The 57,822-nt window shown below is 35.0% G+C and overlaps 3 protein-coding genes across 3 annotated transcripts; 2 read left to right on the top strand and 1 right to left on the bottom strand.

Annotated features, from left to right (window-relative positions):
* Positions 1-3,230: 3,230 nt before the first annotated feature.
* On the bottom strand, positions 3,231-5,024 carry LOC130047140 (perlucin-like protein). The gene is made up of 6 exons (XM_056141558.1): positions 4,904-5,024; positions 4,596-4,720; positions 3,875-4,029; positions 3,699-3,789; positions 3,384-3,613; positions 3,231-3,257 (listed from the first exon to the last, which is right to left on the bottom strand). Exons 2-6 carry the CDS (start codon positions 4,711-4,713, stop codon positions 3,231-3,233), a joined length of 621 nt encoding a protein of 206 aa, XP_055997533.1. The 5' UTR covers positions 4,714-4,720; positions 4,904-5,024.
* LOC130047143 (perlucin-like protein) lies at positions 4,960-7,003 on the top strand. The gene is made up of 5 exons (XM_056141561.1): positions 4,960-5,005; positions 5,693-5,847; positions 5,977-6,067; positions 6,645-6,874; positions 6,977-7,003. The coding sequence occupies exons 1-5, from the start codon at positions 4,960-4,962 to the stop codon at positions 7,001-7,003; spliced, it is 549 nt and encodes a 182-aa protein (XP_055997536.1).
* Positions 7,004-29,094: 22,091 nt separating this feature from the next.
* Positions 29,095-44,499, top strand: LOC130047139 (WD repeat-containing protein 37-like). The gene is made up of 12 exons (XM_056141557.1): positions 29,095-29,184; positions 30,793-31,027; positions 31,496-31,566; positions 33,474-33,581; positions 35,864-36,058; positions 36,674-36,861; positions 36,987-37,044; positions 37,185-37,373; positions 37,531-37,669; positions 41,609-41,743; positions 42,168-42,282; positions 43,195-44,499. The coding sequence occupies exons 2-12, from the start codon at positions 30,894-30,896 to the stop codon at positions 43,315-43,317; spliced, it is 1,455 nt and encodes a 484-aa protein (XP_055997532.1). The 5' UTR covers positions 29,095-29,184; positions 30,793-30,893; the 3' UTR covers positions 43,318-44,499.
* The last annotated feature ends 13,323 nt before the right edge of the window (positions 44,500-57,822 follow it).

The following is a 57,822-nucleotide window of genomic DNA, read 5'->3' as shown; positions in this document are numbered from 1 at the left end:
TCAATAAAATATCTAAGTATGAAGCAGAAGTGCATGACTCTGTGGTGTATTTGTTTTCGAGCTCACAGGGATATATCGAATCAACATATGAATGAAAGTTATTATTGTTAATAGACAAAACGGCGATGATATATCTGAATGTCGAATTGAAGGCCACATCAAGATATTTTTTTTAAAAAATTTGGGATAAATTCTGCATCATATGAATATAGAAACAGGTCAGCTAACAAAGGAGCACAATTCGTGCCCATGGGAATTCCAACAGATTGTTGGAAGACCTGATCACCAAAGACCACGAAGACATTGCAATGAGAAACTTTAACATATTTTTACTTCAACTTCAAAGTATTTGTGCGTTGAATTAGAGTTGTGTTTAATAAAGTAATTTTTTGGAGGACTGATCACTACATATGAATATTTCCGTTTTCCAATTTTGTCAAAGAAGCAACTGTCCATGATGTCAAAAAGGCTGGTCTTTAATTCATCGTAAGGAATGGTCGTGTAAAGTGTTGAAAAGTCAGGTTTTGATGCTATTGATTTGGCAAAAGTGCGATTTCAAGCTTATTAAAAGTTCTTTAGAATTTTTTAGAAACCACATTTGATTAACATCACTTCTGGCATATGTAGTCGCACAGTAAATTTGAAGTTTCTCCTTCACAGCTATTAATATTTTCGTGAGGAGCAAGATATATACGTATATGTGTATCGCAATACATCTGCTATTCAAATTCAACATAATGACAAACACTAGTCACGAATTCTACATCATATTCCTGTTAATTCTCAATTATTTTTGGTTACTGATTTTTGTTAAGGGAGGGGAGTATACAAATCTATTTGAATTACTGCCAATATTTGAGTACATTTATTGTTCCTATTTGATCAAGTTCAGGCTGGATTTCAAAGTCCTTTTCTCATTTTAAAAGTTTTACGCTCCTGTGACTTTAGATTCCAAATCCTCAAAAATCAATACTGAACAGCTCAGTGAACATGCCAATTCCCTCACAAGCAGTTATTGATAAATATAATTACAGATACAAATGTATCTTCTAGTTAATAAACCTTTTCCATCTACAAATCACAATGCATATGTATGACTTATCAGTAATTAGATGAAAAGGTTAAGATAATGAGCAGTGATCAATCTCATAACTCCTATAAGGAATTCAAAATTTAGAGTTGGGCAACACAGACCCATGGATATACCAGAGTTGGGATCAGTAATCTAGGAAAAGTAAGTATTCCCTGTCGACCGGTGACACTCGCTGAAAGCCCGATATCTTGATCAAGTAAACGGAGTAATCCGTAGTCAAAATAAGTAATTTGAGCCAATGGCATGTTGTATTGCCAAACTAGATCATTAGAACGACCATAGAATTTGCGAAATACTGACTTTAAACGAGACTGTTGAAACTCCTGTTACACAAATTTATTTGTCTGTAGCCTGCATCAATTTATAAATTGATCATACGCAGAACAAGCTCTTGCGTATCGAAGTAGCTGAGAGACATAAACATCGTATACAGGTGATAATGGAATATTGTTACAAACATATTGGAAGTTGACGATGGGAAACCTGAAATCATTCCCTTTCCTTAAAGTTAACTGGTAAGTTTGCCGTTAACCTCTATGTTCAATAAAATATTTGAGTATGAAGCAGATGTTGAAGATCTCTGTGGTGTATTTTATTTCGAGTTCACAGTGATATATCAAAAAGACCTATGGACGAAAATTATTATTGTTAATAGATAAAACGTCGTTGATATATCTAAAAGTCGAGTTGAAGACGAGAAGTATATATTTTTCTTCTCATGAAGAAGACTTTGAATAAATTTTGCCTTTTAAGAATATGAAAAGGTGGCCAGCTAACAAAGGAGCACAATTCGTGCCCGTTGGAATTCCAACAAACTGGTGGAAGACCTGATCACCAAAGAATCGTGGAAATCCGGGATAGAATTGGTCTTCAGTACCACTTGCTTGTCGTAAGAGTCGAGTAAATAGGGTGGTCCTTCGGATAAGACCGTAAACCCGATGCTCTGTGTCACAGCAGGTGTGGCACAATAAAGATCCCTCCCTGCTCGATGGCTGTAAGCGCCGAACAGAGGCCTAAATTTTGCAACCCTTCACTGGTAATGGCGACGTCTCCATATGAGTGAAAAATTCTCGAGAGGGACGGTAAATGATATACAACCAACCAATAACCATGAAAACAACAAAATCCAACAAGAACATTCATGATTTCATAATATATCAGCAATTATACCGTGTAAAATATCTTTTCGTAAATTGGTTGAATACTGAAAGTACACGGTGTAAAACGATTATATTAAGTGATAATCGTGCGTTATAGGATTATATCAAATATTCTCTAAATTGAAAAGCCATCGACCTGGAACAATATCTTGCAATAGATATCATTTTTTTTAAAAACTTTATATGAGAAAGTAAGGAAGGACTGGTATGTTTTATTCTAGCTGTAGGTAGCAAAATCTTTTTGCAAAATTGCCCTAAAATTAATGAAAACTCGGAGAGCATTTCATTACTGTACACGTATACTTATCGTGTTAATTTCAAGATATATTTGCAACGAGAATGTTAACCAAATAGGACAAAAACCTTTTTATTAAGGGGATGATACAACGTATAAGTTTATTTATAAATCAAACATTATGAAAAACCAGTTAAAAATCAGTGTGGTTTAAAAACCTTCACTCTATAGCAAAATGTATCACAAATGCAATTATTTTCTTGTATACTAGAACTGGTATGGAACTCTGAGAGGTTTTCAATATAATATTGCTGATTTTCAATTATTTCCAAACAATAAATATGTTTTGCTACTGTTATTCAAAACGACTGCAGCGTTAAACATGGAGCATTCGCTATCTATATCAAAGCAGACTTAGCTCTTCAGTCGAATGGCGTTTTCAGGTGTAAAGGTCAACAGATAATTACTCCAGCCTCATGTTTACGCCACATTAAAAATCCAATCGTCCAGCAGGAAAAAATACCAAACAGTAACTTATCTTATAACTCCCATAACGAATACAAAATCAATATTTGGGCAAAACCTGACCCCTGAATATACCAGAGGTGGGACCAGATGTCTAGAAGGAGTAAACATCCACTGTCAATGAATCCCCTTTCCACAAATTAGATTGTGTGACCATTAATGCTAAGAACAGACTCACAATGGATGAGAGCAAGCAACACTTTATTTGAGATGACTTCTAATAAACACAAAGACATGGCTTTCCCTGAAAAAAAGAAGAGAGAAATATCTAATGAAAAGATATGCCAAGCATCCAATGGTTATGCTTAAATAAGTCATAAAAGAAGTACTGTTATTGCCTTTCAGTTTAGAATAAAGATCAGACACTTACCAATGGTCTCTCACAGACGTAATGGTTGCCCTGACCACAGCTGTCCACGTGCCAGTGGTATTTATAGGACCTCCAGAAAATTCCACAGTTGTAGTCACCAGTAGTGTGGTAAACTGGTTCCTGACCGTACCAGTCAAATTTGTGACATGGCTTCACGATGAATCCCCAGCACCATCTGTGTTTGTTTGGTCTCAGAACGTCATTCAATGCCATCCATGCTCCTCTTCGGACTGGAAAAATAATAGAACTCAAATCAGGAACAGGAATGATCTGGGGGACTTTGATTTTTTGATAATTTAGTCAAAATTGACTTACATCCATAGGTGCTTAACATGTGCCTGACGTAGGTGTTCTCGTGGGACTGGTCAACAGAAGCGAGATATCCTCCCATAGCAGTGCATTTCATCTACAGGAAATAAATACATAAATTGATTTTATCAGATACCTATTATAATTGTTGATACTGGATAAGTTGAAGGCAGCAAACTTACAGACGCTCTGTACCAGTTGAGTTTTTCTCTGCTGAACCAGTAGCAATGGTTGTTGTACTGATGCCAGCCATAGGGACATCCGCCGGAAGTTACTTTGGCAGCAGCGTACTTGAAGGCACTGTACCTAGGCCTGTTGCCGTAGCTAGCCTCAGACACTGCAGGAAATGATATAGGTATGTATGATATATAATAATAACTGACACCTAGTTCCAGATAAGTACAGAAAAACATGGTTTAAAAACGAATCCCTCGGGCCAGCGAAAAACAGTTTGCTATAACCAAACAGTTCGTTAAAACCTAACTTCGCTATATCCAATATTTTCTTTATTTTCCTATCGTGAGGGAATAAAGTTGAATTCGTTATACACGTGTTCTTGGGCTTGTTTTTCTGTACTAGTGTGTTGTGGTCATTGAATTATTTTCATAATGATGAAAATCAGGTAAACAAGTTCATTTTCATAGCAAAGATATGCGAAACGATGCAAATATCTTTCAATTATGAATGAAAAAGTGATCATATTTATAGCGCTGTAAATTATTTAGCTTATGTTTTAACATATCAACGAATGCAATGTATTTGCCTGAGGTGATCTCGGTTAATCGAAATATTTCTAAATATTCATTATACTTTTTAAGTGAACATTGTTCTAAGTGAAGGCTAAAATATTAAGTAAAATTCCTTCGTGGTTTTGATTACAAAAACGGCAACTGAACGACTCACCTGCAACGGCTGCAGCCAGGACAAGAGCGGCTAAAATGATTGTGTTCATTCTGAAGGAATCAGTGGATGGTGTTTGGTTTGGAACGCGGGGACTTTTATATGGTGTGGGATATGACATCAAACTTCTACAAAACCCACCCAAATCATGTGAAATAAATCTGCTGTGAATATGCTACAATACAGGAACGCCTGTATCGAGCCAATTCAGCAAAAACATGTTTACACATGGTTACAATAACGCTCATGGTCGTTACAATATCTAAAATGTTTAGACAATCATGTTAAACTAATGCAGCGTGCTAACGTACAGTGTATATATATTAGGGAGTCGATGGTGATACTCAGTCCACTAGAAACTGAAGCCATGCAAGCCGTCTTTGTGGTCGCTCTTCTGGTATTCGTCTGTGCAGGTAAACTGTAGAAGTTCAACACCCTGCCAAAATTAATATAAACAACTTGTCATCTGTAAATAAAACATTTTTGTCCATTTCTTTAATTAAAACTTTCCTATTCTACTGTCTGTTCAATTCAAAGTGTTTTTCCTTTAAATTAAATTCCATATTTTTATTGTTAGTTCAGTTTAACGTTCTTGTTTCTTTATTTTAGACATTCCCCCTTTTAATGTAATTTCAGTTTAACGTGTTTGTCTTTATATTTCAAACATAAGTTTTCTTTTGTCAAGTGAGATTGATATTCACATAAATACAGTGTACCTAGTGAATCTCGTCTACAGAGATCTTCGTTATATCTATGATTGAACCTTGCAACTCGGCGCAATATTCTAGACAGCCCTTGATATAACTGATGTATGCTTCGTTCTTTACTAGTATAGTTAGTTGTTGGTATATCATTTCTAGTGAATTGTAACATTTATATATCATTTCTAGTGAATTGTAACATTTATATATCATTTCTTGTGAATTGTAACATTTATATACCATTTCTTGTGAACTGTACATGTAACATTTCTTATACCATTAGTATCGAATTATGACATATTATATCATTTCTAGTGAAGTGTAACATTTCTTATATCATTTGTAGTGAAGTGTAACATTTCTTATATCATCAGTAGTGAACTCTAACACTTATTTCAGCCGTCGAGGCCAGCTACAACAATGCCCCACAATACAGCAAGTTTGGGTACATGGCTGCCAAGGTGGCGGCCGGGAGCTGTCCTTATGGCTGGTCTTTGTATCACGGGAGCTGTTATTATTTCAGCCGAGACAGACTAACATGGTGGCAAGCAGAGGTACATATGTCCTATTTAGTGTCACGTGATTAGTAGTTACTGTTGAAATAACGGTACGCGAGTTCAACATATCATTAATACGTGTTGTTGAGTTCACATGATGGAATGCATTAATGTGATATATTTCAGATGAAATGTGCTTCCATGGGCGGTTTCTTGTGTAATGTTGACGAGGCGCACGAAAACACTTACGTCAGACATCACCTGGCCATGTATGGGGGTAAGAAATCAGATGTAAATAGATGAAGGCCAGTCTGCTTCAGTTTAAGACAATGAAGGAAACATTACAAAGGCAGAAAAGTTAGGCCAGTAGATTGTCATTTTCTCTTTTTGAATTACAAATTATTTGAAAATGTTATTTTGATAAATAAACATGTCCACTCTATAGACAAGAACTACAGGTGTACATATCGAATTAATGATGTTGAATTCCTCATTATCAAATAACATAATTTCGCAAAATGTCTGTCTACCTGAGTAAGAATCTTGGGTCTTTCGGATATAACCTTAAAATCGGATGTCCCGTATCGCGACATGCGTTGGCACGATTAAGAACCCTGACTTCTACGGCCCTGAGCGCTAAGAATAGGTCTAAATCTGTGGTACTTGACCTACAGTTGGTGACGTCTCAATATCAGTGAAAAATTATCGACGGGACGTACAACAAGAAAACCAACAAAAATAAAGCAATAAAACAAATCAAAAATTCTGTCGATATGAAACAGCAGGGCGCATAATCATGTATGGTATATTGTCGTTTCACAAATAGTGATGATTTTAATCTTATCTCTTTAAAGTCTCTCCTGGAGCTTGGATGGGTCTGAATGACTGTCTGTACCCTAACGCCCACAGATGGATCTGGGGATTCAGCAAGAAGCGGTGTCACAAGTTTGACTGGTATGGTAGCGAGCCCGTGTACCACAAAGCCGGCGACTGGAACTGTGGAGCCTTCTGGAAGCATTACCACTACCACTGGCACGTGGACAGCTGTGCCCAGAGAAACTACTACGTCTGTGAGATGAAACTGGTTTGTATTTCAATTCATTAATTACATTGATGAACAATTAGTTTTAATAGATTCAATCTAAATGTGATTTCAGTACTAATTAGAATTTTATTGTTGTTTCAGGGAAAACCTTGTAAATGCCAATATTAGATGACAAATATAATTTGAACAAACTTCTTTTCTTTGTTGTTGACTTGGCAGTTAAACTGTACATTTATTTCTGTGAGATACGGATGAACTTCGGGTCTATAAGGCCCAATAGGCTGTAGCGCTTGGTTTTCCGCTTTGGTCAGATTGTACAGTGTGTAGCGAAATCGTGCACAGCACTGATTTTAGCTTCTAAAGATGACTTAATAAAACACACTAATTGTAATAATAAAGCATCAGTGGGCGGAGTAATGAAATTAACATCTACGTTGTCCATTAATGAATAATGTCCTTCAGAATCATTTATCAGAAATCATTCACGAGATATGTATTAGAAATACCAAAATAGATAAACAAAACAAAATCAAAACCAACAAACCGAGCAACTTAATATCCAAATAAACAAAGTTTTTGGATGTCGCTGTTCATGAATTATAGGTCTGGGGAATGTTGTCCAAAACGAAACAATATGGACATTCATCAAATACATTAAAACTCATAGAAGAGAGTTGTACAACACAGTTACACTCAATCAATGCTACATGCTACAACCGCCGCAGTGGTCTAGAGGGTAGAGCGTTCGTCCCGCATGAGGAAGGCCGGGGTTCGAATGCCGCGACACACGTAAGTCGTTAAAACAGGTAGTGATTGTTCCATCGCCAAACGCTCGGCATCTGGTGTGGATGTCACGGGTCCTCGGAGATGACCTTAAAAACGGACGCCCCGTGTCACAGTAGGTGTGGCACGCTAACTTAGAGAAAGAACCCTCAATGCTCAATGGCCGTAAACACCGAGCATAGGCCTAAATTTGAAGCCCTTCACCGGTCTTGGTGACGTCTCCATATGAGTGAAAAATTCTCGAAAGAGACGTTACACAATCTACATGATAGGTGAAGATAACAAACAGTAATCAATCTCATAACTCCTATATACATGTATCATTAATCACTCTATCCTTAAGGGTTACATGTACTAAAAACCATTATTTGATGCATGTTGGCATGATATAAAACTTGAAAAAATGAGGAATTTAGTATACAAATTACTTCGTATGGACCAATATAAACTTACAAACGAGATTGATAAATAATTTTCAATAGGTAAATGTCATTGCATAAAGCAAAAATGAGAAAATAGCTGAAGGATGACATTTTTATAATGCTGATGATACATGCACATCGAAAGAGGTCCCAGGGAGAGAGATGTTTCAGTGCGTATGTTTGGTTACTAAAGTTCAACCACTTTGCAAGCATAGCTTGCTGTGTGGTAAACCAGACATGCGCAGTGATCCCCCTTCCGGTTTCGACCAAAGGCAGTTCGATCATACTTTGGTTCAGCTCTTTACTATAGTTGATGATCGAACTCAATCTCTACCCAGAGTTATCGTCCTCTATCTTGTCCTAACTTGTTGATTTGTACATCTTTATTTCGTCCTGACTTGTTAACTTGTACATGAAAAGTGACGATAACGCACAGTGATCAATCTCATAACTCCTCTAAGCAATACAAAATAGAGAGTTGGGCAAAAACGGACCCATGGACACACCAGAAGTGGGATCTGGTACCTAGGAGGAGCAATCATCCCCTGTCGACCGGTCACACCCGCCATGAGCCCTATATCTTGATCAGGTAAACGGAGTTATCCGTAGTCAAAATCATTGAGCCGAGAATGGTCTAACAATCTATACCTCGTCCTGACTTGTTAATTTGTACATCTCTATCTCGTTCTGACTTGTTAACTTGTACATCTCAATCTCGTCCGGACTTGTTAACTTGTACGCCTCTATCTCGTTCTGATTTGTTGTCTTGTACATCTCTATTATCTCGTTTTGACTTGTTAACTTGTACGTTTCTACCTCTTCCTGACTTTTTTCGTATGCATCTCTATCACTTTCTCGTATTGTGTTCATTTAAGATCATTTGCTTGGTACGTTGCATACTGCCTTTTTCTATCATGTCATAAATATATATGTTTTCGCACTAGCTGATGCTTAAAACTAATGAAATGTATTATGTAATTGTTCAATTGTTAGAGCGAACGAGGCCACATTGGAGGGTCTAGAAATGTACCCCATTAGTTGAAGGTGTGGTCCGACCCCTGTAATTTTTACCGGGAGGTTCAAACTATACTAGAGACTGACACTTAGTATTTCCTGACTAGAGGTTTATGAAATTGGACACACATATTTAATTTCTGCTACGCCCAGGGAAGTCTTACTTCAGTCCTGTATCCGTGTCAGACATTGGGACATCATTGGTGACCAAAAACAGAGTATATGTTGAGCTATGTTTACTGTTTTAGAAACAAAGAAAACTTTATTGAACTGAATACATACTGTATAATATCAGTACGTTAAAGTAATATCAGGCGAGACTCAATGTGGTTAGATATCAGGACAGACGCCATCACCAAATCTCGGGTCAGCCCTTAATAATTTACATTCAACCTCGGCCAGCTCAAGCTATTTCATGTACTATACATCAAGGGGGCGACTTCACGCTTGGAAATTTACATTCAACCTCGGCCAGCTCCAGCTATTTCATGTACTATACATCAAGGGGGCGACTTCAGACAGCTCTAGTTATTTCATGTACTATACACCTAGGGGGCGACTTCAGACATCTCTAGTTATTTCATGTACTATACACCTAGGGGGCGACTTCAAACAGCTCTAGCTATTTCATGTATTATACACTTAGGGGGCATCTTCGGTTCGTACCCGAGTTACTCCAATGTTCTTTCTTACATGTATTATTAATCAAACAAATCACACCCATCGTTTGCAAACTGATACATGCGGAGTATGTTTACAAGATCAACATGTTGACCACACTAACCCTTGTAGAAGGCAGGGTTAGAGTTCAAATGTCACAATACATGCACTTCATCATCGTCGGATACCCACGGGCGATCTCGTTTTTCACTCATAACCCTTGGGCAAAGTCGCCGAAATATCGTCGTAAAATATGCTAATTTGTTGATTATAAACAACCAATCAGAAAGTTGGAACTCTTCAATTTTGAAAATATGTTTATTAGTTCGCTATTTATGCTCAATGTCTTGACGCCCGTTAAAACGTGCAAATTTTGTTTTAAAACGATTAAAGACAAGTCGTACAGGTCACCTACATCAACACCAGTCAAAATGTATGTGGGAGTACCTTTCTCAAACTGTGAAATGCACCGGTGAGTGGATTTATTTGCAATCGGTGTGTTCCCTACAGAAAAGTTTTTGTCATTGCCGAACATACACACGTAACATAAACTTTGATTCGTGATTTTGTCATCGCGACTTTGTGCAGCAGCCAATCAAATGACCCGCGCATATTGATTACATACGATGATTTTTTCGGCGAGTTTGCCCACGGGTGGTGAGTAAAAAGACGAGATCACCCCTGAGTATCCGACGATGATACTTCATATAAGAGTTGAAACTCGTATCTGTTCGGTTGCAACTCGAGTAGCCCGAGTTCGTACTCGTGTACGGACCGAAGCTGACTTGTGTAACACGGCTGTTCGCAGTGGCGTGGCTGTCATTGATTCCGAAACACCCGGGCGTACCCATCATTTTTATACGCCCGTCTCTCAGTATGGCACAGCGATGTTTGTACATCCGTCCGCTCGGTGTTTCCTATCTCTAGTTTCATTTCTCTGTCAGATAGCAAGCTAAAACTTGCTATGTAGCTTCTTTGTGGATCATTCTAGATCATTTCGACATGTCTTGCAGGAGTTTTGCCCCTTTATTTGAACATTATTACTACAGGGAGGGTAGATTATTTGTCCAGCGAACTCCTCCCACAATTTCCAAGTGAGGACCATCTTCTTTTACAAAGTGTTTGCACGAGTATTGAAGATGTGCATGTGACAAGGATCTTTACCCCACCCCCCCACCCCCCCAATTTTTGAGAAAAATACATGTTGTTGAACTTTGTCCGTTTTGAGAAAATATATCAAATAAAAGCCATGGTTTGTCTGTTTAACTCCTCTCATAGTATAGAAGCTATAGTCTTTGTAGATAACTTAAAGATATGCATAGTGCAAAGATTTCAAGTCTCAACAATTTTAAATTTCTTTGATGTTTTAAATATTTAGAGGTTGTTGGTCAAATTTGGGGAGATATTTTAGTCACAGAACTCTTGGTTTGTCTATCTACCTCCTGTCACAGATTTTAATCTGGGAACCTTTTATTCATACAATACAAAGAAAGTATGTCACAGCCTAATGATGGCTGGTACTACCTGCAGTAAAGTACTACAAATTATCGCTTAAGAAAAACTCCCTATAAACTATAAAAACATTTTATGTACCATTTGCGGTACTCCAGTTAGTAAATATCATGGTCATAGATAGTCCGATAGTTTCAACACCGCTTTGTATTCGGTATTAAAAGCATATCTGTGCCATATTAAACGGCATTTTGTTTGATGTTAAAAACCAGACCAAAGATTTGTCAATATTATAAACTATGGAAAATAATACGATTTGATAATTTGACAAATCATTTCCGGGTATTAAAGCAGACTGGTCTACTGGATGTAAGAAGAAACTGATTTTCTTGTGCATATTTCTGAAGAGTTACGTTTATGGTGGTTATGCGCAAGCGCGCGAAAAAAATATCATTTGAAACATCATGGGAGTTTTGTTACTGAATGGCGATTTCTTGTTAAACATCTTTAACTCCCATTTTATTGCTCAAAATGGTTCCCTCTACCCTGTTTCCGCCTGTCTATATCGCTAAATTTGCCCCGTCAACAGCCTGTAGGCCAGTTTTCATTTAGCTGCAGAACTGTATCAAAAATTCCTAATATAGTTTCCTACTATACCTGTATCCAAACATACCTTCAAATATAAATACCCATGTCTAGGAACAGAACAAGAGACCCAGAGGTTTTATCGCTCACCTGAGTATTAGATAAAAATAGATATCACTAACCCCAAGGGCTATAAAATCAATAATCATTTTCTAATTTGCATATCTTAGCTAATTAAATTTTAATATACATCAGCAGTATAGAAAACCACAAATGTCTCTGAAATAAACCATGCTGATGAAACATGTACATTATACGATGGGAAATATATAACAGAGATTAGCAACTTCCCCCAAGTCTCGTGAATATCTCGCGGTCCCTGCTTTTCGGTAAAGTTGCATACCCTGATGAGCGTAATACATCTTGATTACGAAAGATATAAAGTTCAGACATTCCAAATCCTACAACGAAAACATTCAAAATAAACTGTACAATATTTTAGATGTTTCACTTCAAAGTAAAATGAAAATGAAGTCACATGACTCAAACTCGGCAAAATTGGCGAGATTTCAACAAATAGCTGATTTGACTGCCTGTAACCGTATATTTGATGATCATCAAATCATTTCAAAACTTCATATGTTCGATTCCAATTCATGATAGGAGTGAAATAAACTTAAGGAAGTTAGCTCCTGAGCTTTTGAGTACAACTGCGCAGGATGCTACAACTATCATTAGTAAGTATTCACTGGTTCAATACTGATCCCATTGGTGCAAATATATTACATATCTATTGATGAACCCTATCGAGTAGAAATTTTTTGTGTCAATTCAAATTTTGATAGGGTTTGACAGGGACTATATTTTGTTGCGGAAGGATTCACCAATCAAAAAGTTCTAATTCTGCATGTTATTTCAGTTTCTGTTTCATCCAATGTATCGTCTATTTTTATACCCCTATACGTGTATTTCAGTTTTATAATTTATGATACAGGTAGTTGAGACTTGGAACTAGTTCAAATGTTGTAATTTATCAACTTAATTGGTATATTTTTCCAAACAGAACACCGATTCTTAATAAAGTTTTAATTAATTTACTCGAAATTTTGTATAAAAATTCAGTATTTTCGCCAATAATTCAAAAAATTTATCTCCAACCCCCACTTTTTTAGTTGCATTTTAAATTGGAAGACCAGACTTTGAAAATTATGTAAAATTTTAGAAATTGATATCATTCCTAATATGTCCTTTTAAACTCTCAATTTTGATATCATGAAGTTTTTCGTATCTCAAGTGCAAAAAGGTCATTATTTATTTCCTTTACTAATATTAATTTCTTTTTTCATCTGTAGTGTTAGAGGACATGATTATGTATCTATTTTATGAATTGATTGATTTGTGTTACTTATGTTGTGTTAACACTAACAGAAAAATCAAGTTTAATTGAATAAATTTTAAGTGCAAAAAGGTCATGTTTAGAACGCTATAGCTCAATAAGAAGCGTTGCGACCCCAGTTTTTCTTTTTAAATTTTCTCCTTCAATGTAGAAATCAAAACTATACTTCCCAATAAATTGACATTACTCCAAATGTCAGGTGCGAACCTCTTTAAATTAGCATAAATTCATGAAACTAATAAATAGGAATTAACAATTTATAGGTATGACCGTTGTTATATAGTAGATCTTCCCCCCGGAAATGTGACTATATAGTAGATCTTCCCCCTTTTTATAGCCAGATAACCCCCCAGGAAAACCTACTATACAGTAGACCCCCCTCCCTTTTTTCATTCCGATTACGTTTACGGCGGACCATTCCCATACATATTCTTTCCATTCTGAAATTAATCCTTTTCTTTATATCCTAAATGGAATTAATTTCCGACTTCCCCTGATTGGGATTTTTGGAAATATTCATTATTCAACAAACATTTCATTCAGTCGAATGTTATGTAAAAAATCATATATTTAGAATCTAAATTCAGAATATTTCGTGCTTGTAAAACAGCACCTATTTAGGCAACTCAGAATTAGTTAGTTAAACAAATAGGTATTTATCGTACGAGAAACCAAAATTGTCTCTCTCCATTTGATTAACACAAAAACCTTTTTATACAGATAGGGCCTAGTGAAGTAAAATTTAAATTCTACAACTCTGTTGATTTTATACCCCCGATTCCAAATTGCCGCTACTAAGGAATCAACTCGCCCTCTCGCTAGACATGATTCTTAACACCTCATTGGGAGAAAGTGGGATTTTTCAATTGAATTAGAGGTTTTTGAGAGGAATCCTCCAACTGTCCTCGGGTCATTGGTGGATTAATAGATATGAACATGTTATCGATATAATCGTAACTATTCAAGGCGGTGCAACTCCCAGCTCTACTGTCAGTACTTTGATTTAAACATATTCGTTTACAAAATTTCTCCACAGATGAATTTATTTTGAATCTGACAGATGGACAACGTCATCGTACTTTATTCCCACACGAAGAATATTCTGGAAAAGTTTTGATTTTTAACAAGCACTCCTAAAACTTTTTAGCTCACCTGAGCTGAAAGCTTAACTATTATTCATTTTGCCATCTCAATTTATTACATGTGCATATTCATACATGTATATTACATATATCTGCTATCCTAAAAGATTCTAGATTGAAAACGAATACTCGGGGTAATATTTCGTCCATTTTGTATTAAAACCTGTTGCGCAGTAACAACCCCCCCCCCCTGGAATTTTGAAATTTCAATTTTTTACTATATATTTCCACCCCAAAAATGTTTTTCAAAAGATTTTCATTTTTTGTTTAAACCCCTATGGTACATGTATAATGATAAAATAAAATTTCAAAATAAACACATATTTTGCAAGCAATTATATGACAAAGGGTTTCATATAACAAATGATTTATTAGATAAGCAAGGCAACTATCAGCTACCAGAGTATCACAAATGATTACTCAATTCAGATTCCATTTACTACATACGAGGGATTGAAACAAGCTATTGTGCACTCCATGCCAAATAGCAAACTGCTTATACATTATACAACTTTTCAAAAATCAACCTGAATTCATTAAAATTCTATGCAAATACCAAAAAAAGGCTCTAGAAATAGTTATGACTATTTAATATCAAAATCACAGCATCGACCTATTTGCGAAAACAAATGGGTTAATGATTTAAATTTGCAATTAGATTTAAATTGGAAACATGCATATACAAACATCAAATCCGTAACAAAAGATTCAGGACTGATATGGTTCAACTATATAATCATTCATAGAATATTATGTACTAACAAACTCCTACATATGTCAACAAGAGTACCGTAAACCGTACATAATACGCCCGTGAGAAGGTTATATATGGGTTAATCTATAAATCTATGAATCATAGGTTTGAATATTATACAGAATATGAACTTTTAATGTAACAGAAAATGTACTTTTGCAAGAGTTTATGTAAATTCTATTACAACAGTTCAAAATATAATGAGGTATAAAAAATTTATTGCATAATAGTAATGTTTAATAATCTGTAATATACACATAATTTAAGATAAAAGGTAGTATCAGTCATCATGAAATGGAAGAAAATCTAACTTTTAATTTTCTCATACATTGTAGAAAACCGAAAATCCTTTTCACATCCACATCTTCAATACCCATACAAACCCTCCACAAAATAAGAAGGTCCTCACTTGATAACTGTGGAAGGAGTTAGGTGGACAAATTATGTACCCTCCATAGAATATCAATTTCCAAATACACTAAGTTCAACAACCTATAATTTTCTCAAAAATTGTAGAAAATTAAACTCCTTGCCACATGCACATCTTCAATACCCATCTAAACACTCTACAAAATAAGAAGGCCCTTACTTGAAAACTGTGGAGGAGTTAGGCGGACAAATTATATACTCTCCATATAATATTAATTTACAAATAAAGGAAAAAACTCCTGCAAAAGAAGTCGAAATGGATCAAAATTGCGATATAATCTAGAGTGACCCACAAAGAAGCTACACAGCAAGTTTCAGCGTGGTATGTGGAAGAGAAATGAAAATAGAAACAGAAAACCTCGAACGGACGGACGGATGGACGGACGGACGGACGTACAGACATCGCTGTACCATAATACGTCCCGTCTTCAGACGGGCGTATAAAAATTAAAACGTCTCCTCTGTGCACTAGAACCAGAAACAATTAAGCATATCTTTTTTATTGTCTTTCTGTCTCTACACTGTGGACAAAATTATCAGATTGGATTTTTCAAAAATCTGGTAAAAGAATGGGATTTAATGTACAAACTGTTATTTTTGGTTTTCCAGAAAAAGAACACATGGTTTTAAACTTTATAATCCTCTTAGTAAAGAGATACATATTCCAATATTCAAGAAAGAATGTCAATATTGTTTTTGATGATGTTTTGAAATGTTTATATGATTACTACATTTTGGAGGAAACATTACAGATCAAATATTTTACAAAAAGAAATGATCTAAATGGAAATGTCTTTTCAATGAATGATAACAGCATTTCTTCTTCTTTTTTTAACAATAAGTACTAGAATATACATGTAATTGTCTATATCGCTTACTTTAATCTGTATGAGAGTGTGAGTAAAAGGTGTATATGTAATTGTGTTGAATATGATGATAACAATAAAAAAAAAAAATGTTGGACCCCCTGGGAAAATTGGGTCTAAACCTTAACAATGTGGACCCCCCTGGAAATATTGCCTGGATCCACCCCTGGTTTAGATTGGTTTCGTTTCGTTTCATTCCCACTTAGGCCTAGGCTCGTTTCGATTTCGTTTCGTAATTTTGAAGGTGCCCTAATTATCAACAAAAAATGTCAAAAGAACGGCCTCAAACCATTTGTTTCATCTAAACATTCGAAGAAAACATGTTTTAGACAATAATAATAATGCATAGTACATTCATTATTTCAAAACATTGGAAATGAATCCTCGTGAGAATATAAAAGGTACGTAAAACGACATCTTCGCTAGCCAAATGTTTAGGATTCGCTCCGCTTCTCCATAAATTTTAATTTATTATCAATATTCAATCGTAACTACTTGGCCATTTCCGCGAACGAAAGGCCGAGCGTGTTCCGATTGTATTGATATTTGAATGATTTGCATATTGCGTTACTCTCAGAGCGCAGCCATTTCTAAACAACGAGCGCAGCCATTTCTACAATCGGAACACGCTTGGCCTTTAAAAAAAAACGTTCGCGGAAATGGCCGAGTAGTTACGATTGCCATTTTAAAGCAACTTTCAATCGGAACACGCTCGGCCTTTTATTTTTCGTTCGCGGAAATGGCCGAGTAGTTACGATTGAGCAACTTTTAAACAGTAGCTGAAACACTCATTTTCATTGGATAAGCATGATGTAATCCAAACAGGGTTGTTTTCTCCATCCGCTAGAGGGCGCCACTGAAAGGTACGAACATCGCACTAAATCTGCCAAGGGTTTGTAGAGAAGCGGAGCGGATCGTAAACCCTTGGCTAGTAAAGATGGTAAAACGATGGTACATACAATCTTTCTTTTTACATAATGCCTTTTGTTTCGTAGTTCAGATTTTGCGTTACCACGGTTATCAGGAAACCTTTCCTCTCTTTATTTTTGTTCTTACTTATAAGTTTTTCTTAATACATGAACAAATTCTTTGCTAAGAAACACTGCTACTTCACAAACGATGTGTTGAAATAGCGCCGTTGAAACGCACTGTTACTTACAACTTGCGTACATCCATACCGACCGCTCCGTGGAGGCCCGTAAAATTTGTCCATTCATGATCAAAAATTCAAATAATTTTATGCGCTTTTCATCAAATGTGTTCAAACATGGATATAACATTAGAAATACCAACAAATCAAATTGATATTGTACATGTACTCACTAAACTGTACTCGAAAATACAAATATCCTACTCTTGCTCATGTTTTCAATGAGAATGAAAATTACAATTGTGAACTAGCTACTTCTCTCTCTCTCTCTCTCTCTCTCTCTCTCTCTCTCTCTCTCTCTGGGTGGGTGTGGGTGTTTGCTTATACATGTGTACTATGGGATGGATTTAATTTTTAAAAAAATATAATTTCGTATGTTTTATACTTTCTCAGTAATACCGTAAAGCGTATCTCTAAAATTTGTCTCTGAAAATACATGTGGATGTATCCTGGTATCTACATCCAAACTCTCAGCAACATACACTTTTCGATACTCAGATCTATATGCAATATCAATATATTCGTTGTACAAAGCCCGACATTCTTTCCATAGTCTGTTTTCTAAAATCAAAACCAAAAAACGTGAGGGCCGGGGTAGCACTGCTATAGGGGAAGATCTACTATATAGTAAACACGATGAGATAAAAATAAAAATATTGACAAATGATGATAGCAGTCAGAAAATTATCACAATTCACATATTTCTGACAACTTTCCTTATCACCGTACAAGGTTCCTTCTATAAAAAATGGGTTTCCAGTGAATTTGAATACCTAAAAGCAACTGTGGAAAGCATTACTTTGAGTACATCCCAAACTAAAAAAGACATGGATGAAACTGTGGTTAAGAAAAATGTCACTACTCACCAAACCCATCGGTTCTCCACCTGTGACAAACAGTGATAGTGGTTAAGAAACGTTCTGATTCACAACAAACTCCTTGTCCTCCCAACAGTGACCACTCAAGCTCAGAATGGAATGAAATCCTGTCTACACCTATGAACTATAAAAAATAAAGCCGCTCCACGACTTCTGTTACCAAAATCATTAACAGAAAGTTATGAAACACCAATTGAGCAAGCACCGTACATACAAAATCTCGAGTCCAACTTATGCTCAGTGCTAAAAAAAAAAAACGTTGAAGAAAAACTAGATAATTTAACTCTAACTGTGAGCTCACTACAGAGTCATAAAACTAGATAATTTAACTCTAACTGTGAGCTCACTACAGAGTCATAAAAACTAGATAATTTAATTCTAACTGTGAGCTCACTACAGAGTCAAATTATGACCCTTACTGATCACAAATCTGATGGAAACCATGGGTGAGTGTATTAGATCAAAACATGATGAAAATAGGCTTCTGGTCAACGAACTGATGAGAGACAATCAGGAAAACAAGTTACTGGCCCAGGAAATGATGCAAGTTCATCAGGAAATCAAAGATCTTGCTTCTGAAAACAAATCGCTGTTGTTGGATTTGACAAAACATGAGAATGATATTCCAAAGATACAAGGACAGCCAGATCAAGTTTCTGAAAGCACAGTCCTATTGACAAAACAAAGGAATGACCTACTCAAGGTACAACCACTTACGACAGATGTAGATATACCCCACAAAAGACAACCAGAAAGAAAACTGACTGGAATGAAACAGAAACAAATTAGTACCCAAAAAGATGACAACACCGAAGTGAAACACCTGAATATACTTACCAGAAACCGGTACGAAGCTTTGAGTGACTCACTAGAAACCACAGAAAATAACGTAGCTCAAGAATCATCTCAAGACCTACCAACAGAAATGATAATGGACTCACACGGAAACGGACTTGATCCAAAATGGATTTATAAAAACAATCCATAAAAATTACAGTTCTTGGTAATGGAAAAAAGAACATTAGTGGAGCTATGGAGCATATGAAAAAATGCATACAAACACCAAAACACCTCATAATTGGTGTTGGGGGTAATGACCTATCAAATGAAAACCCAGAAACTGTCATCAAAAGATTTAGCAAGCTTGTGGAATCTGCACCCCAAAACTGTTACCTGCACATTTTGCCACTCTTCAAAAGGATAGGAGAAATGGAATACAACAGAAAAGTAGATGAAGTAAACAAACACTTGAACGACGTGTGTGAAAATAGAACACAAATTTGCATTTTCTTTGTAGGGGAAAATAAGATCCTGGATCATGGAGGAAACTATACCAGAGATGGAATTCATTTCTCAAATACTGGTAGGAAAAACCTCGTATCAACCATCAAAGGACACTTAATCCCTTTCTTGGTATGAAACCTTATGACCAATACAGAAAACCAGTATACAGACAAGAGAGACAACCCAGATCGAACCCACGTCATAACCACAACCCCGGCTTACCCCATATCAGAGATTTAGTAAAGCAACTTTCATATCTGGTATAAATTGTCAGTATTGAGGTAAGCTACTGACAAACAAGTTGATGGTACAGGGATTTCAACAGTCTCGATTGAAGTCAGCATTTCGCAAATTCTATGGTCGTTATAACGATCTACTTCCTCAGTACAACCTCGCATTGGGTCAAATGCTGTCTGACGTGTTTCATACCGATTTTTAAGCCGTTCTTGGCACACTGATTTTGACTGCGGATAACTCCGTTTACCTGATCAGGATATAGGGCTCACGGCGGGTGTGACCGGTCAACAGGGGATGCTTACTCCTCCTAGGCACCTGATCCCACCTCTGGTGTGTCCAGGGGTCCGTGTTTGCCCAACTATCTATTTTGTATTGCTTATAGGAGTTATGAGATTGATCACTGTTCGTGATCTTCACCTTGCATTGATAAAAACTACATGTATTATATCTAGTCAGAAGGTCTTTATTGTCATACCCTCACTTGATATATTGTAGTATCTTCTTGGAAGAATGCCACTACCTGGATACATGTAAATTATATGACCTCATATATTCAATGTGCAAAACTTATATTGTATCTATATCACATGTACAGCTACTAAGTGTGAAATTCTTCTGTTTTCTTCTAAGAATACTGCTACATCTATATATATTGTGCACATAACATATATACATGTGATTGCGCCCATGACAAAAGGGCCCTTATGGCAATTTTTACCCATTTTCACTTTTTAGCAGATTCTGATAGATAATAGGTAGATGATTCAAAATATGTAATTTTATAGCCCTCTTTCACTTCTAAGACGTATTTTTCTGCGTTTGAAGCACTTATATATTCTATAGCATCAGCGTAACGTCATGACGTTCTTGGCGTCATTCCATAGAACAACATTTAATCTGAAATAAACAAGGTGTTTTAAGTCTTAATTTCATTTCCTTAATTGTTTGTGTGTGTATTGTGTGAAAAAAAGAAGCTCAAATGTTTAGGCACTTTTAATGGGTTTAAATGGAAATAAATTTCACCACTTTCATGTGATACTCACGACTTTAAGGAAAATTAGCTTTTCACTGTTTTAGTTTTTAAAAAAAAACCAAAAACATGAAATATACCGTATTTTGCCGAATAAAGTACGCATTGCTATTTGATACGCACCCCCTTTTTGAGTCTGAAAATTGAGGAAGAATCGCAGCTCGTGTGTATAATACGCGGCAAAAATTCTTACCAATCTTGATTTTATTATTTGCGATTAATTTCACTAGAATTCTATGTGGAAATAATGTAAGTCCTCAATACAGCGGAGCTACATTTTAAGAAATGGCAATCATGCCTTATAGCGGTAATCTTCACTGAGTATCTTCTGGGAGAAATGTAGATTTCAGTAAAGCACGAGATTTTGTAGCATTTCTATTAAAAATTTAACAAACTATATATTTTCTTCGTTTAAACTTCAAATCATATAGCCGACGTTATATACATAAATTCAAAATATTGAATGGGCATTCAATGTGTTGTAATTGACAAACTACCGAAGCTGCGAAAAATGATCTACAAAGGTGCAGTATACATGTATCAACCCCACTCGGTAATTATCAAAATGATGATAATCAAAGCCAAAAGTTTAATTGGTGCCGTAAACAATTAATGCTCTGTCTGTAAAGAAAAAATTAAATGGTAGTGAAACGGGGAATTCAAACATAACTGCATTTAAGATGGGTAAATTACGTCACTCGTTTACTGCGAAAGTAAAGTTAAAAGTAATCGAATTTGCCCAAACCCACGGAAATCGTGCAGCATGCAGAAAGCCATGCAACAGAGAGAAAACTTACGACATCTACCCTTAGGGGTCAAGTGGAAAAAAACATGCACATCTCTCTCTCTCTCTCTCTCTCTCTCTCTCTCTCTCACACACACACACACGCAGACACAACATACATTAACATGTAAAATGTACCAAACGAACACATTATAACTTCTCACCTACAACTGAACACTTTTAAATATCCTGATATTTTTGTAAGAAATTCACTACATGGTACTCAAAACATTTGTAAAACATATCGCTTTATTCACTCTAGCTTCTTGGATTTTAGCTTATGAAGTGAACACCTCACCGATGCACTCTCTAGTGAGCACTTTTATTTACACACGGTCAATTAAACACTCTAAAAAACAAACCCTCTGACACACACGGTCAATTAAACACCCTGAGTGACACATGGGCAATTAAATACTCTGACACACACAGATAATTAAACATCCTGACGCATACTGGTACATGTAATCAAACACTCTGACACACACGTCAGATAATTAAACACCCACAGATAATTAAGCATCCTGACGCATACTGGTACATGTAATCAAACACTCTGACACACACGTCAGATAATTAAACACCCTGACGCATACTGGTACATGTAATTAAACACTCTGACACACACGGGCAATTAAACACTCTGACACACGGGCAATTAAACACTCTGACACACACGGGCAATTAAACACTATGACACACACGGGTAATTAAACACCTTGACACACACGGGTAATTAAACACTCTGACGCACATGAGTAATTAAACACTCTGACACACACGGGTAATTAAACATTCTTTAACAAACCACTCTGGTGCAGAAAACAACTAGGACACCCCCCCCCCCAAAAAAAAAAAACAAAGAACAAAACCCCACCTAATGAAACTTGACCGACATACACAGTCTAACAAACAAGTAGCACACGAAGACAGTCTTACAAATGAGAAAAATATTGCCAAAGTATGTTTTATTATCGATATCGTTGATAGTCAATGTATTGTCAACAGTCTTCAAAGGGGGTAAATATTAAACGAGTATCAAAATCATTTTTTTCTTTTCTTTTCTTTCTATTTTTTTCTTTTTTCTTTTTTTTTGGTTGTGTTTTATCATTATTTTTCTTTTTGTAGTTGTCTTTTTTTCTTCAAAAAATCAATTTCTCTATTTTCAGTGAGTATTTGTTTTCGATATCTTAAATCAATGCTTCCTGAATTATATTCTAAAAACTAGCCACGTAGAACCAGGGTGGAGGTAGGGAGGGGAAGGTGTCCTATTTTTTGATAAGTTAATCTTTTCTTTGTTTTTACTTACCCCAAATATTTTGCATTCGAAGTTAGGGAATGATAACACGATTTAGGTTTCAATTCTTATACTCATGCATTTGGGTGGGTTTTTAAAAAAAATATGATTTAATTTTTTTTTTATTTTGCTTGCTTGTCAATAATTATTCAAAATTCCTCTGCGTTCTTTAAATTTCTTTTTTCCCGAACATTCCCGCTAGCTGCCCCCCCCCCCCCCTTTGGAAAATTATAGGCCTAAAATGTGTCAGAAACCGTCAAAAGACCAATGACTGTAAATGTGTTAATAACTTATTCGTCTTCCGAAAACCCTTAATGTCGGCTTCAAATGAATTTATAAGACCGGAAAGAGATATAAATCCTAAATATATGTTACAAAGATTGCACAATCTGACTTCAAATCTGCTAACAGGGGCGGATCCAGGAATCGCGGTAAAAGGGGGCTCACTTTTTTTAGACAGGGGGTGTGGGGCCGTCTTGAGGCCCCTAATGGGTCCAGGGCGACCTTGATGGGAGCTCAGGGGGCGAGCCCCCGGAAGCTCCTGGATTTTACAGTTTTTATGAGGCGTGAAATATGTCTCATATATGTAGTCCTTTTCACTATTTTTTTGTCATTTTTTGATCGGGCGAAATTAATAAAATGACGCAAATTTTAGGTGGTTTTTTTTAAAGAAAAAATGAAGTTCTCCCAATAAAAGTAATTTAATAAATCAAAAGATTTGGTCATTCATTTCTCCGAAAGTGGAAGATATTATTGCTTCTTTTATCGTTTACATTTTTTCTAAACTATTTACCTTAAATTTGAAAATTTTAGTGGGGGCGCGCGCCGGCTGCGCCCCCATTAAATCCGCCACTGGCTAATGTGACATATTTGCATCTGCTAATAATTGTTTAATAAACATGTGACTAGCAAGTGAACTTTTCATATTTGGTTAAATTAACACATCAATTCAGTGTCCAGGGGTCCGTGTTTGCCCAACTAGGCCTATCTATTTAATTGCTTACGGGATTTATGAGATTTATCACTGTTCGATGATTGTTATCTTCACCTTTCATTTTCCTTTGGGGTACCTCAGTAACTAAGTTATTGTCAAAGAGTTATCTCTCTTGTATTTATAAATAGAATTACCAGACGCGCAAATTTTTCATACAGAATCTTCTAAACCCAAAAATATTCAAGTTTTTCATGACTTTTTACTACTCTGTAAATTATGTATAACAAATAATGAATTATGATAGGGTATAACCTAATAAATTGGGGATGTATCACAAATTGTTTGTTCAACATCGACTTGACAGTGTACACATTGCCGCAGCCGAGGCGGATCATAAATTTTTAGAAAGTGGATTAAACTTTTGTATTGAAAATTATGAATTGTTTTTTTTTTTTTTTTTACCTCAGACTCATTCAGGATTAATTGTTCAAAGAAATAAACACAATCTTAGATGAACCTTCATGGAATTGCGCTGCAATATCTGCTGTTACCTACATGTTTTATTTTTGCCGGTCCGCTGCCGAAAGAAACCGTCGCAGAACATTCAGATTCTTAAAATTAAATATCATAAATTCTATCAATATTTCATTCAAACCTATTGTTTCCAAATTGTCTTTTTGGTTTGGTTTAAAGCGTGCATATCTTATAAATATGATTAAATCTAACACGTGGTTTTGAATCATGTGCGTGTACATATGCATCTTTACGTATGGCACTCTAGGCCTACGTAACGTCAAATCTTTGTGACGTTATTTCTTTGTTCTCTTAAATAAGCCATAAGGACCTTTTGTCATGGGCGCAATCATGTATCTATGTCTGTGCTAAGGTTTACATAATCAATGTTAAATTTTTCTACAAATAATATTATACAAGGCCCTAGGTATTGTTAGACATTATATTATGTGCCTAACACACATACATGTAAACATAGATAGATGATAAGTCTAGTCAGTCAAGAGAATTTATGCAATCAAGTACAACATGCTTAACACTGCATACTGGAATATACATAGTTTTAGTAAATCAAAATTTGATGATAATGTTGAATTTTTTAGTTCTTTGTATCACAAATATGATGTTATTTGTTTTTGTGAAACCATGCAGGATTCACCACATAATCTTCCATGATTTGCTACTCCATTTATACTCAATGCTAAAAAGATTAAAAAAGAGAGGCAGAAAATCTGGAGGGCTTATGATATTTGTGAAAAAAGATATTTACAAACACTTTACAAAAGTAAAGGAATTTGATAACTCCATTTGGATAAAACTAGACAATGTAAAATTTTCAGACTGTAGATCACGGGCTATATATTTATAATTTTGCTATGTGAAACCATACAAATCAAAATACTTGTCTGAAAATGTGTTTTCTCAAATTACTACTGAAGTTTCCTACTTTCAGTCTCTTGGAGAAGTATTGATAAGTGGCGACTTCAATGCACGCACAGGGGATCTACCTGATTTTATTCCATATGATTCGGTAACAGAAACATTTTCTGATTGCCCCCTACCTCCAGATTATTCACCTGATTCTATGTTACCACGCAATAACACTGATAATCATATCAATCTACATGGTGAACTCTTAACTACTCCTTGTAAAACCTTAAACCTTAGAATTCTTAATGGAAGATTCCTGGGTGATTGTCTTGGGTATTGTACATTTTATAATTTTAATGGTTCTAGTTGTATAGACTATATGTTGGCTACCAGTCATGTTTTACATAATGTGATGTATTTTAGTGTTTTACCACCTACGGAATTGTCAGATCATAGTATTATATGTACTAGGCTCAAATGTTGTCCCTTTGATTATCCACTCATATGTGAACCAAAGATTATATGCAGATCTAGTTCTTTGAAAGGACAATATATTTGGTCTGATCAATGTAAACTTGCTTATCAAACAGCTTTAGTTGATGTAGAGAGCACTAACTGCCTAGTTGAACTTGAAAACAGCCTTATTAGTGAAAACAGCAGTATTAATGAAATTAACAATAAATTAACTCATATATATGTAACAGCTGCATCTAAAACTCTTCTTTTTAAACCATCAATAAATAAGCATAAGAAAAACAAACCTAAACCAAAACCATGGATGTCTAATGATATAACTCAATTAAGGAGAGAGGTCCAAAGACTTGGAAGAAGAGTGCAGAGCAAACCAAAAGATTGTAATATTCTACATGCTTTCAAAAATGCCAAACGACAATTTAACATTATGAGAAAGAAATCAAAACATGAATTTTATAAAATAATCACTGACAAAATTGATAACTTGAATCAGAATAACTCAAAAGATTTCTGGAAAATTTTAAAGAAAAATAAAATGTACTTAAACTCCAATTCTTCTTCCCCAAGTCGTCACATGTTTGTGGATCACTATGAAAACTTATTATGCTCTAAGGGAAATAATGCCTATGAAGATATAGTTGACTCTGATATACAAAACCTTAATCCCCTTGATTATCCTTTTACATACAGTGAAGTTAAATTTGGTATTAAAAATCTAAAATGTGACCAGGACAAGACTTGATACTCAATGAATTTATTAAAAGTAGTTCAAATATACCTTTATCTGTAATAACAAAACTTTTTAATGAAATTCTTCTTTCTGGGGAAATACCCGATGACTGGAATCTAGTACAAATATCTTCCATTTATAAATCTGGGGACCTATGTAACTCAACCAACTATAGAGGACTAAGTGTTACTAGCTGTATGGGTAAACTTTTTAATGGGCTCCTACATTACCGCCTAAACTCATACTTAGAAACAAATAAACTACTTAGTAACTACCAATTTGGATTCAGGAGGAATCATCGCACTACAGATAACATATTTATCTTAAAAACTCTTATTAACAAATATTTAAAACACAAGAAACAAAACATATATGCATGTTTTGTTGATTTCACCAAAGCTTTTGATACAATTGATAGAACTTCTTTGTTAACTAAACTATACAAAAAGGGTGTAGGTGGGAAATTTTACAATCTCATAACACATATGTATTCAAACACTAAATGTTGCTGCAAAGACGAATCTAGATATAGTGAACCATTTGTGGCTACGCGTGGGGTTAAGCAAGGCGATAACCTTTCCCCTACTCTTTTTAATATATTTATTGATGATTTCTACTCACAACTTATGGATATTAACACAAACCCACCTAGACTTCAAAATGTTGAAGTTGGTCATTTATTTTTTGCAGATGCCTTAATTCTCCTCTCAACTACAAAACAAGGCCTTCAAACTTCGATAAACTGTCTTTCAGAATATTGCATGAAGGAAAAATTAACTGTTAACCTTAATAAAACTAATACAATGATTTTCTCAAATAAGAAAATTGACACAGCCCAACACTATTTTTTATTATAATCACTCAATAATTCATCTTACATATGAATATAAATATTTGGGAATTATTTTCAGTTGTAATGGTAAACTTAAATATGCAGCTGAACAGCTAGCTGACCGTGCACGGAAAGCTTTTTATGCAATTAAACATTCCTTGCCCTTTTAGGATGAATTATCTGTAAAAACTCTTTTAAAACTTTATTCTGCTCTTATTGAACCTATCATCTTATATGGTTCTTAAATTTGGATTTCAGACTTAAATATTAACGTTAAGAATTGTAACCAACTACCCTTTGAAAAAATACAGCACTTAATATTTAAAGACATTTTGGGTGTACAGAAAAAAGCTTCAAATTTAGCCATCAAATATGAACTAGGAACATTCCCCATCTGCTTTAAAGCTTTCCTCTCTATGTTCAAATTTTACAAAAGACTAAAAAGCTATGATGATGAAAATGGTATTAAAAATCCAATATTTATGGCTGCTATACTGGATAACCTTTATAATACTGGCATACAGGAAAATTGGCAAGGACAAATAATAAAGTTAAGAAATAAGCTAAATCTTCCATCATTGGATATTGATAAAAGCACATTTTACAATTACATGAAGAATTACTATATTGATAATATTAACATGTAACTGCAAAATACTGAATTCTCTAAACGTGGAAAATTGCTATTTCACAGTAAAATTAGAAAGAACTATGAATTACAAGACTATTTGAAATTTCCAATTGCGAAAGTAGTACGCTCTAGATTAACAAAACTAAGAATATCTGCCCACCTTTTAGAAATTGAACCTGGTAGATATTCAAAACCATGTATTCCAAAAGAATGTCGTTTTTGTCAGTTTTGTAAAACTACTGTTGAAGATGAGTTACATTTTTTATATGACTGCTTCATGTATAAAGATATAAGAAAGAAATATTACCCTTTGAACATCTACAATTCAGACGATGATATATCAAAGGAAAACCAGTGTAAAGTACTATGCAACCCTGTCAATGTAGTTCATGCTAGAAGGTTTTGAGAATTTTTACATGAATGTTTTGAATTGCGCACCAAAAGTAGAATGCTATAACTACATTTAATTTATGTAATATGCAATACTAAATTGCATACATAGTCTAATATCACAGGTACATATCAAATATATACTTGTATTTACATATACATGTACATGTATGTAAATGAACTGTTAGTAATTAGTTTATTGTCATTATATATCTTATATTGTGTAACATGATTGTATGCCAACATGCTTGGTGAATCAATAAATAATTGAAATTGAAATATACATTTCTGTATACTAAACCGCCTTCGGCGGCACACATTTTAGCGTCATATTTTGGGGACCGTATACTAGAAGTGTCCCAAATAGGAGAAATATTTCAAGCCCCATAAAATCTGTAAAATCCAAGAGCTTGCGGGGGCTTCGCCCCTTGGACCCCCACCAGGGCTGGGTCCACTGCCTCATAAAGTGGCGCCCCACCGTAACCGCAATTCCTGGATCCGCCCCTGATACCCCCACCCCCCTCCCCCTCCCCCATTAGGGTTTGTCCTTGACCCACTGGAAGCCTCAAAGGCGATACGCCAGACCCGGACGACTTTCGCTAGCTGTTCACTGAGTCGCTTGAAAAATAAACCAGTGCTTACCGTTTAGATGTGAAATAAAAATAATCATTAAATTTTCGGGAATAATATTCGTGACCATGTTCGGTTTTGCTTTATATCTGCATAATAACTGTTTCCGGGTAAAATTTAGATATATTTTCTTCGACCGTTGACGACTGCATCATCATATTTCTGGAGTTTTTCTGATTTAGGTAAATCAGCACCTCTGTATATTTGCGTGTCTTTTCCCAGATGCAGCAACTTCTAAGATTTAAATTTATCTTAAGAAGTTTAAGTAGCGTCATCCACAGGAGGTCGCGTACCTCTAGGCAGCTGTCAGGTTGGGAACACTTCCCCATTAGCGAGATATTCTCGCTAAAACGCAATTATCGCTCTCAAGCGAAAATAAATATATCCCGTACAACCTAGAAAAACACTCGTGGAGTACATCTCTTTGTGTTTCACGTGAAAAGGAGAAAAAGTGCTAAAATGTCTGATACTTCTGCAAATATATTAATCAAAACAAAAACACTCACGATGTGCATTGGATTTCAGACTGCTTCCCTCTTACGCAGCAACTTTGGTATGCAATTTTTTGACTGTGTTATCAATTTCATAGAAACAATTCGCGCCATGTTGAATGTGTGTTGCACTTATTCAGCGTTGCACGAGATTTACCATTATTTTCAATAAAGACACCAAAACACTGGTTAATGGTAAAGTTTACTTTCTCGCTAAAGAGGGATAATCACGTTTTAGGGAGAATATCTCACTATAGGGGAAGTTTTCCCAACCTGGCTGTCAGTGTCGGTCAAATATTTCTCTACAGGTCCCTTTGGTCTAAATCACATTGCCTACATATTGTTTAAGACATTTGGGTTAATTAAGTAGATTAATTAACATGGTCAGCCAGGCAACGAAATTAAGGGGAGATACTCGCTAAATGCATGTTAAAAATTGTAATTGCAAGTGGAAAATCACAAGTGATGGCAACTTTTTGCAAGTGAAAAAAAAACAACAATCTTTTTCCAGATTTCATTGGTTTGTACTTTGAAGTTTACAATAATTTTGTCTTGTGCATAGAAACGCTTTACAGAATGAATATACAAATATTGAAAAAGTAAACGTGGATCGAATAAATAACTAAGGCCAAGGTCTCATCATGCCCCAATGGTACATGTATGTTGTCTGATAATTCATTAAATTTTAAATGAAAGAATTCTCAATATTATTTTTATTATTGCACTTTAAAGAAGACTTTAAAAGATTCTCCCTATATTTTGATATAGATACATACTTGTTTTCTTAAATTCCTGTAAAACAGCAATCGATTGAAAAATGCTAGTAAAAGCTCAATTTTGCTAGTTTGAAAATAATCCACTAGCTAAAATTTGCTAGTAGTGAAAAAAGTTAATTTCGATCCCTGGTCAGCACATTCTGCAACAGCAAATAGACCATGTGCTGCACTTTTGCTGATATCGTCAGCAGCAGAAAGTGAGTAGGAATATTCTCTTCTTCTTCTTCCAATAATGTACATGGCTCCATCCGGAGCACAGTCGCAGAATGTGTCAACATTGGAAATGATGCCATTAGGTGTATTACATAAGAAGATTTATGGATGGGAGGGGGCTTACATGCTTCAAACATAGTTTGTTGACTTAGATCTGATACTCTTTTCATTCAACATGTGTTAATTTTTAAGTCCCATGTGTTAATCACATGATATGTATGTGACATTATGTATCAATCTAATGAATGATGGTAGATGAGCGGATCAAAGGATTATGTATATATACTAAGTAATAGGAAAAAAATTACAGGTGAAGGATGAAGTGAGCAACATTGCATTGACTGATTGTACAATAAGAATTTTCCCAAGATATCTCCAAACTGACGACTGATAGATCACTACCTGTTTACCATGCCATTAGACAGCAATAAGCCAGTGTCAAAGTCAAAAGGCAATCGCCGTAGAAACCAGACAAGTGAGGAGGTGTCCACTCCGCCCATGCTGAGGTTTGACTCGGATGTAGATATGATGCCTCCTCAGGTCAGGTACAAGTAAAATACAGAAATGTCAGATTATGTAGGCAAAGGAACAATGTCATCAAGTTGAACTAACGCTAAGTGTAATACTATATAATTTTAACATTTTGTTTTTGTTGACTAACACTAAGTTTATTTTATAAAATTTCAACATTTTGTTTTTATTGAATATCTTTATTTGCAAGAAGCAATACTGGCTTGCAACCTATTCTTGTTATTTTCATTGAAAATGTGGGACTCGCATCTTCATTGTCGAATGAACTGCATAAATTTTTTTATCGCATTATATTCATTCTGTTAAAAGACCTGTTTTAGTTGGCAAAAGCTGAAAATTTTTCCCAATTATGAGGCTAAAAAATGTTCAGTAACAAACTGTTGAAGCTCAAGGCTCATATTCACTTAGTTAACAAATTTCTTCACTTCATATATGTTAGAAGAAATTCACTGGTAATCATTCACATTTGTAATATGTTGTAGGAAGAGATTACATGGTCTGTTTGCACAAATTGAGAAGGAATTTGAAACTCTGTATGCTGAAAATCTTGCTTGTGAGTAACCTTTGAAAAAGTTATATTTTTGAAAACTATTTGTAACATAGAAGATAAAATCCATGAGGTAGTTTGTGATGTTGTATATGTATATATATATATAGTATAATTTGTCAAAACCGGCCTCTGAGTACTCCAGCGCTCTGTCAATTCCGGCCACAAAATATTTCTTTAACAAATCCTTTATCATTAATTCCCGGGTACTACTAAACAGAGTACGATAGAGTGCTTTAGAGTACGCTAGTGAAATTTCAATATTTAATGCAATTCAATTGTTTATTTGTATGTATACCACTTAAATAAAGATGATTATAAAATAAAAGTGTAATATTTGTCAAAAGTATTTGGTATTTTAGCGATATTTTGACCAGAAAACATTAAATGTATTGAAGATTTACGGCATCCCGATCCCAATTATTAGTAGTTTGTTTTGAAAAAGTATTAAATTTGATCGGGATCGGAATCAAACGGTAAACTTTAACTTACAATAATTCCTAAAATAATGAAAACAAACACAATATATTCCAGATATACATTTATTAGGTTAAACTAAAGTAAGAACATCTACGAACAGCAGTTAAATTGCATTAAATTATGAAATTTTACTAGCGTACTCTAAAGTACTCTATCGTACTCTGTTTAGTAGGACCGTTAATTCCCTGTACTCTGGATACTGCGTATTCTGTATATCGGCTGGCTTACACAGTCCCCACTGCTCTCTATTAACTTTAATTATCCTGTGTAAACCGGCCTCAATGATACACTACTTTAAATGTTTTGGTCAATTGTATTTGGTTTACACAAGGTCCCAACTGCTTATAATTAGCTCTAATTATTGCATTTAAACCAGCCACCCCATGATGACCAACCTGTTGGTATTCAGTCAATCACACGCAGTGTACACAAAGGGTGTTTTAAGGGGAGCCTCAGGTAAGTAAAAGAGTGCAACTGGCAATGAATCGTAATCAGTTTAAAATAAAACCTGATTTTTGGGGGATGCACTTTTCAATTTATAACAGCACCACGCACGAGGTAATGGCGCCCTTCCCCCTAACGACAGAGACGAGAACTGACATTAAAAGACAGAGTTCAATTAATTGATGATTTTGATTCATTCTTGGAATGAAACAAAATTTTTAAATAAACCAGTTATGTTTTCCAAAAGCAGGGTTTTCCCCCGTGGACTTCCCGGAGCTCTCCGGCGAGTCTGACAGTGATGATATGCAGTTAGATAGTACAACTCGCCATGTCCGGTCGATCACTCTGCATTACATCAGTTTCTGTTTCACAAATTGAGACAGTTGAAAGCGATACATTTACGCCGAAAGCTGGGAAAAACAAATTTTAGACGAACACAACACAAACTTGACGAATGTATAGAATGTAGCACTTGATGACGGCGATGATGTAGATGAAATCGACAATTTACCAACAGTAAAGTGTGCGAATAATTCCCAGATTTTAAACTGTTTAATAAAAATTGAAACTTTTTCAAAAGAACACGACAATAAAACACTTTACATTTTGAATTCTTTTGTGATAATAATAAAACGTTAGCAATCATTACACATGTATGCAAAAACAGTGAATACAAGGGAAGCAACTCTCATTCTTGTCAACATTCTGCGCTCCCCGGACTCTGTGTAAACCGAGCAATTTCTTTGGAACCACACATAACCGGTTTAGATAGATTATACTGTGTGTGTATATATATATATATATATATATATATATATATATAATTGAATAAAAGAGCAGGAAAATATTCAGTTCCACAATATATTCAAATCACTAGCACTTTCTGGATTTTAATATCCATCCTCAGGTGAATACAAATATTGAATACAAAGTTGTTTATCTTAGATATATATATATATATATAAAGCTACATGTATTTCTATCTTCAGTACAAGAAAGATTAGATGCCCAGAGTGAGCGACCAGAGACTACAAACAGGGAGCAGAGTTTGATGGACAGCACTGATAGTCCAGACGTCAGTCTCAAACCTAAACGTTGTAAGTGTATAATAATCCAGATGTCAGTCTCAAACCTAAACGTTGTAAGTGTGTAATAATCCAGACGTCAGTCTCAAACCTAAACGCAAGTGTACAGCGACAATCACAGAAACTAAATTTAGGAACACAAACAAGTAATGAAGTATGACATATTATAAGTGTACACACATGTGGTATGTTGATTTATATGCACACATACATGTACATGTGATGTTGATTTAAGTGTACACACATACATGTGACATGTTGATTTAAGTGTACACACATACATGTGACATGTTAACTTAAGTGTATACACATACATGACATGTTGATTTAAATGTACACAAATACATGTGACATGTTAACTTAAGTGTATACACATACATGACATGTTGATTTATATGTACACATACATGACATGTTGATTTATATGCACACATACATGTGTCTAGTGACAGTTTTATCACACTCTCTCACAATTCATTCCAAGAGAGAATATAGTAACGGGATGTGTGTGTGTTTATGTGTGTGACAGTGTATATGTGTGGCAGTGTATATGTGTGACAGTGTATATGTGTGACAGTGTATATGTGTGGCAGTGTATGGCTATGTCTGCTTATGTGTGACAGTGTATATGTGTGACAGTGTATGGCTATGTCTGTTTATGTGTGACAGTGTATATGTGTGACAGTGTATATGTGTGGCAGTGTATATGTGTGGCAGTGTATGGCTATGTCTGCTTATGTGTGACAGTTTATATGTGTGGCAGTGTATATGTGTGGCAGTGTAAATGTGTGACAGTGTATATGTGTGGCAGTGTATATGTGTGGCAGTGTATGGCTATGTCTGTTTATGTGTGACAGTGTATATGTGTGTGGCAGTGTATATGTGTGGCAGTGTATGGCTATGTCTGTTTATGTGTGACAGTGTATATGTGTGGCAGTGTATGGCTATGTCTGTTTATGTGTGACAGTGTATATGTGTGGCAGTGTATATGTGTGGCAGTGTATGGCTATGTCTGCTTATGTGTGGCAGTGTATATGTGTGGCAGTGTATGGATGTATGTTTGTAACACTGAGCTTGTAGACACTCTTCAGTCCACATTTTTTGCTCAATTGATTTGATACTTCACAAGTAGCTTTGTTACAAAGAGAGGAAGTACCCTATCGATTTTGGGTTGCAAAGGTCAAGGTCACTTTGGGACTTCATAGAGTACCTTGTGGGCACTCTACAGGCCACATTTCTCGATCGATTTGATACTTCAGATGTAGTTTTGTTACCAAGAGAGGAAGGACCCTATTGCTTTTTGAGTCAAAAGGTTAAAGTCGAAGGTCACTACAGGAGTTCATAGAAAAAGCTGGTAGACACTTGTGAGGGAAAATGCCCTGCCTTGTGGAGCTCTTGCTCATCTGTACGCACTTACTAGTGACTTATCCGCTGTACTTAAACTTAAGGTAGCTCATTACATCCAAATTTTATTTAATGGCTCGTTAAAACATCTCCTATAAAGGATGGTCTCACTATTGAACAAGTGATACAAGTACAAGTTTTCGATTTTTTCGTGATTTTTCCAGTGATAAAAATGGTGTTTTATTTGTAAATAAGAGATTCTAGAGTCCAAATTTTGCTGTGATTTGGTGCATGATATAAATATCTATTAATAAAACATGCCTAAACAATTCAGATAGATGTTCTAATTTTTTAGATAAAATAATATCTATGAAATTGAATATGATATTTGTTGATATTTTTTAATCTATGAATAAAGTCTTCAAAAATTTATTTAAAAAGAAATTGAAATGAAATGGTTAAAATCAGAATTATTGTGATTTTTTAGATTTGAACCAAGCCCAATCGAAATTATAAAACGAAAGTCAGAGAACATTGTAATCAGAAAACTACATTCCTTTGATGTCAAATGGTTTACAAATTAAATGAATTTATAAAGGAAACTTCATCTAATTTCTTGATAAAAAGTGCTTACAATTAAGAAGAATATGATTATTTTAACAATTTCTATCCATTGTGATCGGGATCGGTACTTTTTTCTCTCATTTGATTCAAGTCTAAATTATGGTGATATATCTGAAATTTGGTCATTTCATTTCAATTTCTTTTTGAAATATATTTGTTTATCAATATCACCCTTTCTTGACTTGCAGGCGAAAATTGTATCATCAGACAAACTTCTGGCAATCTATTTTCACAACTTAGCATACATCAATGACATTACTGTCATAGAGGGTCCAATCAGAACTTAGAACAGTATCATCTTGCTAATGCATTCTTCTTCCTTCCAGCTGCTAGTCAGATTTCTCAGAAAATAAAAACAACATACAAAGCTTCCACCAGTAAATTTGTCTCCAGCTTCCGGAACTCATCACTGCTGTTTTCTGTGGTTCGGAAATTTGAAGGTCACCGAGACGGGATATGGGAGGTGATGGTGTCTCGAGCCAACCAGCCTGGTCAACAGGTGCTTGGTACTGCTTCAGCAGGTAATTGCTGTGGCAAAGAAAGCCCAGCAGAGTCTATCTGTTACAGTGTCAAATTCGTTGTGTTTTTTATTTGAAGAATGCTGTTGGATGTTCAACAGCTAATCCATTTCCAAATTTTCAGACATTGTCCTCTATAGGTCAAAATTTAATCTTTAGTTTTTCAATCACCACCACATATCATAGACATATTGAGAAGGGGGGATAACTCAATTTTCTTTTTTCAAGCATTCAATACAGAAGTGTGTCATGATATCAAAAGATCATTTGGTGAAATATTTTGTGCATAATCTTTTATAATCATGTGTTTAGAATAATTTTCTTCCCTTAATTGTGAGTGATTTGTAATAATTGTACAGAAAATAATTCATTTGGCAATTCTATTTATAATGTTTGTGTGATAAAGAAAGCTATCTCGTACTACAGCTTTATAGAAGAAAAAGCAAAAGAGAGCAATCTATATGTACCTGCCTCATGAAATGCTGAATAGTTTTGGCCTGAGAAACTAAAGAACATTTTAGTCTTAGTGTTGTTTGTAAAAGCATTATGTTTTTGATTATTAGTTGCAGCATAGAATAACATTGGTAGGTGTACTAAAGGAATTAATTTTTCGATAAGATCACTCAGCAAGAGTTTGGTCGATACAGACCAAACAGTGTGTGCTGCAGTACCAGGGACATCAGGGCTCAGTCAATTCTATCAGGTTCCACCCCGAGAGAGAGCTGGCCTTGACCTCATCAGGAGACCACACAGCCCACATCTGGGGGGCACATGTAACCCTCCCAGAGACCAACAAACGGTTTGGTGTAAGTGTCCTGTCTCGCCATCAGTTAAGTTTAACATTCTGTATAATGGCATTTATGTCAATTTAACCTCATTTAATCAGAATTGAAGAAAGATTGATAAAGATATTGTATTTACCTTCTAACAGCGAGCAGTGTCTGTTGAGGATGATGTGGAAAACTCCGAGAAAGAAGAGCCTCCTGAAGGTATGAAACATCCTTAGTACTGTTAAGTGTCTTGCCAATACTGTAAAGTGTGTCACTAATACTGTATAGGGCCACATCAATATATTTATATGTTTGATGTGTTTTCTGGTCGTTTGTTTACTTGCCTGACTGACTTGTAGCCGAGAGTGTTGAACATACTTGGGAGGCTGCTATTCTAAGGACCCCCTCCATGGAGCTGACAGGTCACAGTGGGGTAGTGGTGGCAGCTGATTGGATGATGGAAGGAAACCAAGTCATCACTGCATCATGGGATAGAACAGCCATTTTATTTGATGCAGAAACTGGTGACCAAGTCACATGTCTCACTGGTGAGTATTGATTTCACAGTTAAAAATAGTTATAGGATCAAACCCTACACTGTGTCTTTTCAAAGCCATGAATTTATTGGAATTTATTTCACTGAACAGTGTGTATTTTTTGTCGAAGCTTTTAGAGTGTGATGTCTGTATATTTGATTATTTGTAGGCCATGATCAGGAGTTGACAGATGTGCGAGCCCATCACTCTCAGAGGCTGGTGGTGACCTCGTCCAAGGACACGACTTTCAGACTGTGGGACTTCCGTAGTCCCAGCATGCAGGTCAATGTCTGTCAAGGCCATAACCAGTATGTCTCTACATGTACTAGTGTATTGTCAGCTACTAAGTCTGATATATAGAAGCTAGTGACACTGAAACTTGACTGAACTGATTGTCATTATTATATGTACTAGTGTATTGTCAGCTACTAAGTCTGATATATAGAAGCTAGTGACACTGAAACTTGACTGAACTGATTGTCATTATTATATGTACTAGTGTATTGTCAGCTACTAAGTCTGATATATAGAAGCTAGTGACACTGAAACTTGACTGAACTGATTGTCATTATTATATGTACTAGTGTATTGTCAGCTACTAAGTCTGATATATAGAAGCTAGTGACACTGAAACTTGACTGAACTGATTGTCATTATTATATGTACTAGTGTATTGTCAGCTACTAAGTCTGATATATAGAAGCTAGTGACACTGAAACTTGACTGAACTGATTGTCATTATTATATGTAGGACTGTCATATGTTGATTACATGAAAAGGTGAAGATAACAAACAGTAATCAATTTCATAACTCCTATAAGCAATACAAAATTAAAATAAGGGCAAATATGGACCCCTGGGCATACCAAAGGTGGGATCAGGTGCATAGGAGGAGTAAGCATCCCCTGTTGACTAGTCACATCTGTCATGAGCCCTATATTTTCATCAGGTAAATGGAGTAATCCATAGATAAAATCAGTGTGTGAAGAATGGCCTAACAATTGGTATGAAACACGCCGAACGGCATTTGACCCAATGACAGGTTGCATTCGCAAACTAGATTGTTATAATAACAATAGAATTTGCATAATGCTGACTTTAAATGAGATTTTACATGTGAAATAAAACATTGACCATTTTGTGATCAGTGTGTGGATAGCATTGTACTTACAGACCTGTGGCCAGTGCTTTGGTCATTTTTTTATCATGACATTGTCTATAAGTTTACTAGTGCATTATATACATGTCATTGTTTATAAGTTTACTAGTACAGTATTTACATGACATTGTCTATAAGTTTACTAGTACTGTATATACATGACATTGTTTATAAGTTTACTAGTACTGTATATACATGACATTGTTTATAAGTTTACTAGTACTGTATATACATGACATTGTCTATAAGTTTACTAGTACAGTATTTACATGACATTGTTTATAAGTTTACTAGTGCATTATATACATGACATTGTTTATAAGTTTACTAGTACTGTATTTACATGACATTGTTTATAAGTTTACTAGTACAGTATTTACATGACATTGTTTATAAGTTTACTAGTACAGTATATACATGACATTGTTTATAAGTTTACTACTACTGTATATACATGACATTGTCTATAAGTTTACTAGTGCATTATATATATGACATTGTTTATAAGTTTACTATTACTGTATATACATGACATTGTTTATAAGTTTACTAGTACAGTATTTACATGACACTGTTTATAAGTTTACTAGTACAGTATTTACATGACATTGTTTATAAGTTTACTAGTACAGTATATACATGTCATTGTCTATAAGTTTATGAGTACAGTATATACATGTCATTGTTTATAAGTTTACTAGTGCATTATATACATGTCATTGTTTATAAGTTTACTAGTACTGTATATACATGACATTGTCTATAAGTTTACTAGTACTGTATATACATGTCATTGTTTATAAGTTTATGAGTACAGTATATACATGTCATTGTTTATAAGTTTACTAGTACAGTATATACATGACATTGTCTATAAGTTTACTAGTACTGTATATACATGACATTGTTTATAAGTTTACTAGTACTGTATATACATGACATTGTCTATAAGTTTACTAGTACTGTATATACATGTCATTGTTTATAAGTTTATGAGTACAGTATATACATGTCATTGTTTATAAGTTTACTAGTACAGTATATACATATCATTGTTTATAAGTTTACTAGTACAGTATTTACATGACATTGTTTATAAGTTTACTAGTGCATTATATACATGACATTGTTTATAAGTTTATGAGTACAGTATATACATGTCATTGTTTATAAGTTTACTAGTACAGTATATACATGTCATTGTTTATAAGTTTACTAGTACAGTATTTACATGACATTGTTTATAAGTTTACTAGTACAGTATATACATGACATTTTTTTTATAAGTTTACTAGTACAGTATTTACATGACATTGTTTATAAGTTTACTAGTACAGTATATACATGACATTATTTATAAGTTTACTAGTACAGTATTTACATGACACTGTTTATAAGTTTACTAGTACAGTATATACATGACATTGTTTATAAGTTTACTAGTACAGTATATACATGACATTGTTTATAAGTTTACTAGTACAGTATATAAATTGTACATGACATTGTCTATAAGTTTATGAGTACAGTATATACATGACATTGTTTATAAGTTTACTAGTACAGTATTTACATGACATTGTTTATAAGTTTACTACTACTGTATATACATGACATTGTCTATAAGTTTACTAGTGCATTATATATATGACATTGTTTATAAGTTTACTATTACTGTATATACATGACATTGTTTATAAGTTTACTAGTACAGTATTTACATGACACTGTTTATAAGTTTACTAGTACAGTATTTACATGACATTGTTTATAAGTTTACTAGTACAGTATATACATGACATTGTCTATAAGTTTATGAGTACAGTATATACATGTCATTGTTTATAAGTTTACTAGTGCATTATATACATGTCATTGTTTATAAGTTTACTAGTGCATTATATATATGACATTGTTTATAAGTTTACTAGTACAGTATTTACATGACACTGTTTATAAGTTTACTAGTACAGTATTTACATGACATTGTCTATAAGTTTACTAGTACAGTATTTACATGACATTGTTTATAAGTTTACTAGTACAGTATATACATGACATTGTCTATAAGTTTATGAGTACAGTATATACATGTCATTGTTTATAAGTTTACTAGTGCATTATATACATGACATTGTCTATAAGTTTACTAGTACTGTATATACATGTCATTGTTTATAAGTTTACTAGTACAATATTTACATGACATTGTTTATAAGTTTACTAGTGCAGTATATACATGACATTATTTATAAGTTTACTAGTACAGTATTTACATGTCATTATTTATAAGTTTACTAGTGCATTATATATATGACATTGTTTATAAGTTTACTAGTACAGTATTTACATGACATTGTTTATAAGTTTACTAGTACTGTATATACATGACATTGTTTATAAGTTTACTAGTACAGTATATACATGACATTGTCTATAAGTTTACTAGTACTGTATATACATGACATTGTTTATAAGTTTACTAGTATTGTATATACATGACATTGTCTATAAGTTTACTAGTACTGTATATACATGTCATTGTTTATAAGTTTATGAGTACAGTATATACATGTCATTGTTTATAAGTTTACTAGTACAGTATTTACATGACATTGTTTATAAGTTTACTAGTACAGTATATACATGACATTGTTTATAAGTTTACTAGTACAGTATATACATGACATTATTTATAAGTTTACTAGTACAGTATTTACATGACACTGTTTATAAGTTTTCTAGTACAGTATATACATGTCATTGTTTATAAGTTTACTAGTACAGTATTTACATGACATTGTCTATAAATTTACTAGTACTGTATATACATGACATTGTTTATAAGTTTATGAGTACAGTATATACATGTCATTATTTATAAGTTTACTAGTACAGTATTTACATGACATTTTTCATAAGTTTACTAGTACAGTATTTACATGACATTGCTTGACTATAGAGATTACCAGTGCTTTAGACTTTTGTTTTTATCATAACAGTTCCCCTGTGTGTGTAATTAAGTTAATTAACTTTGAATTAATTACGGACCAGTGACTGTGTGTAATTAAGTTTGACTTAATTACAGACCAGTGACGAGTGCTCTGTTTGCCGGCTCTGATAAAGTGGTTTCTGGGAGCGATGATCGGACAGTGAAAGTGTGGGATGTCAAGAACATGAGGTCTCCCCTAGCAGCCATTAGAATCGACTCTTCCGTCAACAGGTATAGATAGACCATTCAATTTCAACATCGATTATTAGAATTGACACTCTCGTCAACAGGTAAAACAGGTCAAGACATTCTGTTTCAACCTTGAGCTCGATTATTAGAATTGATTTTCCTGTGAAAAAGTAGAAACAGATCAATCATTCAATTTCAACCTCAATCTCAATTAGTAGAATCGTTTCTCTCATCAACAGGTATAAAGAGGTCATTCAATTTCAAGTTCAATTATTAGATTCAACTCTCCTTTCAACAGGAGAGCATTGTTCATTCAATTTCGACATGATTATTAGCATCATAGGTAAACACAACTCAATTTCAACCTTTATTATTATAATTGAAGCATAGTCAGGAGTTATCTCTCTTTACATGTTGAACCTGTTGTTTTTACAGAGTTATCTAACTTTGGCTTGATTTGTTTCAGACTTTCGGTCTCATCAAGTCAGAATCTGATTGCCATACCTCATGACAACAGACACATAAGAATCTACGACATCAATGGGAACCGAATAGGGCGACTTCCTCGAAGTAACAGACAGGTAGTGTAAACGTAATAGTTGTATCTTCATAAAACCCGCATGTAAACAGAATGGGGCGGAGTCATATAAGAACCCGCAAGTAAACAGAATGGGGCGGATTCATATAAGAACCCGCAAGTAAACAGAATGGGGCGGATTCATATAAGAACCCACAAGTAAACAGAATGGGGCGGATTCATATAAGAACCCACAAGTAAACAGAATGGGGCGGATTCATATAAGAACCCACAAGTAAACAGAATGGGGCGGATTCATATAAGAACCCGCAAGTAAACAGAATGGGGCGGATTCATATAAGAACCCACAAGTAAACAGAATGGGGCGGATTCATATAAGAACCCACAAGTAAACAGAATGGGGCGGATTCATATAAGAACCCACAAGTAAACAGAATGGGGCGGATTCATATAAGAACCCACAAGTAAACAGAATGGGGCGGATTCATATAAAAACCGACATGTAAACAGAATGGGGCGACTTCATAGAACAGACTTGTAAACAGAATGGGGCAGCTTCATAGAACAGTCACATAAACAGAATGGGGCAACTTCATATAAAAACCGACATGTAAACAGAATGGGGCGGATTCTTATAAAAACCGACATGTAAACAGAATGGGGCGACTTCATATAAAAACCGACATGTAAACAGAATGGGTAACAGAAAGGTGGGGTATTGCAGAAATGAATGTTACACAAATATTACAATCTATTATTGACTTTATAGCACTATATACTCAAGTTTACTGGCATGAGAGGACATCAGAACAATACAATTCTTTAATTCGTATGATAAGTTTGTAACTTTTCTTCAAGTTTTTCCTCCAGACAGAGAACATTGTATCATATTGCATGGATGTATAAAATCTAATTGACCAAAGTGTTTTAACTTTTGACCTTTGACTTTTGACAGGGTCACAGTAAGATGGTGACCTCCGTTGTTTGGACAGAGGACCATCCACTGTGTAACTTATTTTCGTGTGGATTCGACAGGAAAGTGTTAGGCTGGAACATCAACCTCCGAGAGAAGGACTAATACAGGAAGTGTGAAGTCAGATAATGTGTGTACTGTTATGTAAACCTACAAATTCAATACAGTGTATATTGCATCATCAAATGTATTGACTTCAATTTGAACTCATTTGAGAGATGTTTTATGAGAAGTATTGGATAAGTGCAATATTGATTTTGTGTATATTCACGATTTGGTTGTACAATGTAATGTTAGCTAGTGTTCCTCAAGTTTTTTTGTCCATGTACACCAGCAGGTGCTTGTTCCGTACATTGTAAGTTGTGACAGGTGCTTGTTCTGTACATTGTAAGTTGTGACAGGTGCTTGTTCCGTACATTGTAAGTTGTGACAAGTACTTGTTTTGTACATTGCAAGTTGTGATAGGTGCTTGTTCCATACATTGCAAGTTGTGACAGGTGCTTGTTCTGTACATTGTAAGTTGTGACAGGTGCTTGTTCTGTACATTGTAAGTTGTGACAAGTGCTTGTTCTTTACATCATAAGTTGTTACAGTATTTAATATGTCTTCGTAAAATCCACAACAAAGCATAATATGTCAGGGAATGATTGATTGATTGATTGATTGGGAATGTGATCTTTACTGATTTTACACGTACAATTTTATGTTCTTGTGTTGTTGGATGCATGTAGATGTTCTGGGTTTCTTTCAATAGATAAGTGTAATAACAATTTGTGTTTGTAGCAAACTTGGGTGATGCATTATATATGTCTCTGGGGAGATGATTTATAACAACTCAAAACAAACTGGTAGTTAATCATCCCAGGGGCATCACAGTATTCATTCAACTGGATTTTTTTTTTATTTTACAAAGAATGTTATGATACTGATTTTCGAGATTTTAAAGGGTTTTTTTCTACTTTGAAAAGGAACAAAGGGTACTGAATAATATATCTTATGCCACCCCCTACAAATTAAAATACTGCAGATTTGACCAAATATTCTAGTTGTTTTTTGTTATGCAGACATTATATTTGTGACTTCATGACATAATTTAGTCACTGATACAGTTTCTGATTTTTGATATCCTGAAACATGTGCTGTGTCAGGATATAAATCAATTAATATTCATTGAGTAATTAATTCATACTGTTGATTGTAATTTAATCAAATTTATACTGTTAATTGTAGTTACATCTAGTTCCTGCTGTTAATTGTAATTTAATAAAATCATACTGTTAATCATAATTTATTCAAACAGTTATTTGTGGATTTCTGAACTAGTGAATAGCGATAGACACTGTCAGAGAGGGATGCACTCCTGCAATGAATTCTCCACATTAGAATGTGTTGTACCTAACCGTGAGGTTATCTTTTGTGCTTCAGTTCCAGGCAGACACTTGACTCTTTGCACGAACTGACTTTGCAAAGTATATTGATCTGTTTGGTATGCACAACACATAAAACTTCTCAAGAGAGCCGTGATTTTGCATTTTCTGTGTTGGAGAGGACTGTAAGCCCTGTATATTACATCGTTATATTTGCCTGTTTTAGCTACATACATCTACACTAATGAGGTTTAAACTAAATAATTCACATGCTAAAACCCATCTATTGAGAAATGTAAAATACAATATCTTGTTTCATGGTAAAAAAAAAAATTGACATCGGATTCCATACATTTGATTATTGAGTGTAATTGTTGACGGGAAGCTCTCATAGCTTGGACAAAGGACACATTTTTCATATTTCATTTATTCGCTCAAACCATTCACAATGGTACATGAGGTACAGAACTTTGATTTTGTAATTATATACAAAATTCTAATAGATAAATAAACAATAAATATATAAATAATGCAGCGCATATATATGTTCATTAGCACAAAGTAGAAGTGAGGACACGGAATCATAGTACTTCACGAATACCATTCATAACAACATCTGCACTCTCAGTTGATTTTTACTGCAATGAATTATTTTTTTATGTTTTCTGTCAGGGGAGCAACGTGTTCTGCGTGAACTGTGATATCTATTTAATCAATAATTAATGCAAAATAACGCGTGAAAATCTGTTTCAAATGAATTTACGGTCAACTTGTTTATCCAACAGAATATATATATCGTGTCGGTAAGTGCACATTTGCAAGCCATTAAAAAAGAATTTAATGACATTTTGAAATTGTCTCCGTTTTAATTGAATAGATGTGTATAAAATAAGTATTTTATGACTTCAAACATATCCTGTTTTTACTGGCATTTGATCATAAGTTGGTTTTTTAAAACAAATTTCGGGGATGGTGTGATTTTTGTCCAAGTTTCCTGTGAAACCCCTTTCCCTGAATACTGCATGGGAACGTTTATCCGTAATTTCCGTCACTAAAACCTTCGTCATTAGTGCGTGCGTACCCACCTTTTTGACACCGTTTAAATTGTTTAGAGAAGCATACTGAATACAGGAATTATCAGGTATATATAACAGTACATTATCCTTTAGTTGGGAAGAGGGTATATCTCGTTCCCTCCCTCTCGCTGTTTAATGGAGAGCAATTTTAGAAGTGACAGAGGTCGTTAAATATCGGAATATTTCCGGGCAGTCACGGTAAAAAGACCTTTTGAAAAAGTTGCATGATTGAAAGAAGGTTGTTTGGTCAAGGTTTCTGTGAGAAAAGTTTGAGTAAGCTCCGCAAGGGTGTTGGGTCTCTCAATTATTCGTGATTAAATGCTGTCATCGCCATTTACAAATGTGTAGGTTTTTTTTTTTTTTTTTTTTTTTTTTTTTTTTTTTTTTTTTTTTAGAAATGGCTTCCAACCCATTTGCATTTTTATGTAATAGTATACCCCGGTATGTTCAAAATGATCAGAAAACAGTGCTTTTCATTTTGTCAAATTCAAGTAAAATTATACAGGTTTTACTAATTTTATTTGGCTAAACTTGGGAGATATGTCTTTGACAGTTTTTGTGTCACTTGCAAAACAAACCATCATTTCGTACGTCCGTCTGTATATTCATGTGTGATTATACATGTAACATGGCTCTGTCCGTCCGTGTATTCTATGTGTGATTATACCATGGTTCCGTCCGTCCGTCTGTATATTCCATATGTGATTATACCATGGTTCCGTCCGTCCGTCCGTTCTTCTGTATATTCCATGTGTGATTATACCATGGTTCCGTCCGTCTGTCGGCTTTCCTGCAGGAGATACAGGATTTGGAACTGTATAGCCGGCATAGTTTCTGTCCTGGAGACGCACAGTATTACCGAATTTCTCCTTGTATCCAACATGGTATTGCAGTTGTAAAAATGCGAGACGAATGACCTCATGATTTTATATGTATGTTGATATATGTATCGGAACACATATAGAAATGATTGAAATAAAAAAAAATTCAGTTGTAGCAATGTATATGGTTAAAGGTCCGTCATAATCACCCATACATAAAACCTTGATCTTAAATAGAGCCGCACAGGAAAGAACGTTGTATTCTCCGTCTAATCCCTTTTTCTGGTTGTGCGCGTGTGTCCAGTGTCAGTCCTTCCGTCTGTAAACTTTGGGAAAAAAATTGACTTTTCTCCAGAACCAAATGACTATTTTCAACCTTCAACCAAACTTCCCTCACAGCATCCTTGGATGTTTTGTTCAACGGAAAAGTCACACCCTCTTTTAAGGGAAATGGTTAAGGAATAGTGAAAATGTAGGGGGGTATTTAAAAAAAACTTATTAAATACCACAAAACCAAACAAGATGAATTAAAGTTATTTGAAAGCATCCTCAGTTAGCGATTCAAATCATGGTACCAGGGGTAAAGTGGGGCCACAATAGAGGGTCAAAGTTTACATGGAAATATGTAGGATTTTTTTTCTCTCAAGACCAACAGAGCCATGATTTGTCATTAATTAAATGGAAGCATCCTCAGGTAATGTAGATTCAATTTTCTTCCACTCATAGTCCGGGGAAGGGGATAGGATGGGATGTCAATAGGGGATCAAAGTTTTACAACAGGTGTGGCACGATAAAAATCCCTTCCTGCTCAAAGGTCATGAGCGCGGAGCATAGACCTAAGTTTTGCAGCCCTTCCCCGGCAATGGTGACGTCTCCATATGAGTGAAAGTTCTTGAGAGGGACGTTAAACAGTAGACAAACGATCAATCCTTTCAAGATTCACTGACTGGATAAATTCCAATGTAGTTCAGATTCATATCTAAATATGTGAACCAATAGTTTCTCCTTTGATATCTTCACTAATTGTAATGATAGCCATAAAGAAACCGACAAGATGGCGATGAATTTAAAGTACACAAGTATCTGAAAATTATATTAGATATTTAAGAATAGTCTTAAAATATTCTTTAACTAAATTAGTGATAAAAAAAGTTTTGGTGTTTCAAATATTGGTCACGGAATAGTTTCTGAACAGCTGTGATGAAATATTGGTCACGGAACCGTTTTTGAACAGCTGTGATTGAATGAGTTAATTTAATCCATTACGATCTATCATATTACAGTTCGTTTTGGTTCAGATTGAATTTAGATAATTCTAAGAAGAAGAAAGGCGGAAATCCCCGGGTAGGTGGAAGATAACAGAACTGGTCCCGACTTGAGAAAACGAAAATTGACCGACTATTCATTAATAGATTTAAATGTTTCTTTTAACTGTCAAATCTTGTCCCACGTAGCGTAATTATATCACATTGGGATACTTTTCTCAGTAATAGATAATAAGAAATGTTTAAGTTAATTTACATGTTATTACTAAGCGACGTATATATCAAAGACTTTAAAGCTCCTCACGTAGCGGTGAATTAGCAGACACACAGTTAATACATCGACATTTGACCCCAGTCCTCCGTAAAATGCATCAGGAATCTAATATCATTAAAAACTATTTAAGAGTAAAACCTAAAGCGTTTCATTTGTGAAGCGTCTGGAATGTGATGTTTTCGCCATATGATTCGTCTCCATAACGATTGTAATATTTCTCTCCTGTACCTATCACTACTGATAAATGAACATCCAAAGCTTTGTTACACGCGCGTGCGCGCATGCGTGTGTGTGTACTGAAATGAAGGTACATACATGTATTCAAAAAGAATTTCACTGTTTTAAGTTAACATACATGTACCTGGGAAATATAATTACTGATGTAGGGAAATGAATGTACGTATGTATAAAAAGAATTTCACTGTTTCTGTTTTTAAGTCAACATATCTGGGTAAATCTGCGGCATTTAAAATTACACTATCTACAATAAAAAAAATCATGAATTTTCATCCGGGTATATTTTACTTCTTGCTTTTTATTTAGATTTCGACGAAGTATTAAATCTATTTCGGCATCGGGCGCGCTTGATTTGTCTACATCCTTGTACACCCGCGATGGAGTCGGTTTACACCTTATACATGTAATTAAGTAATATTTAGTGCAGTGTAGTATATTCAATAAGGACGTTTAGTAGCTGAGCAGATCTTCAATGGAGAATTAACAATTTTATTGCAAAAAAAAATAAAAATAAAAAAATAATAGAATTTAACATTTTTTAAAATAAAAAGTACTTTGATGTACATTTATAAATACCTATACATCTGAAAAAATACTGTGTCCTATTCAAAGATATTTGTTGATTTTTTTGGCGTCTTTACGTACGGTATGTTTGATGACTGTACGAAATATCAATCGTTTTCGTTAAACTCTTGTAGATGGCTACATACAATACATGGAATTATCCTCTTATATACCTCACAACTAACAAAATACGGAGAAAAAACATTTGCAAATTTTCCGTCTCACCATTTGTCAGCCATATTGAATTTTTCGTTGCATGCATTTACCAACACATACCCTGTACAGGGTGTAGAAGGTGCATACCTTTGCATTTGATTCCGGAAAGGCGTATACTTTGTAGTCGGTGTAGACAAATCAAGCGCGCCCATCATGACTATGTACAGTACTTGTAGAAAATTTAAATTTCAACCAAGAGAGAAAACTGTTTAGAATTTAAGTAAATGCTTGATGATTTTTTTTTAATGAAATATATGATAATATTAAAACTTATTAAAAGTACATCTCCTTCGATTAGAATGATTCAAGGCCAGTTCAAGGTTAACAATAAAGCTCTTCAGCTTCATTTGAAAGGCAACTGACGTCATAAATTTACCTCTTCACTCAGTGCGTTATAAAACCACACGCCCAGCTAGTTTTATACCGTGAACTGCCAACCGTACCTTTACAATCGTTTTGTACGCTTAATTTAATGTCTCTTTTATTACAGGTCAAAAGTCGATTCGTTTACAATTATGTTGTCTGAGTATCTCCGGGAATGTCCAAAATAAGCGAGGTACTTTTAGTTCCAAATTGAATTAAAATATAAAGAAACTAATTTATCTGAAGAAGGTCACTGTCTATATAAGCAGATCGCAATAGGTTTCAGAGAGAGAAAGAAATTAATTCTTGAAACACAAATGTTATACACACACAGTAAACAGATGGCAGAGCGTCCTTGGACAATTGACCTTTAACGGTATCAATTTATTATGTTATTATTTGTTTAAAGAGTTCCGTCATGATCGCCTTACACAACCGTCTAGAATAGGTGCATGTGCACTATCATTTGCCCTGTTATGCAAGAAAAATATTCATAGACCACATGAAGGAAAGGAAGGGAAATTAGCAAGCTAATTATACAACATCGAACGTAATTTGGACAATAGTAAACTGATTATTGAAAATAAACGATGTACCTAGTTTTCTGCTTTCGTGTTAAGGGCACTTGCAGATATTAATTCCGTGGGCCCTTCATTGCACTTTAATAGTGTTTGCTTATTATGGATTCCAATATAATATTGCTCCTTAGAGAACACACCCTCGGTCGTCTTGTTTTAATAAGACCCGCCCCGGTTTAATTTCCTGGCGATGCTGTGATTGATGACAATAAAACACTATCGACTATTGATGCTAAGCAAATTCATTGAAAATTTTAAAGTACAGCACAAGCACACAATTTACACGTAACCAGGGCAACTATATGCACGTTTAAAGCATTGAGTAAATTCTTTACAAAATAGATATATGAATGAAGTAAAAAGAAGATAAAAAGAAAGAAAGAAAATTCATAGAGTGAATCGCCTTTCTGGGTAGACAGAATAAAAAAGCAATTTCAAAGCTTAAGAAAAATTAATGAAGAACTGGTTACCGATTAATGTTCATCGCATCGTCAGTGACACATGCACTTTTTGACCTAGAGTTATACTGAAATAGCAGATTGAGATGGAATTATGTGTTTAATTTTTTAGTAAATACTAGCCATTAGTGATATTATTACGAAATGGAAACACAATTTCTAAAATGAAAATCTGTATAACAAAGCACCTTTTCTGTATGAGCAGTAAATGAGTGATAGATGGCGCCACGATCCCGGTATGCACTAAGCTGATAGTAAATTCGTTACGTTATCCAGGGATGACTGGTGAGACAGATTATGTAAGTTTGATTCTGCATCCTCAGTCTCGTGAATGTATGGCGAATCTGGAAAACACTTAACTTCTTATCCCTCTCTCTTTAAAATTTGACATTTGACTTTCAGTTGACACTTCAATATAATAACGCATCAGATGCTTTGGAGATAAAGAAAAGCTCTGTTTTTGATAATAAAAAAAGCAAAGCAAAAATAAACAAAACGCGAGGGATATATCTCTTGAGCCCGTTGAGGGATACGTCTCTTGAGCCCGTTGAATGCCCGATAGCGGGTCTATTTACGTGTACAATGACTCCGATCCTATCTACTGCATTGGAGCTTAGTCTGAAATGACATAAATTTACAAATCTGTCAGCAGTTTTACTCATTAAGAACGTTACACCCTCCTTCTAAGTTATCACACCATGTCTGATTTTAATACCAACTCCATCCTTGTGGTGATTAAAAGTACAGGCTATCGCTCCACAAAGCTATCGGTCAATTGCCACCTCTATACTTACTCTTTTTACACATGGAGGGCAGAAGTAATACCAAGTTACCAAATTTATAAAGATTTAATCGCATGCCTCCCACCCCGAATAATCTAATAAGACGAAAAATAGCTTGTCAATCCGACACTCTCATTCATCGCCTTATTTAAATAGCATCCCGCGATGGTCCATACTATTTGTTCATAGCGGCTAAAACCGTATAGCTATTGCCAAATAGAATGGGGAAAAAATGCCTATTCGGAATCGTCATTTTCTTTTCTCTTGTATTTTTTTTTGTCGGGTAAAATATTTCTTTGTGTATCAGATCTATATTTAGAAACTGATGAGACTGACATGTGACAATACTGACAAGTCGTGTGGTACTATAAGCAATCATAGTACTTCAATGTCACTGTGACGATACTTCAAGGTCACTGTGACGATACTGATCGAATCTTGTGGTATACTAGCTAAAACCAATAGCACCCAAGCATCTATTGGATTTTTATTTCCGGTGATCCTATCTTACAATTTGATGAAAACATGTCATTCGTCATTCTGTCCTTCATTCGCTAAATAATTATCGTGTTTGTGATCCCTGTATATAACACATCTCCACACACACAGAACACATCTCCACACACACAGAACACATCTCCACACACACAGAACACATCTCCACACACACAGAACACATCTCCACACACACAGAACACATTTCCACACACACAGAACACATCTCCACACACACAGAACACATTTCCACACACACACAGAACACATCTCCACACATACAGAACACATCTCCACACATACAGAACACATCTCCACACACACAGAACACATCTCCACACATACAGAACACATCTCCACACATACAGACATTGTTAGTTTGTACTTCTTGGGATGAGTTGGATTGTAGTGATCAGAATGTACATGAAGCTACCTGTTGATGACGAGAGCGAAAACAGGGGATGCTTACTCCTCCTAGGCACCTGATCCCACCTCTGGTGCGTCCAGGGGTCCGTGTTTGCCCAACTATCTATTTTGTATTGCTTGTAGGAGTTATGAGATTGATCACTGTTCGTTATCTTCACCTTGCACATGTATGTATTTTATGTCCAGTTGATTAAGGGTATGTTATTTCATGCCGATTTAGTGATATTTAAGCCATATTTCAGAGACAAACTGATACAAGTGTTCGGACTGGTTCAGAATACACGGAGTTCCTGTGACGGTCCACAATGAACCTACTATTTCTTGAAAACCCCAGAGAAATTTGATGTACCAAGGATTATGAATTTAACACGGGACCGCCATCTGAGGTCCCCATCCGATGGACTGCGAATCATTGTAAATCAAAATATAATGAGTATGGAAAGGGGTGATGTAAAGATCATAAAATTCTGTGCACTCTGAACTTTTCAAATTTAGTTTCTTTATAGACCTAACGTTTAACGATGACTGTAATGTCTACATTGTATGAAGGGAAATTTTGAAAAGCAAATTCGAATTCTTGAAAGAGTAATCAGGTGCTGTTGTTTTAGACTAAGATCTTTTTTATCTAGGGAATGATATTGAAAAGAATATATGTCTCTCAAAGAGAAAGAGATATCTCTTCAATATTTTTCCATTAGTTTAAATACCTAAGGAATTCTCCCTAAGCCCGGAAGCCCACCAAAATATAAAGCCTGCAAGCGAACAATTCATTGAAGGAAGACAGATGGCAAAGCGAACAATTCATTGAAGGAAGACAGATGGCATTGCTAACTACACTTCTCCTTCCACTCTCTCTACACTGGAGACCGTCGTGGTGGTCTAGAGGTAGAGCGTTTGCATGCGGAAGGTAGGGGTTCGATACCCAGCCGTGACAGACCTTTTTCATTAAAACAGGTTGTGACAGTTCCATCGCCAAACGCTCGGCATCAGGTGTGAATGTCACGGGTCTTCGGGGATGATCTTAAAAATGGATGCCCCGTGTCACAGTAGGTGTGGCACGCTAAAGAACCCTCACTGCTCAATGGCCGTAAGCGCCAAACATAGGCCTAAATTTGAAGCCCTTCACCGGTCTTGGTGACGTCTCCATATGAGTGAAAAATTCTTGAGAGGGACGTAAGCAAGATACAATCAATCAATCTCTTTACTGGAATGACGTTTAGTTCCTACATTTTGTTCTTTTATACTTACTAAATTATCATATTTGAGTTGGGAGAATTTCTTTATAGTTTATAGGCTAAATTCTAGGCTTTAGGAGTGGGTATATTTGTCATTGTTATACTGAAAATAAATTTGTGAAGTATTTTTCGTCTTATTTTCATTTCTATTGAACGTGTTTTCAGGTCTCTAATCATAGTGTAGTTTGGTCGTTTCAAAGTCACCACAATAAAATCAAATCAAACAAACACCAAGCGAAGTGCAGACTGTATTTATATACGAACACCAGACTATACATGTATATACGAACACCAGACTATACATGTATATACGAACACCAGACTATACATGTATATACGAACACCAGACTATACATGTATATACGAACACCAGACTATACATGTATATACGAACACCAGACTATACATGTATATACGAACACCAGACTATACATGTATATACGAACACCAGACTATACATGTATATACGAACACCAGACTATACATGTATACACGAACACCAGACTAGCTGTTACAATATGTTTTAAGCTTTAGAAATGATAATAATTCTATTGTAAACAAACAGTGCATCATCAAATAGTATTCAGAAAGCAAGTAAAAGCAACTGTGTTAATAGTGACATTAACCTTATTTCAGGATCATGACACATTGTCTATTCATACTCGTAAACAACCTTCGTGCAGAGTATAAACTAGATCTTTCGGAGTACAGAATATAATGCATTTTCAGTTTATGAGCCGCACCCCGGGGACGGAATCACTAACCCAGAGGGTATGAAATAGTTTTGGTAGAGGCCTCAATTCTCATTCTCACTAAAGCAGTATTTTGAATGTTTAAAAAATATGGTTACATCATATTAATGGCGATGCAACAGGGAGAAATCATTATGATGAAAAATCTCTTTTTGAAAATATAAAGTGATATCTCTCTAACTTAAAGAGATATCTCTCTTTACATTGATAAAGAGATATATCTTTACGCTAGAGAGATATATCTTTCTCTTTAGAAGATATATCTAGCTTTAAGAGATATCTCTCAAAAAGAAAGAGATATCTCCTTAGCATAAAGAAATATCTCTTTTGTTTAAAGAGATATATTTTTTGATCAAAGAAAAATCCCCCTAACATAAAAAGATATCTCTCAACTTACAGAGATATATCTACAACCAATAGCTATATCTCACTAGTGTAGATGTCTTTCTTATTTAAAGAGATATCTTATTTTACGAATAAATAAGTAACGGGCTTGCCATACAACACAATTGTACATGTTAATTGATTAATCTCTATTTCGTGATTTCTCACCTGAGAGATTAGACCTTATCCGTGCATGTCCTTATATTGTAAAAAGGCAACATTTTCTTGATAGTGATATAACCTATAACGTGATATTAAATCATAAGAAACTTATCAAGCGATGTATTAGGTTATAAGGAATGAAGTTAATACATGTAACATATAGCTTTTTATGAAATGCTCCAGTGTATGCACGCAATATACATCAGTTTACTGAATGTTAACAAGTAATAAGCAACGTATCCTGCTAATCATCAAATATACGAGTAGGCTCTGGACAAAAATTAAGATGGACAATCCAAATGTCAATTTCATACATTTATTCGTCACGGAGATGAATAGTGTGGATATTCTTGGTCATGTAAGAGTTCGTCAGTGTGCAGGTGGGAGTGAGCGCATGCGTCAGTATAAATATATCCATTACGAGGGGATATCGTAAACCGTCTATTTGGATACCCTGGACCTTTCGGATTCAAAGAAAAGAAAGCTTGTTCTTTGCGATATACCAAAGCCCTTGGTATCACAGCCTTTGGTAAACTAATGTCAATTAATCAAAATAGTGACAAAACCAAGGACCAATATTTGTCGTCTTCCTTATCTCTAGAGCACCGTAAAGTAGGGACAGGAACGCACCACACAGCAGAGACCATGCAAATGTGTGAAAAATAGCAGACATGACTAGTGATACATTTAAAAAGAGAAAAGAAATTTTAAAAAATACCCTTAAGGGAACTTGACTTTTCGTTTCTTATTAATTTGTCTTTGTGTTTGTAACTTGATAACAGTACCAAAGAACTTAAAATGATAGAATCAGGTGTTTTTTATTTATTCTTATAAAACTTAATTGGTCATCAGACAGCCGTTATTGACACCTTCAAATCCTAAACCTGTTTGCTTTCTTTTGCTAAAATAACTTTATTGCAATCTTAATAGAAATGCAAATATTTATTTTGGAATAAAGTTTTAGAAAGCAAGTGAAGACTGTATATCAAAATGAATTATTAAAGCCCTCCCTGATTGAAGATGGCGTTCGATATGTCTATTGAAAGCAATCGCGGGATCTCAATCTGCGTTTTAATAGGTCGTGTGTAGATAACTAATTATAGTGCTCATCACACATTGATATAATTACTGTGCAATAAGAAGATATTGTCACTATTATCTGTGAGGTGTATTACATACGAAGGAAATGAAATGAAAAGGACTTTTTGTCGCTTTGTATGTGAGCTCCACAATAAAACACTACCAATCAAAGAAAAACAGCAAATTGCAGGGAAATGTGCACTGTAAACCCATGTCGGAAATCCATATTGTGCATGTTAGATATAATTGATTATGACGGTTTTCTCTTGTTCAATAGATTGCAGGAAGATAAGAACAAAAAAATTCAATACAAGAAAATTTTGAGTTGGACATTAAATGAATTGGCCATGCAAAATCGGGGTAACTGTAGGTATTTTAGGATATGTAAACAGCGGTTTGAAGCGATATCGACAGGTTCCGATAGAGAATATAGGGGCAGGAACGAAGGCTGATCTCTTAATCAATACCTCTGGCGACCCCATCCCGGTACTGAGTGCGTGACAGATATGAATACTTTTTATAACAGGTCCACTAAACTACAGAAATTACTCGCGCTGAATTTTCCGTGGCTAAAGCTAACATATTATAAACCCTTTCCTTGTTTAGATTGAACGAATGAGAAGTGCAGTAAATATTATATATGGTTATCGAATGTCGGGTTTGCAAGTTATAGTGTTTAAACATGGAAAACCTTCTTTTTAAATTGGACCGTTCTGATAGCCAATGTAAACGGTCACTTCTGTTTCCTCGTTTCATTGCACGGTGTCACGAGTGCATGACCCCTTAGTCAATCTGCTGGCGAAACACATTAATAAGATTTTCTCATGAGTGCATTATTGAAAATTAAGAATTAGCAAAGTGTAGTTTTCTATGAGTGAGTTTTAAAAATATCTCGCCGTGAATTTGATTTCTATTTAAAAGTGCTTCAAAGCAAAGAGCACATGAGCCATTTATGATGATGTAAGAAAATGCCCAAGAAAGTTATAAGCTTAGAAGTTATAATCAAACTCATCTATATTTCTGATAAGCAACATAATTGACACCTATGGTAGGAATATATTTCCAGGTGTGTACTTTTCTAAGAGACACCTGAGGTTTAATGTTAATACCATCACAAAACGTTTATAAATTGACTGATCAGTATCGGGGAATGACAAATTGACAATTTGAACAAGAACATACATTTATTTACTTTAAAACATTACGGCATTCAATTTCAAATTCTTAATCAAACAGAAGAGACTATTCAAATGAACAGACACTCGCTACCGCAGTCCCCCTCTTTCGGTTCCAGAATTGCTGCTACAAAGGAGTTGAGTGTGATTAACGTGCTATTCATCATCACGAGGTACTGCCAGATTGATAAGGTGACGGCGGAATGTTGGTTTTTTAAACGAATGGCAATCGGACTTGAATCGGTTCCAAACTATAAGTGTCATTCGAGCATGTCATCAAAAAGCATTTTCAAGGTCAAGGACGTATGCCCATGTATGCAAAGTCTGCATATCACGTGATTGTCTTGTAATTATGATTCTTTTCTCTGCAATATCACAGACTCCATGACTTGCACTTTGTTTCTCTTGTTTGATACTCATAATGCTTTATTAACATAAGATTTTACTACAGAGAGTTGCGCAATTTTCATTTTTTTTAAATATTTTGTCACCCCGAAAAATGTCAAATAAAAAATGAATACTTTGGAAATGAATGATGGGTGACATTTTTGTAAAATCATTTAATTAGCAAAGAAAATTCACGAGAGGACCTTTGGTTAATATCACGATTCTACTCTACATAAATTCCGGATGTCAATAAAAATCTCTAAAATCAAACACGGTTGCGTTGTTGGTCATGAATCATGTTTAAGAGCTGTCTGTGCTCCGTTTCCTGGAGGATGAGTGGGTGGAGGGGGGGGGGGGGGGTGGGGTGGTGTTCTATGATTTAGCGATCAACAGACTAGCAACTAGAGGGGGGTTCTAGCGGGTCCACAAATCCAAGTTCTAAGTCAAGGTGAAATTAAACCTGGAGTGCAAGAAAACTCGAAAAGAATCTTAATTAAAATGCAATAATTGGAT

This window comes from Ostrea edulis, chromosome 6 (genome assembly GCF_947568905.1).
Source record: "Ostrea edulis chromosome 6, xbOstEdul1.1, whole genome shotgun sequence".
Taxonomy (NCBI): Eukaryota; Metazoa; Mollusca; class Bivalvia; order Ostreida; family Ostreidae; genus Ostrea; species Ostrea edulis.
Note: the sequence above shows the minus strand (reverse complement) of the source record. Positions and strands in the feature narration are given on the sequence as shown.

What these genes read in the sequence shown, in the direction of transcription:
- LOC130047140 (XM_056141558.1), bottom strand. Translation starts at nt 4,713, where the DNA reads ATGTCATATCCCACACCATATAAAAGTCCCCGCGTTCCAAACCAAACA. An exon ending in TCAACTGGTACAGAGCGTCT is followed by an intron (nt 3,790 to 3,874) that starts GTAAGTTTGCTG and finishes TATTTCCTGTAG; the next exon opens with ATGAAATGCACTGCTATGGG. An exon ending in ACGTCTGTGAGAGACCATTG is followed by an intron (nt 3,258 to 3,383) that starts GTAAGTGTCTGA and finishes TCTTTTTTTCAG; the next exon opens with GGAAAGCCATGTCTTTGTGT.
- LOC130047143 (XM_056141561.1), top strand. Translation starts at nt 4,960, where the DNA reads ATGCAAGCCGTCTTTGTGGTCGCTCTTCTGGTATTCGTCTGTGCAG. An exon ending in TCTGGTATTCGTCTGTGCAG is followed by an intron (nt 5,006 to 5,692) that starts GTAAACTGTAGA and finishes CACTTATTTCAG; the next exon opens with CCGTCGAGGCCAGCTACAAC. An exon ending in TAACATGGTGGCAAGCAGAG is followed by an intron (nt 5,848 to 5,976) that starts GTACATATGTCC and finishes GATATATTTCAG; the next exon opens with ATGAAATGTGCTTCCATGGG.
- LOC130047139 (XM_056141557.1), top strand. Translation starts at nt 30,894, where the DNA reads ATGCCATTAGACAGCAATAAGCCAGTGTCAAAGTCAAAAGGCAATCGC. An exon ending in ATGATGCCTCCTCAGGTCAG is followed by an intron (nt 31,028 to 31,495) that starts GTACAAGTAAAA and finishes AATATGTTGTAG; the next exon opens with GAAGAGATTACATGGTCTGT. An exon ending in GTATGCTGAAAATCTTGCTT is followed by an intron (nt 31,567 to 33,473) that starts GTGAGTAACCTT and finishes TTCTATCTTCAG; the next exon opens with TACAAGAAAGATTAGATGCC.